General features: G+C 44.1%; 1 pseudogene; it reads right to left on the reverse strand.

The window, feature by feature from the left end:
* Nucleotides 1-10,150: 10,150 nt before the first annotated feature.
* LOC141134001 (acyl-CoA (8-3)-desaturase-like) lies at nucleotides 10,151-50,668 on the reverse strand (annotated as a pseudogene).
* Between the last annotated feature and the right edge of the window lie 21,421 nt (nucleotides 50,669-72,089).

A 72,089-nucleotide genomic window follows, 5' to 3' on the forward strand; every position in this document is an offset into this window, starting at 1 on the left:
GTCATACGCTACTGTCCCCGGACATTGTCTCCGCCGGCCTCGGACCTTTAGCGGTAGCAGCAGCAAAAAATCGGGAAAAAACTGATTTCCCGGGAAACATTAAAATTGGGAAGAAGGTCTAAATCCCAGGAATGTCCCAGGAAATTCGGGACAGTTGGCAAGTATTGGTTTGAAGAGGTTAAAGCACATAGTGAGGAGGTGATATCTCCTTGCTGCCTATCAAATGCTCTCTGAAGAGAGATCAAAATGGCAATTGCTCTTAAGAGACCGAAGCATTTGTGAACCCTTTTTTTTTTTTTTTTTTTTTTTTTACGGTTTAAAGAATTATTTTTTTTTTTACATATTTGGGAGGACTTGGGTGAAATATCATGGGTCTAAACAGATCCCTGATGTCTCACTTTGGAAAGAGACTGAAGGCGTAGATGCTTCAGTTCCTTTCTCTGCAGGCTCAGCTGCGCTGCACAGTGAATGAACAGAAAGTGCACTGTGCAAACTGGCTTGATATTCATTCGCATTGCCCACTGTTTTATATTCAGGAAAAGAAGGGGCCAGTAAATATAACATATTTACTGACCCCAATGCACTTTATCCTGAAAAGATCCCCTTGTGAGTCCTGCAGCAGCTGGTGAAAGAGCACAGGACGGAAGCTGGCAGCACTGTGTGGAGGGGCACACAGGGGGAATCTGAGCTGCAGCCTGCACAGAGGTGGTGGGTCAGAAAGTGAAGGGAGGTGGCACAACTGGAACCAATTCCCCAATGTGGCTCTCCCTTCAGCAGAGAGAAGGGGAGCTGGAAATGTTGGGGGGGGGGGGGGGGGCATACAGGGGAATAGAAGCAGTGGCTGGGTAATCAGAAAGGCAGTGGGGGGTGCTGGATACAGATACTGGAACCCCAGTGGAAGGGGAGAGGAGGAGAAGACCTGGCTGTGCTGCAGGGGGATCGGACCCCAGGATCGGAGCTGGGTGATTAGTGCAGCCAGGTGTCAAAATTGGCAATGGGCTCTTGGATTTAGCAATGGATCGGCGGGACACCTGGTTTTCAATCAAATCCCAGGACAGCCTGGCCCATTCTGGAATAGTTGGGTGGTAGGGGTAGAAGAAAGATTAGTAGTGTTATGCCGGCTAGGGGATAATGGTGGGCTGGAGTTTGGGCAGGGCAGAGAGACTAATGTTTCTGTTGCTGGATCAGGCTGATTAGAGAAGCAGGAAGCAGAGATCAATTCACAAGAGGTAGAGGCCACTGTCTACACATTCAGGGAGGCAGGTGTTCCATCAGATTAGGTAACGGAAGTGACGTTCAGTCACCTGCGCATGCGTACACCCGCTAGCAGGTTGCCTACTCTGACGGAACACTGTACTCAAAAGAAGACGGCAGCGGACATCTTAGTACACCCACCTATGTCTTGAATTTAAGACTAATTTTATCAATAAAGTGAGCGTATATACATATAGTATGTTGGCGTCTGTGATGGTTATTTGATGTTAAATTTTGAAAGAAGGTGGCGGAGGCCATGTTGGTACACCCTGTAATGCTCAGTGCTAAAACTTTAGGTTTTCAAAATTTAACATCAAATAACCATCAAAGATGTCAACATACTATATCTATGTGTATCCGCTCACTTTATTGCTAAAATGACTGGTAAATTAAAGACGTAGCTGGGTGTACTAAGATGTCCGGTCTCTTCTCTGCTCTGCATGTGTTCCGTCAGATTAGCATGTGTTCCATTTGCTAGCGGCTGTACGCATGCACAGCTGACGAACGTCACTTCCATTACCTAATCTGATGGGTCGCCGAGGACTGCTGGGGTTTGTGAGTACCAGAAGGCTTGTATCACATTTGGGCCAAGTTGCATTACCGCTGTGCTAACACAACAAGTCTTCACTAGACAAGAGTGGACTGCGATGGCTGACTTCTGGGGGCATTTATTCATTATCCTCAAAAGGAACCCATGCCTGTTCTCTTGGGACCCCTATTGTTATATAGCAGTGATGGCGAACCTTGGCACCCCAGATGTTTTGGAACTACATTTCCCATGATGCTCCACTACACTGCAGAGTGCATGAGCGTCATGGGAAATGTAGTTCCAAAACATCTGGTGTGCCAAGGTTCGCCATCACTGTTATATAGGGTCTACATCACTGGAGTCTTCTTCAGCTTTGTCGAATGAGGTAGAGACCCCCCCATGGTGCCCTCAACATGCGCTTAGGACTTTTTGCCTGTCAGTGTTTGCCAACCTTCTTTTTAGTCAAGACACCCCTTAGAATCCTGCACAATCTTGGGGCAGACCAGGAGGTGTGTCCAAATGCGCGCCCCTTTTTGCGTGTTCCCATACGTTGCATTATTCAAAGGTCTACCCTGTGTGTATGAAACAAGCAAAAAGGTGCCTGAACTATTTTTTTCTTGCAACCCTCCCATACAAGCCACATTTGTGCAGAATTTGTGATACTGTTGTCATATGCACACAATGACTACTCTTTGTCATAAATTCCTGCAACTGCTTTAGAGTTGCTGTAGGCCTCTTCGTAGCCTCTCTGACCAATTTCCTCCTGGCTCTTTCATCCAGTTTGGAGCGATCTTCTGATCCAGGGAGAGTCTGTGTTGTACCAAATACCTTCCACTTCTTAATAATAAACTTCGCAGTGCTTCTAGGCATTAATAAAGCCTTTTGACATTTTTTTTTGTATCCATCTCCTGACTTGTGCCTGTCCACAACTTTATCCTGGAGATCTGTTGACAGTGCCTTGCCACCCATAGCTGATTGTATGCTTCAGTTGCACTATCTGGGACTCAAATGCCCCAGGAAAGCGCTTTTCATGCTGAGCTAATCAATATGACCACAACTGATCACAATTGAAAATCAAATGGCTTTGTGTGCCATTGAGAAGGTGATTAGTTACACCTGACTGAGTCTACAAGTCATTTTTAGGAGGGGGGTGATCCTTTTTCCAACTCAGTGATTCTGTTTTTGAATAGTTTTTTTATTTTTTTATGACATGTTGATGTTATATCTTTCACTTGGATATTATAAGTTGCACCGAGTAAATACAGCAGGATAAAACAAAAACTGTGTCTGTCTTCAGTTCAGGCTGCAAAGCAACAACGTGTGATTATTTTATAGGGGAGTGATTCTTTTCTATACCCACTGTACCTGCCATTTCTGTGCCTTCTGTTTATTGTGGGATGCTCCGACAACCTCCTCTGAAGCTTTATGGACCTTTTGTAGTCAGCACTCTTCTGAAAGGCCCAATATACCTGTTAGATGTGACCAGATAGGATCTATTGTTGGCTGCTACATGCCACCAATGGATGCGGCAGTTCAGCTTAAATTGAAATTTAGTATGGATTTTTTTCTGGAATACAGAATTCTACACATTAGTAACACAGTGTGTAGCCCATTGCTTGCAAGTGACTGCTTCTACTACAGTGTTCCCCTCAGAGCTGTTGGGTACCATTCTCAGCAGCAGTCTTCCGGCCCTATTGGAGTTTACTGCAGAGCTAACTACAGGGAAAAGTTGTGTTGACCAGCCGCCCGCACCTTCTGCTTTCTCTGCCATTCACAGAACTAGTATTACTACACTCCCACAATGCATTGGATTATGTAAATGCATGAAGGGGCAGTAGGGAGAGGAAGTCGGATACACACTATTAGTTTATTTTTTCGTTCAACCTAGCTCCGGTCAGAGCCGCTGTACTAACCATGCGAGGTAAGTTCAGCGATCTCCCCAGCTGAGCTGTTGTGTTCTGACAGGGGGACGGGCACTGAGAGCACTGACCAGGAGTTGGTCGAATGCTGGTTTTCCAGTATGCTCGTCCAACAGAAGCCGGCCAAACGACTATGCTCCCCAATGCATTTGACTCTGCCCCTGGAGCTAAATCCCCACAGGGTTTTGCTGTGATGTGCGACTTGATGCATTGTGGGATTGTAGTAATAAAGAGTTCTGTGAAAACGTTTCTTTGTAGCAGAGGCAGCTTAAAACCCTTGTCGAAAAGGTCTACACCCTGTATGCTATTGTCACAGTTGGGGAGTTTTCCCTTTCCCTCCATCAGGGGTGTGTAAGGCATTGGAGGAGCACCCCCTCAGGATGGTCTCCCCTTTTCCTGTTGATTCTTGGTCCTCCTCAACCCCCTCTCTTGCTATGGGCCTAGGTTCTGAGCAAGACAACCAAAATTATCCCTATGAACCAGGTAATCCATGGCTTGACCCATCTGTCTCTTATTGTAAAAATGTGGTGGTCTTTTTCCCCCAGCATAAGTTCAGAGGACTTTGTGGGATTGAATTGGCTGGGTAGAAGTCCTCCTTCTGTGACTGTTCTGCAGCTCCTTGAGGAAGATTCCCCAGATACTTTCCTTTGCTCTGCCCTTATTCATGCAACTGTCTTTAGCAGTGTCTTGTTTCTTACTCCACAGCTATGGACTATCTGCCAGGTCCCAGGGACAACTCCGGGTGTTTGATTGGATGTTTCCTTGTTCATCCCTATTTTCTGCAGGTATCCCTGCTTCTCCAGTCTGGGGCTGAGATATAATTTCCATCCCTGTGTACCATTATGGGGGTGCTTTCCATACTAATGTACCCTTTTACTCAGGCTGACTTTGTTGGACTGTACCCTTGAGATTTTTGTGTTATGTTCATTTTAAACATTCTTAGATATTTCTTTTTTTCGAAAGTAGTTGTCTGGCTTGAATGGAGTTTTCTTTCACTTAAGAGCTAGGAGGATAAGACTTTGGCCTTTCCATGTAGACCAGCTGGTCTTGTCTTAACCACTTCCGGCCCACCGCACGCCGATGTACGTCCCTAATTTGAGGATGGATATCATTGTTATGGCAGCAGCTAGCTACCATAACCCTGGTATCCCTCTGTTCGGCTGGTGGTTCTGTACAAGATAAAAGTGGTCTTTGCAGCGGTGCAAGATCACTTTTATCGGCGGTGGCAGAGGGGCCCCCCCCTACCACCGCGATCTAGTGCCCTCCGCCGCTTACCGGAGCTGTCGGCAGCGGCGGAGGCTATCGGATCCTTCCTGTGGCTGTGCATGGAGATGAGTGAGGGGAAGATGGCCCCCACCTGTCTCCATGATACTGCAGGGTGGAAGCAACGTCAAAACTTCACTTCCGCTCATAGCTCTTAAAGGGACATTTTTTTTCATTTTTTAAAATGACAACATTTTTTTTGTTATTGCATTTTAGTGTAAATATGAGATCTGAAGTCTTTTTGACCCCAGATCTTATATTTAAGAGGTCCTATCGTGCTTTTTTTCTATTACAAGGGATGCTTACATTCCTTGTAATAGGAATAAAACTGACACTTTTTTTTTAAAACAGTGTAAAAATAAAAGGTAAAATAAATAAGAAAAAAAAAACTTTTTAAACGCACCCGTCCCGCCGAGCTCGCGTGCAGAAGTGAACGCATACGTAAGTAGCACCCGCATATGAAAACCGTGTTCAAACCACACGTGAGGTATCGCTGCAATCGGTAGAGTGAGAGCAATAATTCTAGCCCTAGACCTCCTCTAACGCAAAACAGGCAACCAGTAGAATTTTTAAAATGTCGCCTATGGAGATTTTTAAGGGTGAAAGTTTGGCGCAATTTATAAGCGTGACATGTTGGGTATCAATTTACTCGGCGTAACATTATCTTTCACAACATAAAAAAAAAAATTGGGGTAACTTTACTGTTGTCTTGTTTTTTAATTCAAAAAAGTGTAAGACCTTGTAAGACCACTGCGCAAATTTGGTGTGACAGAAAGTATTGCAACAACCGCCATTTTATTCTCTAGGGTGTTAGAAAAAAATGTATAATGTTTGGGGGTTCTAAGTAATTTTATAACAAAAAAAAATGTTTTTAACTTGTAAACACCACATCTAAAAAAGAGGCCCGGTCTGAAAGTGGTTAAGTACCTGGTTTTGTCCAAGCCTCTGCCTGAGGGCCCATTCTCTTAGGGATTGCCCCATTATTTTTTTTCTGTTATCCACATCATGTTGTGGGTTTGTTCTCCCTAATTAGGTTATTATGCCTGTTTTGGTACATTTTTGATTTCACAGTCTCTCTGTTGGTTCAGGCTCAGTGTTCCTTCGGATGGAGTCATTTCACTCTGAAAGTGATCTCTATCCTGGTCTTCAGCTTTAGGTTGCTCCCCAGGGTTCTCCCTTGATCGTTTGAAGTTTCCCCAGGCTTTCAGGGGGCTTTTCCTCATCTAGTTTAGATTTGGGAATTGGTCCTTCTGGTGCTCCCAAGTTACAGATACACCCTAGTCTCTTATGTGGGTTTGGCAGTGGTTGTTTCCCACTCCTTAGTTGGACTGATTTTGGATGTACCAACTGTATCTAAATTCCTGTGTCTCTGTACTTCTCCTTTAAGTCTACTGTAGCAGTGTGATACAATTGCCCAAAACACTGCTATATGTTCATTCAATATTTCCATTTCCCTACGAAAAACATCTACCTGAAGGAGCTCATCACATAAGGCTGCCTATCAGTATGCTCCTATGCAATACAAGCAGTGTCCACCAGGTGTCAGAATTGTTTCAAAATACTGGGCAGCTCTGTGACTACAAAACTTTGAAAAATGTCCACATTGAGAGCAATACAAGGCTGATACAAGGCTGATACAAGGCTGCTACTGCTGACCTTAAAAAAAAAAAAAAAAAAAAACTAGCTGCCTGGCTAGCTCTAGCTAAAATATGCTTCTAATGGACGAGAAAGAAAATAAAATATCTGTATTTTCTTTAAGACCTTTCTTAGAGTCCAAAAAGAGACACAAAACTGAGGTGTGCTGGGTAGAGGAGGGGTTATACGGTGACTGCAGTTTTTCTGTTTGCCAGTGTCCAAACCTTTTGTAGGCAGCAGTATTACCTGTCTGTATCTGAATTCCTGTGTTCCATAATGCACTCAAAAAATATGCGTGTCCTTTAGAAGCTTGCCAGTGTCCAATTACCTTAATGCATTAAGGTAAAAAAACATTCTGTGTGCAGCCCCCTTAGACTTACCTAAGCCCTATCCTGATCCAGCGCTATGCACTAGAACAGCGTCTCTCTCCTCACAGGGCAGATTAATATCAGCAGGAGCTATTGACGCCTGCTGCTGTCAATCAAATCCTGTAAAGAGGGAACAGGGGTGGGGGCGAGACGTGCTGTCCTATGGTGGCACACCGAGAAGAGGAGGAGCCAAGAGCGCCAGTGGGGAACCCAGAGGAGGAAGATCTGGGTTGCTCTGTAAAAAGACCATTGATTGCACAAAGCAGGTAAGTATAACATGTTTATAATAAAAAATAAAAATGCTCTTTACAGTCACTTTAAGATAATGGAGTCTTATGAAATGGGCACAGGGGCAGCAGGAGCAAGTTTTTTTTTTTTTTGCCAGTGTCCAATCACCTGAAAGTAACTGCATATTACCAATGGTTTAAGAATACACGTTATGTACTGTATGATTACGATTTCTTATTTTCCTACATCTGCTGAGAGCACACGCAGGCTTATGAAATCAATTTATTAGTTGTTTCAACAAAATCAAACCATGAATCCCATTTACAATCAATACAGATAAATTAGTGTAATTAGTCTATTACTGTCGTCATAATAAAAGCCCTTGCTGGTACAAAACTACAAAAAAGATTTTAACATTAGTGGAAGCTTTTGCCTCTGTAGTCCAGAAAGCTAATGGAGATGTGTACAACATCCAGTAAGTAGGCATTTGTCGGAGTCCGTGTTGACGAGGGAATTGGGAAGTATCCAGCTAAAAGCAATATCTAGAAAATACTCTTCTGAATAACCTGCTTTGCAATAACACTGCTGAACTGAAACAAAATGTAATCTTGTTACTATTACTCCTAAAAGGCAATATAACATGCTATAGATTGATTTGGTTCTACAATCAACAGTGTAATGATAAGACAGAATGTAATATTAAAAGAACAGTAATGGTTTTGTTTTTTTTTTGTAGAATCATACTTGCCATGTTGAATGCTGCATCTGTCCCCCAACGGCTCTAACACTGAGAACCGAGAGATCAAACACAGCCGATCGCTTGGTTCTCACAGCTCCATAAGCAGAGAGCTGCAGACTGTCAGTCACCAGCTCTCTGCTCTGCCCCCTCCTCGCTCATTGGATTGCTGAGCTGTGGAGGCGGTGGTTGCAGCCAGTTCAGGCTCTCAGCGGCTTACTGAGAGGTTGAGCTGGGTGGCATGTGGGCGGATCCCGACCATATGGTCTGGATCTTTCCCGAGCATGCACCGCCTCTGTGACGTCAGCGGACTTTAGTCCACCATCTGCAGAAAACGGGCCACAGGAGTGCAGAACGAGCTGCACTCCTGTAATCCACAGGATAAGTACAGTCAAACAAGCTTTGGCTGTACTTCTCCTTTAAGTCTACTGTAGCAGTGTGATACAATTGCCCAAAACACTGCTATATGTTTATTCAATATTTCCATTTCCCTACGAAAAACGTCTACCTGAAGGAGCTCATCACATAAGGCTGCCTGTTAGTATGCTCCTATGCAATACAAGCAGTGTCCACCAGGTGTCAGAATTGTTTCAAAATACTGGGCAGCTCTGTGACTACAAAACTTCGAAAAATGTCCACATTGAGAGCAATACAAGGCTGATACAAGGCTGATACAAGGCTGCTACTGCTGACCTTAAAAAAAAAAAAAACTAGCTGCCTGGCTAGCTCTAGCTAAAATATGCTTCTAATTAGGTTGATTTAAGTTTAGTGGCAGTGCACAGGATTTTTTGTTTTTCATCTAGTTAAAATACTTTATCAGCTATCTAGAACAAGCATGCAGATTAGAAAATCAAAGTGAATTTAGTATTTCTGATCTGTAAACTTATTCTAGGTCAGTGCTTGAAGAAAGTATTGAAGCCACTGGATCAGCATGGCAGCCAGGCAACTAGCATTTTCAGGTGGATAGGTCAGCAATGTCAGCCTGCGTGCTTTCCCAATACAGGCTTCCTTTAATAAATGTCTACACCCTAAACCAATCTTAAAACTTGTGGTAGATACTGGTAAGTTGAATCCTAGGAAATGACAGCTGCACACTTAGTTGCGATCATTTTTTTGTATACTGCAAAACAGGACCTGAGGGCCTCCCCTGATGCATTTCACCCAGAACAAGTTACATTACACACTTTTTTCCTTTTAGTTGTGAGACTGACATGAAATGAACCTGCCATAGTTCTGAACTCTGCACTGGTGTCACCTAAATCGCACTTAGTAATAGTCCTAGTACAACCTATGAACAAATCGGGAGCTCCCACTGTTAGGTCCATGGCAGGTGGATGCACCTGGGAAATTAAAAAAATCTGATCTTTCCATTGGAATCCCTACACAGATAAAGTGGTGTGATTAAAAATACCAGCATCTGCCAAAAACAGAAATGACAGTTTTTGGGGCACTGAACCTTTAAAGCAGTATTAAAGTCAAAAGCAAACATTTATTATATTGCCGCCTACCAATTTTTTACTTCTTTTTATAAAATGTTGTCATGTTTACCAATTCTTAGATGTGATGGCTGCATTTGCTTTCTTTTTTAGGCTTTCTTTTAACCCGGTGATCCAGCCGTAAGTCTGTTGTTTTTCAAAAAGAACAAGCTGTCCTGCGGCTGTAGCAACAAATAGTAGAGACAAACCATTTAACACTGACAGGAGTGCTTAAAATGGTCAGTTTTTTTTTTCTTCATGTAAACCCTTTATCCCAAAAGGGAAAAAAAAAAGGTTGGTTGTAACTGCTTATAAAGTATTAGCTGGAGTTGGGCTTCAATTTGCTAGTGTATCTAAATCTGCTAGTGCATCTAACAGAGTGTAGGCACTCTAATACACAGGAGGTGTGTTAAGGGCCAGATCACCCAGTAAAAAATAAAGGGGAAAAAAAAACTAAAAAAAGAAAATGAATGTAGCCACCACATCTTATAATTTGGTAAGCTGCAATATATTATATTTTTGGTTTAATACCGCTTTAAAGCGACATTAACAGTGTTTGATATGTCTTGGTCAGGGACAAGTAGTACATTACACATTGTCAGCCTGTAAATGTCACAAACATACAAAGCGCTCTTGTACTGAACAGCACATCATTTATATTAGTAAACTTCCTAATGTTATGTGGACAGAATCACCTCTCAGGAATAAAGTCAAAGCAAAGCTGAAGAAAATTCAGCATATCAGGTCCAGCATATAGGAGGGCCTTCTGGAATACAGATTATGGTCCACACCTAATTATAGAACTGTACACATTGGATATCTTGGAGAGTAAAATTATGCAGTCCGTCCCATTATTTCTCAGGTCCTTAAAGTCATCCCAGACATCAACTATGCTTCTTAAATAAATGTATACATATTTGTATGTTTCTCCTCCCAAATAATAATATAACATATTTCTACTATCATATGGTTTTCTTCTTGGTACGGGCAGCCTAGACTGTTATGGCAGAACTGTTCTTACATTTCATTAACATTCACAGCCATTTTTACTGGCTTTAACATCATTTTGGCTTTTCACTAAATGAGTTGCATTTCAAAGTAATGCCCATTCAGTGTTCAGGGTTGCACTTTGATTTTGCTCAGAAGGAAAGTTACACGGCATACAAATTAAGATCTAGCCTTTCCGGGCTATAATGCATTCATCTGTCATAATTGTGATGTGCTAACATTACAGCACTGCAGGGCTTCAGAGGTCCTGATTGATTACATAGCAGTGTGGACACTAGAGGAATGTTGTGACAGTGTTCTTTGCAGCAGTAGTTCCCTGGGCTTCATTGATTCGGCAGACTGGCAGATAGGTCACTCATTACTTGTGCAGGTATGCATCCAGCCACAACTCCCCAGACTCCTTGATAGAACTGCAGAACACACAATGCAAAATAGGTCATACATATTCAGAAAACCAGTAAACAAATCAGCATTATTTTTTGCAAGAAAAAGCCTGCTTTTGGCTGACGTCACAGATCTGGTCCAGGCTCTGCACGGATCCCAACAATAATGTCAGGATCCACCCAGATGCCTTATGCCGCGTACACACGGGCGGACTTTCCGACGGACTTTTCGACGGACTTTCCGGCGGACTTTCCGACGGACTTTCCTACACACAATCAACCAAAGTCCAATGACTTCGTACGTGATGACGTACGACCAGACTAAAACAAGGAAGTTCGTAGCTAATAGCTGCCCTAGCGTCGGTTTTTGTCCATCGGACTAGCATACAGACGAGCGGACTTTTCGACCGGACTCAAGTCCGTCGGAAAGATTTTAAACATGTTTCATTTCTAGGTCCATCGAACTTTTGGGAAAAAAAGTCCGCTGGAGCCCACACACGATCGAATTATCCGACGGACTCCGGTCCGCCGAACCAAGTCTGCCGTAAAGTCCGCTCGTGTGTATGCGGCATAACTGGCAGCTGGCTTGGCCTCTAAGTGTGCCACTGAGCCAGCTGTTCCCACCATCTCCACAGCCTGGCTCTCCAGTGAGCACTGGAGGGGCAGAGCACAGTCATGGGAATATCTTTCCAAATACAATTGCTACATCATCTCAACTATCTTCTGTTTTACTAAACATAATAAACACTTTTATATACCAGTATTGTTAAAGAGGAAGCAAACTTCCCTCTAATGTTTGTACCTATAGGTAAGCCTATAAGAATAAGAAGGCTTACCTATAGGTACTGTAAAAATCTCCTAAACTTGTACCCTTTAGGAGATAATTACGGTATACTGCGCCAATGACGTAAACTGCTCATGCGTTCTGAAGGAACGGCTGTCTGTGCCGTTCCTTCAGAGCCCTGTGCCCTGACCGGCGACTCCCGCAAGCATGTGCGGAAGTGACATCACGTGGCCCCGGCCAGTCACATGGCCGGAGTCCGTGGACCCAGAAGAAAGATGGGTGAAGATGGATGCAGCCTCCAGCGAGGATGATAAATGCTTTGTTTGCAGGTAAGTTTCACATATTGTGCTAGTATGCGATGCATACTAGCACATTATGCCTTTACTTTGCAGGTGACCAAAAAAAGGCAGTATTTACTTACTCTTTAAAGGAGAAGTTTGGGGTATATAAAAAGAGCAAACGCTGTCTATGCTGCAGCATCAGTGTGATGCAGCAGCTGTCCTATGTCGGCTGCAAGTCTGAGAACTGATCATTCACATGATCGCTGACTGCACAGTTCTTGGTCTGCGGAGACTGTAAGCCACTGCTCTTCACTCTGCTCCTTCAGCGCTCACTGGAGTGCCAAGCTGGACAGGGGGTGGGCGCAGCTGGCTCCGGCACTCAGCTTCACACTGAGAGGCACAGGCAATTGTCAATCAGGCAGCTGGGTGGATCTCGACAAAATTGTCAGGATCCTTTCAGAGCCTGAAGTGGCTCTGTCACATCAGCTGATGGCGGGCTAAACTAAAAATAAAAAATGCTCCTCAAAACCTTTGTATCTCAACGCTATTATCCCTACTTGGCTATTGTGAGTGCTCCAATAACAGGTCAAATAACCAATTGGTTGTTTTGAGCAGTTTTCTTGATTTATAGCAGTGTTATTTACTTATTATTGAAGCACTCACAATAGCCAAGTAGGGGTAATAACTTTGAGACACAAAGGTATTTCACAGCATTTTTTTAATTTTTTGTTTAGTTCATATTGATGTGCGAGCAGCAAAAACTTAACAGGGTTCAGGTCTTTACTAGCAGGTGTGCGCAGAGAATAATTCCACTGATGGTGGGCTATAGCCCACTGTCGGCCCATTTGGCCCCCTTCACATGGCCGATCCGATCAGGTCTACCCGTCAGTTTTTTAGGCGGATCTTCTATGGAGCGGCGGATGTCAGCGGATACATGTCTGCTGACACCCACCACCATCCAATCCGATCCTATTCCCCATGTGTCTGGCGGATCGGATGGAAATGGACAGGTGGTCCGTTTCCATCCGATTGTCCTATACATGGGAACGGTCTGTGTCCGTTATGCATAGCAGACACGGACCTGTCATCCGCTTGCTCAACGGAGAGATTCCCTTCTGAACAAGCGGATCCCGCTTCACAGAGGCACCCGTGTAAAAGGGGCCTTTGGGTCACAGGAGTACAACAGTAATGCCGCGTACACATGACCGGTTTTTCTGTCAGAATAAACTCTGACGGTTTTTTCGACGGAGTTCCGCTGAAACGGACTTGCCTACACACGATCACACCAAAGTCCGATCATTTAGAACGCAATGACGTATGACGGGACTAGAAAAAGGAAGTTCAATAGCCAGTAGCCAATAGCTGCCTTCGCGTCGTTTTTGATGCGTCGGAACAGCATACAGACGAGCGGTTTTCCCGATAGGAACTGATTCCGTCGGAAAGATTTGAAACATGTTCTATTTCTAAGGTCCATCAGAATTTTCTAAAGAAAAAGTCAGATGAAGCTCACACACGATCGGAATGTCCGATGGAATGATTCCGTCTGACCTTTTCTGCCGGAAAGTCCGGTCGTGTGTACGCGGCATTAGTGCATGCCTGTGACCCACAAGAGAAGTATGACCAAAATGCTTTGATCATATTTTTATTTTAATATTACACAACGTTGTACATTTTTGTACTATTTTATGTACTCTAACAGGTGTATGTTATCTTGTGGGAACTTTTCATGCTTGCATCTGTCAGCAATTTCTTGCTGTGAGGCAAAACAGTCTGAGCTCATAAAAGCACAGTCCCTTGCCAACAGGTAAGCAGTTTCCATCAGTTGGACCAGAGGCAACAGCCAAGTACCACAGAGTAGTATTCTAATAGAAAGACCTGTAAGTAATGTAACTTATGCCTCGTTTCCACTGAGCGGATCGGTTCGGGTCGGTACAGTTTGAATGGCCTAGAATGGTCCGGTCTATTCTGGTGAGCGTTTCCACTGCAAGTGGGACCATAAGGGGCCATACAGGGTTTAGAAAAAATGCCTCAGCATAGCACAGCAGAGGGTTTTCTGTCAGCCAATCAGTGGAATGTATCGTAGCTCCGCCCTAACCGAACCGTTCCATTTTCTATGGCCCCACATCTGAAGCAGGACCCTGAATGGAGTGGTACGGTTCGGTTGTATGGGCCGCTTTCATAATGGAAACACCCAAAATAGCGTACCGTACCGAACTGAACTGAACCGATCCGCTCAGTGGAAAGGAGGCATTACTGAACTATAATAGCAAATGCAGTAGACAGTGGTTTGGACTGGTATTCAATGCCATACTTCTTGCAAAGCGAGCGAATAAGAGGAGCGACCTTCCAGTAATTGTGTCTTGGCATTGTGGGGAATAAACTGAAAATAGAAAGCTGTCATCGTTAACAGTATTATTGGAGGAAAAGAAAGCAGCTTAAGCTCCAGCATACTTACTGATGTTCAATTTGAGAACTGAGATATCCACTGAACCAATCTTTAAGCAGAGACTGGTCCACATTACAAGTGGCTTGAAGCTGGGAGAGAGAAGAAAAACAGTAAAGTACAGTTCTATGGAAGGTAACCAACAAACATTTTCAGGGTTTGTAGATTACTCAATTATAGTCAATGTTGTCTGCAAATCTGAGTCAATGAAAGAGGAGCTCCAGTCATTGGTAGAAAAATTAAAAGTCAGCAACTACTAGCCCAGGGATCCGGTGTGGTCATCGCCCCAGCCAGTTCTTCGCTGGTCTTTGAGTCCCCGGCACCACCATCTTAATAAATAGACCAACACAAAGTGTGAAGTGGAAAGAAAATGATAAATGGTTTTCAACATTTTTTATTAACAAATATGTGAAAAGTGTGGCGTGCATTTGTATTCAGCCCCCTTTACTCTGATACCCCTAACTAAAATCTAGTGGAACCAATTGCCTTCAGAAGTCACCTAATTAGTAAATAGAGTCCACCTGTGTGTAATTTAATCTCAGTATAAATACAGCTGTTCTGTGAAGCCCTTAGAGGTTTGTTAGAGAACCTTAGTGAACAAACAGCATCATGAAGGCCAAGGAACACACCAGACAGGTCAAGGATAAAGTTGGGGAGAAGTTTAAAGCAGGGTTAGGTTATAAAAAAATATCCCAAGCTTTTAACATCTCATGGGTCGGACAAAGGAGAGTATTAATCAGAGAAGCAGCCAAGAGGCCCATGGTAACTCTGGAGGAGCTGCAGAGATCCACAGCTCAGGTGGCAGAATCTGTCCACAGGACAACTTTGTGCTCTCCACAAATCTGGCCTTTAAGCCATGTGAGGGACACAGCAAACATATGGAAGAAGGTGCTCTGGTCAGATGAGACCAAAATTGAACTTTTTGGCATAAAAGCAAAATGCTACGCGTGGTGAAAAACTAACACTACACATCACCCTGAACACACCATCCCCACCGTGAAACATGGTGGTGGCAGCATCATGTTGTGGGGATGCTTTTCTTCAGCAGGGACAGGGAAGCTGGTCCAAGTTGATGGGAAGATGGATGGAGCCAAATACAGGGCAATCTTAGTAGAAAACATGTTATGCCCTGTACACACGATCGGACATTGATCGGACATTCCGACAACAAAATCCATGGATTTTTTCCGACGGATGTTGGCTCAAACTTGTCTTGCATACACACGGTCACACAAAGTTGTTGGAAAATCCAATCATTCTGAACACGGTGACGTAAAACACGTACGTCGGGACTATAAACGGGGCAGTAGCCAATAGTTTTCGTCTCTTAATTCATTCTGAGCATGTGTGGCACTTTGTGCGTTGGATTTGTGTACACACGATCGAAATTTCCGACAACGGATTTTGTTGTCGGAAAATTTTATAGCAAGCTCTCAAACTTTGTGTGTCGGAAATTCTGAAGGAAAATGTGTGATGGAGCCCACACACAGTCGGAATTTCCGACAACAAGGTCCTATCACACATTTTCCGTCAGAAAATCCGACCGTGTGTACAGGGCATTAGAGTCTGCTAAAGACTTGAGACTGGGGCGGAGGTTCACCTTCCAGCAGGACAACAACCCTAAACATACAGCCAGAGCTACAATGGAATGGTTTAGATCAAAGCATATTCATGTGTTAGAATGGCCCAGTCAAAGTCCAGACCTAAATCCAATTGAGAATCTGTGGCAAAACTTGAAAATTGCTGTTCACACACATTCTCCATCCAATCTGACAGAGCTTGAGCCATTTTGCAAAGAAGAATGGGCAAAAATTTCACTCTAGATGTGCAAATCGGGTAGAGACATCCCCAAAAAGACTTGCAGCTGTAATTGCAGCAAAAGGTGGTTCTACAAAGTAATGACTCAGGGGGGCTGAATACAAATTCACACCACACTTTTCACATATTTATTTGTATAAAAATTTGAAAACCATTTATCATTTTCCTTTCACTTCACAATTATGTGCCACTTTGTGTTGGTCTATCACATAAAATCCCAATAAAATACATTTACGTTTTTGGTTGTAACATGACAAAATGTGGAAAATTTCAAGGGGTATGAATACTTTTTCAAGGCACTGTAGGTAATCCTATAGTAAGGCTTACCTATAGGTACAGTAAATATCTCCTAAATGTGCACCATTTAGGAAATATTTACTTGTGAAATCACCAGTGACGTCACAGGCAAATGTGCTCTGCAGGAACGGTACACTGTGCCGTATCTTCAGAGCCCTGTGCCGTGATGTCATCATGGCTCATCCAATGAAAGGACTGTGGACCGCCAACCCGGAAGGAAGACCAGGTGAAGATGGAAGTCCTGTCAGTGGTGACAGCGGCTGCTGGAGGGCTTAGTTTTAAGGTAAGTTTTGCATAATGTGCTAGCATGTAATGCATACTAGCACATTATAACTTTGCCTTGCAGGTTTAAAAAAAATAAAAAGCGCCATTGGTTTACTACCACTTTAATACTACCTTTAGAAGTACCAAATAACACTACAAATGATTCTCTGTTCACTTGTTTTTTCTATGGCTCCCATCTGTAACCTATTTTTGAAATGTAAAATGTACAATAAATACAGCTGCTCGAAGATCACATTAATCTCAACAGGAAAAGGCTCTGATCACATTCACTGATATTTTGTTTCTTGTACAAAAGGTTTTATTGAAAATATATATCAACAGAAAAGTACAAAACGGTGATGGATACATCATGAATTAACGTATAAGGCTGCCGATATCCGGCGGGTGGAGCTTTTGATCAAAGATTTAAGCCTGGACACAGGCGATTCAATGCCGAGTCCAGACTGCATACCAAGGCATAGCTACATGCCGCATATTCTGGCATAGCGGTATTATATCAGTTCGTAGTCATATGATTGCAAACATACATAAATAACTAAAAAATACAATGCGAAATATTGTTAAAATACATAACTTTAGATGAAGAAATATATAAAAAAAAAAGCAGAATAAATTAAAAATATAAAATAATAAAAAGAAAATATAAAGAACCAGTAATAAATTCTGATTGAATTGAATAACCTCAGAGAGGATAAAATACCTCTGAATGCAATAATTTGTTTATGCTAATTTTCTGATCATTGTAGAATTTAGCCCGAGGGCCTGAATAAAGAGAAGGAGAAAGAAATTGAAAGTAGAAAAGGAGGGGGGTAGAAAGAAGAGAAGGGAAGGAAGGACCCTGGGGTGGGGGGAACGAAGGCTTATTATAATGAGAGGGGCGTTAGGTCAAATCTTGATGGGCGATTGTAAGTCACCCAGGGTTGCCATATCCTGAGGAACTTATCGTGTTTGTCCAACAATATGGCCGTAAGTTTCTCATTTACCATGATATCATTCACAGTATTTTTAACTGCTTCAAAACTAAGGTTCGGGGTTTTCCAAGCTCTTGCTATGGTAAGTTTAGTTGCAGTGAAGATCTGTGCTGCTAACTGACGTTCAGGACGAAGAAGTTCTGCAATTGGTTTCTATAAAAAGGGCTTCAAAAGGATCCCGCTTTATGTTAGTATTAAAAAGATTACGTAATAGTGCATATACTCTAACCCATAGTTTGCAGACCCTGGGACAGGTCCATTAAATACGTTCCATCGTGCCCTCCTGTGAGCACCCGCGAAATCATAGGGGGGAGTAAGATGGGATGAAACTTGCTAATTTAGCCGGAGTATAATACCATCTATAGAAGACTTTATACGCATTCTCTAAAAAGAGAACATTCTTGGAACATTTAGATAGCGCAGTAGTCATACTATGCCAGTCCTCCGGGTCTAATTGTTTCCCGAACTCAGCCTCCCATTGGAGTTGGTAAGGTCTCAATGATGTTGTCTTAGAGTTAATTATTGCGGTATATATTAGAGAAATCAAACCCGAGGATTGGGGGCATGATCTACACAGGCTTTCAAATGGTGTCATGACAAAGAGGGCAGAATGGGATGTTGTAAATTGTCTGAGAAAATGTCTAATTTGCAAGTACCGTATTTATCGGCGTATAACACGCACTTTTTTCCCCTTAAAATCAGGGGAAAATCGCGGGTGCGTGTTATACGCCGATCCCCTGCGATCCTGACCTGTCAGAATTAAAAAATCGCTGACCGCGATTTGAAAATGGCGCCGCCGGCGCCGAAATACACAGTGCCGGTCCTCGGCTCTTCTCGGCGGCTTTCGGTTTCACTCGAGCGCCGCCCGAACCTAGCCGAGTATACTCGGCTAGTTTCGAATAGCTCCGCTCACCGTCCGAGTGGAACCGAAAGTAAACGAGAGCCGCCGAGAACCGGCTCTGTGTATTTCGGCACCGGCGGCGCCATTTTCAAATCGCGGTCGGCGATTTTGAAGCTCACAGGCTTCAGCAAGGCTGGACTGGGGCAAGGCTGGACTGGGGCAAGGCTGGACTGGACACTGGGGAAGGCTGCACTGACATGGCTGCACTGACATGGCTGCACTAGCAAGGCTGCACTGACATGGCTGCACTGACATGGCTGCACTAGCAAGGCTGCACTGACATGGCTGCACTGACATGGCTGCACTGGCAAGGCTGCACTGACATGGCTGCACTGGCAAGGCTGCACTGACATGGCTGCACTGGCAAGGCTGCACTGGCAAGGCTGCACTGGCAAGGCTGCACTGGCAAGGCTGCACTGACATGGCTGCACTGACAAGGCTGCACTGACAAGGCTGGACTGGGGCAAGGCTGCACTGAGAAGGCTGCAATGATGGGCATTTAAATGTAAGTTTTTTTCCCTTCAACTTCCCTCCTAAAAGTTTTTTTTCCTTAAAATTCCCTCCTAAATTGAGGTGCGTGTTATACGCCGGTGCGTGTTATACGCCGATAAATATGGTAACTGTAATGCTCCCTAAGGGGGATGTCATGTGAAGAATGTAAGGCCGCGAACGAGATGATCTTGGTTGGGGTGAAAAATGAATGGATATCTATGAAGCCATTATCCGACCACCACTTAAATTGGAGCGGATTATCACAACCTGGTTGAAATAAAGGACAGTGGAGGAGACGGAGTAACGGGAGATGAGGAGAAATTAGGCCTGCTGAGTATTTAACCCCATCCCATAATTTGAGGGAATGAGCCAAACAGGGACCTATGGTAGGGGGGCGATGAGCTTTAGGAAGCCAAGGAAGAGAGGCTAGAGGTGTTGGGTGTGCGTTGACCAAATCAATGGTGGCCCATAGTGGCATTTGTTGCTTTGCATGAAGGTGAGATAATGGGGCAATGCCCGCTGCTATATAGTATGCTTGCAAGTTAGGAAGTGAAAGGGCACCATTGACTCTGCGCGCGTAAAGGACTTGTCTCTTGATCCTGGGCCTCTTGTGGCCCCATATAAATTGCATAATTTTACGTTGGTGTATTCGAATAATATGGGGAGGCACTTGAACTGGCAAAACTCTAAAATAATAGAGCAATGTAGGGAGGTATGTCATGCGTACCGACGCTATTCTGCCGAACCACAAAATCGGGAGTGTGAACCAAGAGGCCAGCATAGCCTCCAGCTTTCGGAAAAGCGGAGGAAAATTCGCCTGATATAAACCCGAATATTTCGGGGTAAGTTTAATACCCAAATAGGGAAAAGAGGACAACCACTGAAACGAAAATACCGACTGCAAGGCTTCTACTACCGGGGGCCGAAGGTTAATAGGCATCGCTTTAGATTTAGCCGGATTAACTGAAAGGCCCGAAAACGAGGCAAAAGTGTCTAAGAGAGAGAATAAGTTGGGGAGGGAGATTCTGGGTTGAGTAATGGTTAATAAAATGTCGTCCGCAAACAGGGACAACTTGTGTGCGGTGCCTGCTATTTCTACTCCTGAGATATCTGGGTGAGAGCGTATGGCCTCCGCCAGGGGTTCAAGTGCTAGTATAAATAGGAAAGGGGAGAGCGGGCACCCTTGCCGTGTTCCCCTTTTAATCGGGAAAGTAGGCAATTCATATCCATAATACCGCACTTTAGCCTGAGGGGATTGATATATTGCTGAGACCCAACCCAAAAAGGAGGTGCCAAAACCATAATGTGTAAGGACCTGTGTCAAATAGGGCCAGGATAAGGTGTCGAAAGCTTTGTTAACATCTAATGAAAGAAACATTGTACCCAGGGACCTTTCATGCACTATATGTTGGATCTGGAGGAGTCGTCGAATGGCGTCACTTGCCTGTCTGCGGGGAACAAATCCTACCTGATCTTTTTTTATTAGGCGCGGTACGAAGGAGTTCAAACGATTGGCCAGAATTTTCGTCAATATCTTCATGTTAATGTTGATTAAAGAGATTGGCCGAAAATTTGCCCAGGAAGAGTGATCTTTGTCTGGCTTAGGGATCATCACTATGTTGGCAGTTAGTAAGTTCGGCGAAAATGAATGACCTCCTTTGACCAAGTTATACATAGTCGCTAGATGTGGGGCCAGGACCTCTGCAAATTTTTGATAATACAAAGCAGTGAAGCCGTCCAGACCTGGCCTTTTGCCCACTTTCAGTTCCTTAATGCACTGAAGAATCTCAGAGACCTGTATATCTCGGTCCATTAGGGAGATATGGGGATCCGATAGGGAAGGTAAAGATAATTTACTTAGAAAATCATTCAGGCCCTGTGTTGAAGAATGATTTAGGGGGGAGTAGAGTTTAGTAAGGCGGTAATGGAATTCTTCCAAAATCCGCGGAGGGTTTCCCGTAAGGATATTATGACGGGAGCGCAGGTATATGGGAGTAAATTTCGGTATAAAGGTTCGCAGTCTGTTAGCCAACTGCGCATTTGGTTTGTTTGCCTTAGAATACCAATTCTGGCGGGCCCACGTAAGGTACGGTCCGCCTCATCTGTCAGGTATAAATCCAAGTCGGTACGGGCTTTGTCTAAAGCTCTGCGGTTGGCAGGGGTGGGGGATAATTTAAAGGACGTAGAGCAATCCTCTAATGTTTGTTCTAACTTACGTCGGGTCTGAACTCTTTCCCTCTTGCGCTGGGACGCTATTCGAATAACGCGACCCCGGATGACCGCTTTATAAGCCTCCCATAATGTTATTGGGGATGAGACCGAACCTACATTAAGTCTAAAGTATTCCATAGTAGCTTCTTTAATTTCACTGAGGATCGGTTTGAAAGATAAAAATGAATCATTCATCACCCAGGGAGCTTGTTGTGAATTGTTGAGTAGAGTACGACATACAGTTAAAACTGGATCATGATCTGACCAAGGGACTGCTAGAATCGATACCGACTCTATTAAGGGAAGGTGTTTCCGTAACATAAACGAATGGTCGATTCTAGAGTGAGAGTGGTGAGGATGAGAATAGTGAGTGTAGTCCCTGCCCATGGGATGAAACTCACGCCATAGGTCTACTAGGTCCAAGTTTTGTAGGGCCCGTGAGAACTTTTTTGCCGCAGGAGGGGGGGCTTTATGATCCGCCGGGTATTTATCAAGGGCCGGATTGAGCGTCACATTCGAATCACCCGCCAACAAAAGGGTGCCTCTTTGGTGGACCTGTAACAAGGAACAAACATGAGACAGATTTTCGTTTGGGGCATAGTAGGTCATAATGGTTACTTCATTATCCTGAACAGAACCCTGTAAGATAAGATATCTGCCATTAGGGTCAGCTATCTGTTTATTACAGATAAATGGGACAGATTTTCGTATAGCTATAAGAACCCCCCTCTGCTTAGTAGGACCATTCGCTAAATATACTTGGGGATAATTTGCTGCAAAATATTTGGGGCAGGAAGAAGAGGAAAAATTAGTTTCCTGTAAACAGGCTATATCTATCCTTTGTTGCTTAAGGTATTTAAAAACTTTAACTCTTTTTTGTGGGGAATTCATGCCCTGAACATTCAGGGACAGCCAATGAAGAGTCATTGGGATTGAGTTACAACGCTATGGACTACTCCATCCACACACCCCAGGGGCCAAGGGAAAAGGGAAAGAGAGGGGGAAAGAAAAGAGAGAAAAAAATGGTAAGAACAGAGAAGAACATAAGATATGAGAAAACCGAGATAAATTCTAATTAGAATATGTAGTGGATACATTGACGTATCGCACCGTGGGCTGCAAGGCCCACAATAAGGTGGGACCATGGCCAAGGCAAAAATCCTAGCCATGTGCCAACCCATGAGGGGAGCAGTGGTCCGTCAGAACCACTGGCCTATAATGTAGATAGTTCAAACTGACTAAATAAACTTGACATAAATTTTTAACAATACTTAGAGATAGCAACTAGACTAACAGCATTGGACATTGTTACTATCGTCATAACTCTGTATTTTTTCACTGAATCTTCCAAATAAAACTTTTGTAAACAAAAAAAGAATTACAGTATGAGAACCTCAGAGCAATATTGGCAGCTCGAGGGTGTGGATGCAGGGCCCCCCCCCCACCCCCCAGGGGCGACAGCCACAAGACCGCCCCCCCCCAGAGGACGGGGCGGGACCCCACACCCAACCCCAAACGCCATCCCCGTCACCCCACTGAACAGGAGCAAGGGGACTCGGCGAGTGAAGAAAACTTACATACAACCTGGATAACCATCAATGGGGGTTTTGTCCCCATCCAAAAACCACCTGCCCTTTACCCCCCACCCCACCAGGACTTAAAAGTAATTTGTTTGTGCCTGATGAATCCTCTTCTCCATGAGGACCATCAGCAATGTAGAGGTGGTACAGGGGGCAAACTATTGTCAGTGACCCCTCAGGGAGTTTCATGTGGGGTGGTCCACGCCCAAGACCACCATCTCACAGGTGGGGCAGTCTACCATAGGGCAATGGCCCACCCTGCAAATCTTCAGTCAATTCAAGTGGGCAGAGGGATGGTAGGGGGACATCCTCCAAAGAAAACAGCTGAAATTTTCCAGTTAGGTTGGAAGGTAGAAAGGAAAAGGGAAAGGAAAGAAATTGCGCTCGGTGTTAAATTTAAAAACTAAAAAAACGTGAAGTAAGTCCTGCAGCTAAACACAATAACCCCAATACAAGGGCAAACAAAATGAACAAGAAATAAAAAAGTGTAGCGCTGGACTGATAAAACGCATGTATTACTATATGCGAGTGAACTGAAAAAATGCATATGTTACTATATGCGGGTGAACAGGACCTTTATGTGTGAAATAAACAAATAATAAATAAAGACCATATAACATTTGATCTAAAGTGGTCCAGTGTCCATGTGCATGTATAGTAACACTAGAGATCAGTCAAGTGCACCAACATATACTAAAAACGAAATGTTGATATAAAAATAAATATAAAAATTAGTGAACTACAAATAAGTAAGAGTGAACCAATGTGACAGCAAAAATTGAGTGAAAGTTAACAACATCAACAGCAAACTTATAATCACTAATGATACTGATTAATCCTAGTGTTTAGTGATTCCAATGAAAAAGGAACTGAAATAAATCAATAAACAGTCCCAAAAAAAACTAATTATGAAAACAAGTCCCAAAATGTAGTGACAAAATTTGGTTCCACCGCGATTGTTGCCCACCACCAAAGGATAAAAGTTGGAGGCTTACCAGACAGCCTGCGACCACCCTTAATCAGGGGGGTCAAAACAGGCTCAGTAGAGATGTGTGGATCCAGAGGATATCCTCGCCAGTGGTCTCCAGGTGCTCTCCAGGTGTCTTTATGGCAAGCCAAGAGGGGCTTCCAAGTGGGGTGCAGCCCGGACGATGGTCTCCAAATGTTCTCCAGGTATCTTTATGACAAACCAAAAGGGGGCTCCCAAATGGGGTACAGCTAGGTCTCCTCTGCTGCCTCTTCCCGCAATGTCTTCTCTCTGCTTCTTCCTGACTCACCTCTCACTACTACAGTGAGAGGTGAGTCAGGAAGAAGCAGAGAGAAGACATTGCGGGAAGAGGCAGCAGAGGAGACCTAGCTGTACCCCATTTGGGAGCCCCCTTTTGGTTTGTCATAAAGATACCTGGAGAACATTTGGAGACCATCGTCCGGGCTGCACCCCACTTGGAAGCCCCTCTTGGCTTGCCATAAAGACACCTGGAGAGCACCTGGAGACCACTGGCGAGGATATCCTCTGGATCCACACATCTCTACTGAGCCTGTTTTGACCCCCCTGATTAAGGGTGGTCGCAGGCTGTCTGGTAAGCCTCCAACTTTTATCCTTTGGTGGTGGGCAACAATCGCGGTGGAACCAAATTTTGTCACTACATTTTGGGACTTGTTTTCATAATTAGTTTTTTTTGGGACTGTTTATTGATTTATTTCAGTTCCTTTTTCATTGGAATCACTAAACACTAGGATTAATCAGTATCATTAGTGATTATAAGTTTGCTGTTGATGTTGTTAACTTTCACTCAATTTTTGCTGTCACATAGGTTCACTCTTACTTATTTGTAGTTCACTAATTTTTATATTTATTTTTATATCAACATTTCGTTTTTAGTATATGTTGGTGCACTTGACTGATCTCTAGTGTTACTATACATGCACATGGACACTGGACCACTTTAGATCAAATGTTATATGGTCTTTATTTATTATTTGTTTATTTCACACATAAAGGTCCTGTTCACCCGCATATAGTAACATATGCATTTTTTCAGTTCACTCGCATATAGTAATACATGCGTTTTATCAGTCCAGCGCTACACTTTTTTATTTCTTGTTCAGGTTGGAAGGTAGAAATCAGAACACTGTCATTGACACCCCGAACCAAATGGCCAAGAAAAATGAACTGCACATCATGAAGAAATGGAACTTATCATCCGTTATTAGCTTGATGGAATCTTTGGGCCTGCAGATCACGCAGCGCCTGGGATCCAGATTGTGAATGTTGTGATGCTTGAGGAGGTTTACGAGGGGGCCTAGAGGGACCTGGCTGAGAATTGGAAACTTGGGCATCAGGTTGAGACAGAGGAATGTCCAATTGCAGATCCTGGAGATGTTGCTTTAGGCCTGATGGAGAGGTGGCATGGAATTGACGACCCTGGTGGGAGAAAGAAAGCTTAAAGGGGAACCCCCATCTGTATTTGATCTGATTGGATTGTAGAACTTGAAGATAAGGCTTGAGACCTCGTCTTCTGGCGATGGTGACCGGCAAGAGGTCCGCAAATATTTGAAGGTGGTTGCCTTGGAAAGAGATATCCCTTTGTTCTCGAGCAGCTTGTAATAGCTTCTCCTTGGTTCTATAATAGTGGAATTTGATAATAACGTCCCTTGGGGGACCTTCGGAAGGCTTAGGGGCCAATGACCGGTGTATGCGGTCAAACTTTAGCCTTTCCACCGGGATCTCAGGAGCCAGTTCTTGGAAAAAAGCGGTGGCTGTTCCTTGCAGGTCCATGATCGTTTCAGGAAGACCACGGATACGAAGATTATCCCTGCGGGCCCTGTTTTCCGCGTCCTATAACTTATCTCTGAGAGCATCCAGTTCTGCGGACATTTTGTCCACCTCCTCTTCATGACCCTCCAACACGGTGGTAGCCAGGTCCATGCGGTGTTCTAATTGGTTCGTACGGTGGCCTATCTCTTTAAGGCCTCGAACCAAGTCTGAGGAAAGCTTACGGGAGGCGGCCGTTATCTCATCTCTCACAATGCTACGGAATTTGACTAGCAGAACATCAGGATCAGTAGGATGAGGACTTGTGCGCTCCATGGGGAACAGATGAAGGCTTTCAGCAGGGGATCCTTGTCCCAATTCAGAAAATTGTGTATCATCATCAGGTTCTGGAGGCTCGGGCTCCATTTTAGATCTGCCTTTGCCTGGGGTCGGGGATTTGCTGCTGCTCTGCTTGTTTTTTAGCTTGTTTTTTGTAGAGCGGTACATTACCACTTGCGGCTCCAGGAATTCCTCTGACCTTTGTGGTAAAGTAACCTCCCCCTCATGATTTCTATGTCAGATTAGGCCAGGTATTTGTTTCCGACGGCGCGGAGTGAGGGAATCAAATATCCATTTCCTTCGCTCACGCGTATGCCCCCCTCTCGGACAGTATCTTACATAGCAAAAAAAAAAAAGGGCTCCTTTAAACTTAATGAAAATTGTTGTTCAGTAGTTCTTTAAGCCTATGTAGTGATTGTAGGGGGGTGGTTAGTTATAGCAAATGATTATTAAAGATTCATGCTAAAAGTGGGCAGCCAAGTCACAGTAAAAGAAAGAGATTTTGAGAGTCCCTGGAGTACCAAGATGGCCGCCTCCCTCCAGGAGTAGGCCGAAGCCGGGGGCTTTCCTAAGGAGCGACCGCCAGGTGTGTAAAGACCGCTCTATTGAGACCCAAAACCCCCAGCCAGGGACAGATGCCAGTACTCAGAGGGACAGGTGCCCTTAGGCTTGACTCAAGAGGGACGATAGTACTCACTGCGGACCAGGGGGAGGCCTGTGGATCTGCTGCTGAGGCCAGAGGCCTCTAGGAAACAACCGGCCGCAGAACGGAGCGAGTTCTCACTCCGTTTTTCGGTTCTTTTTGTTGCCGTTTCCCTCCGGAGGTGGGGTATCCTACCGCAGAGGTCCGGGTGCACTCTCCCTGGGTGGATGGCTGCCGAAACAAGTGAAGGGGCGCCGGACGGATCCTAGGCCCCAAGATGGCGGGGGCCGCCACACTTTCAATGCCTCCGGTGCCGTTCCCGACCCAGGTGGGCAGAAACTAACCCCCTGTAGCAGGCTGGGGGGAGTCCAAGCTTCTTAGGGTGTAAGCCAGGGGCTTTCCAGGGCAAAGATGGGCTGTGGATGGCGGTGGATTAGCCTCGGGTCTGAAGGGCTCACAGCTACACGTCTTCACAGGTTGACTTATATTTTGTTTCATTGGTTAAAAATATCAAAATGAGTGTTCAAGTACAGATGACGAGGTTACTTAACACTGCAGTAGTCTTTCACAGTTCATTTTATAATGTGGTCATAAAAGATGTCAAAATATGATATATGGATAGAAAGAAACATAGATAATGATGGTTACCTGTCCAGAAAGCCATTCCTTAGTCTGATCGTAGTCTATGTGCATTGGAATGTGGTTCATCTGTGTCACCCACACAGACCAGTTACTCTCTATGAACCTAGAATATAATAAAATACCTTAGAATCATATTACCATTGCCTTTGCAATTCTATCATTCTTTCACTTAAAGTGGAGGTCCACCCTTAAAAAAAAAATTGCATAAAAAAATTCCTAAAAAAATGGAGGAAAAAAAAAAATTTTGGGCTCACCTGAAATGGCTGTTGCTAGTCAGTCTTCCTAATCTGCCTCTTCCTACGCCGCGGTGATCTTCAGTCTTCTCCTCCCCGCGTTGTCTTCTGGGGAATGGGGAGTGGTGTGTTATGGGAACTGTGTGTGTCTCACAACACATCGCGTCCCATTCACAAAGCGCTGCGCGACTCGCGCATGCGCAGTAGGAAACGGGCAGTGAAGCCATAAGGCTCCACTGCCTGTTTCCCTTAGTTAGGATGGCAGTGCCGGACCCAAGAGCCAAAGGAACGGGTTGGCCTCGGGCGGCCGACATCGCGGGCACCCAGGACAGGTAAGTGTGCTTATTTAAAGTCAGCAGCTATAGTGTTTGTAGCTGCTGACTTTTAAATTTTTTTTTTCCCGGCCGGAACCCCGCTTTAATATATTAAAATCAAAGGAGGATTTGTATCCTAAAAGAGATACTCGCCTAGGTGGATGCAACATCGATCAAATGCTGCATCTGTCCACCACTGACTCTAAGACCAAGAACTGAGTGATCGCTCAGTTGTCAGTTTTCACTGAGCAGACAGTGGTGACTGTCCCTTACCAGGTCTCTGTTCTGCTCCTCCAGCATTCACTGGAGTGCTGGGCTGTGAAGGGGTTGGAGCCGCTGGCTCAGTCTCCCACTGAGAGGCTGAGCCAGGTTCCAGTCCAGGCATCTGGGTGCATCCCAACATTAAAGTCGGGATCCAGAGCCTGGACAACAGACTGAGTGATGTCAGCCAACAGTGGACTTTAGCCCCCTGTCAGCTGAAATCAGGTCGCAGGACTGCAAAACTAAGTACACTCCTGTGTCTCACAGGAGAAGCAGGGTCAAAAGAGCTTTATCCCCATTTCTTTTTTAATTGATCATGTATTAAAAAAGAAATAAAATGTAGTGAGTCTATATCAATCTAATTAATAGTAAAACTGAATAGGGATCTATAGTGAAATTTTTTTGTTTTAGATAGAGTTGCTAGGACTTCTGTGAGCAGTGACCACCAATATAAGTGGTTGCTTCTACATTGACCACCAATGTTAGTGGCAGGTCTGTATTTAGATAAATTGGGGTACTGGGCAAAAATCGAATTAGGGCCCTCTTACTGAAATCCCCGCTAGCAAAACCCACTTCATAGGGTATGGAATACCCTGCTCCTTTGTGTTTTTCTACCTTTCTGATTTAATCACCTAACATTTAAACATATTTTTTTCCATAGAGTTCAAATTTTATAAACTTGAGCATAGTACACCATAGGAATGTTTAATTTGTGGGATGCTTGCTTTTATGGCAATATTTACTGGGGTGCTTGATGTTAGATTACACCCATATAATCTCCACCACTACATTTTACAGTTCAAACTAAAACTTTATGCATACTTTTACATACATATATCTATCACTTTTTTTAACTTTGTTTTTCATAAGTTTTACCTACTATCACCACAACTAATGGACCTTTTTATCTTTTTTTCTTAACTCATACATACTTACTGGCCACTATATTAGGTATACCTGTTCAATTACTTGGTAACACAAATTGTTAATCAGCCAATCACATGATTCAATGCATTTATGCATCTAGATGTGGTGAAGACAATTTGCTGAAGTTCAAACCGAGTGACTTTGTTGTTGGTGCCAGACGGGCTGGTCTGTATTTCAAAAACTTCTGATCTACTGGGATTTTCCCACACAACCATCTCTGGGGTTTACAGTGAATGGTCAGAAAAAGATAAATTATCCAGTGAACAGGAGTTGTGTGGATTCCTTGTTGATGTCAGAGGTCAGAGGAAACTGGGCAGACTGGTTCAAGATGACTAGGGGGCATGTGCGCACTGCGGGGGGCGTGCGCGCGCCCCTGCTCGCTCCCAGAGCCGATGCGAGTGCCCAGCAGTCTCGATCACTGCCGGGCTCCCGCGATTGCTCGAGGCACACGGAGAACGCGGAACTGTGTGTGTAAACACAGTTTCCGGTTCTCTGAGCAGAGAACTGACAGATCATCTATTCATACAGAGTATGAACAGCGATCTGTTATTTTCCCTGCACAGTCCTCATCCCCCTTCAGTTAGAACACAAACTAGGACACACATTAACCCCTTCACTACCCCCTAGTGTTAACCCCTTCACTGCCAGTGACATTTTTAATCGCACTGATCTCTGTATTATAGCCAATGGTCCCAAAAATGTATCAAAATTGTCTGATGTGTCCGCCATAATGTCGCAGTCATGATAAAAATCGCTGATCGCCGCCATTACTAGTAAAAAAAAAAATTATTAATAAAAATGCCATAAAAACTATCCTCTATTTTGTAGACGCTATAACTTTTGCACAAGCCAATCAATATACGCTTATTGCAATTTTTTTTTTACCAGAAATATTTAGAAGAATACGTATCGGCCTAAACTGAGGAAAAAAAAAAGTTTTTTGTATATTTTTTGGGATATTTATTATAGCAAAAAGTAAAAAATAATGCGTTTTTTTTCAAAATGGACGCTCTTTTTTTGTTTATCACGCAAAAAATAAGAACCGCAGAGGTGATCAAATACCACTAAAAGAAAGCTCTATTTGTGGGAAAAAAAGGACGTCAATTTTGCGACGCAGTGCCGAATCGCAAAAAGTGCTCTGGTCTTTGGCCAGCCAAATGGTCCGGGGCTGAAGCGGTTAACATTCAGAGAAACACAAAAAGGAGGTTATGATTAGTTGCTATTGGCAACACGTACAGTTACTGTATCCCACACTATTTCGATCATGAAGGATTTCTAGCCACAAATAAAACTGTACTCACTACCAGCTTCTTCCGCTGGACAACAAAATAGAAAATGTACCACTGAAAGTACAGGGGGAGCAGAGCTGAGGGACCAACTGCAAAACAGAAAAAAAGAAAAAAAAAAGAATTTCATGCTAGATAGGGACTGATAGGGACTGAGGCATAATCATTGAACTGCTGTGTGCAGGTAATGTACTGTATGCATACTCACTCAGGAAGAAGTACTTGTGCTGGTGATTATATGGCATATATTTCTTCTTTTTAATTCCAAGCTGTGGATGAATCAAACATTATTATTATACAGGATTTATATAGCGCCGACAGTTTGCGCAGCGCTTTACAACATGAGGGCAGACAGTACAGTTACAATGCAATTCAATACAGGAGGAAATCAGAGAGCCTTGGTCGTTAGAGCTTACAATCTAGGAGATACTAATAAACTGCAAATCTCTTGGTAGCCATGAGAGGATAACATTAATTATAACATATATATATATATATATATATATATATATATATATATATATAACATTATAACATCAATTATAAATAATCAAATCCACTACTACAAAAAATCTTGTATCCTAAGTTTGTATAAATAATGTTTGATTTAAGAAAATCGTAGTATTCCGGAATCCTGCCCTGGTATAGTTGTTAATTTTGGCTTGGTAATTAAGATAATGATTAACTGATGTTTAATATTTGTAATGTTAAAGTTTTTAAAAACTGAATAAAGAATAAAGTTAAAAAAAAAAAAAAGAAAATCCTGCCATAAATCAATTCACCCAAAGTGCAGACAAGGATGGGTGCTCTCCACCACCAGTTTCACAGGCTGCTCATCTCATATAAGAGGAAAATCAGCAGTTGTCCCCTCTGAGGAAAATGATGACACCTGGCATATTATGGATACACAGACTTCATTAGGTAAAAGGCTCCGTAGCCTCCCTGGCGGTTTTCCCGAGTGTGGCTCGGAGTTAAAATTCAGTACCATTAGCGGTAACCCCGAGCCACACTCGGGATCGCATTGCAGGATCCCGGGGCGGCGTTACTTACCTTGTCCCCGGGATCCTGCGATGTCACCCGCAGTGTCCGAGGGCTCCGTCCTCCTCCGAAGCCTCTCCGTGCCAGGCTCCGTTCCCTGCGAGCGGCGCGACGCACGGGGGCGGAGCCTGGCGGCAAATTAAAAAAAAAGTAAAAATCATAACACGTACAGTACTGTAATCTTACAGATTACAGTACTGTATGAAATGATTTCACATCCCTTTTGTCCCCAGTGCTTTGGCCCAGTGCAGTTTTATATGATATATACTGTTCTTTCTGCCTGGAAACTGGAGATTGTCCATAGCAACCAAAAAGTGTCCCTTTACGTCAAAAGTGGCTTTAGACCAGCTAGAAAACAGCGATAGTAAATTAGAACACTTGCAGAATTGAGCGATAGTGAATTGTGGGGAAATTTATTTTATTACTATTTTTTTTTTTTTTTTTTAATTATTTATTTTTATTTATTATATTATAATTTATGTTTTTGTGTTTCAAACTTTATCATACCCGGGATATCTACTAGACTTTGGTTTGGACAGATTTAAGTGTGTTATTGTTAAGATTTACAGACCTACAATATAAAACGCCAAATTTCCATGCAAAATAATGGTACCGCTTTCAGCACATAAAATCCGAAATAATCATACCGCCAGGGAGGTTAATAGGGTTCCAAGAACCCCCATCGTCTTACCCGATTGGATTTTATATGTAAGAGAAAAGTAACATCTAGTGCTCTCTGTTTCCAATAATTTAATAATATAAAGGTAATAGATACACTTACAAGTAAAGCACAATCAGCTTGTGCAAACTGCAAGGCATTGCAAACATCCATGGCCACAGTGTGACATCAGTACGTAAGCTCCGCCCCCTAAATGCGTGTCGTCAGGGCGTTGACTTCCTCAGTAAGGGGTGGAGCTACACCTAGTACACATGTGAACGGCTTGTTAGCAATCAATCACGCTACCCGACCAGATATGGTAGTGTACAGTAATGGATCACTAAAAATTCACTGGGGACATGACAGAGCGCAGGTTACCTCATACATACTGCCACAAATTAAGTACAAACCGGGGCCTACCCACTAATGTACCACACCAAAGCCATCTTTACAAAGATATGCTATTGTAATGAATGTGTTGTTGTGGAGCGGAGTTTTACTGTTCTCTGTTAGGGATGAGGGCACATAATGCCTTTACTATGTCATAGGTTAAAAATTTTAAGCATCAGAGAAAGAGAAAAATCATTTTCATGTCATCATTTTCCTCAGAGGGGACAACTGCTGATTTTGCTCTTATATGAGATGAGCAGCCTGTGAATCTGGCGGTGGAGAGTACCCATCCTTGTCTGCACTTTGGGTGAATTGATTTATGGCAGGATTTTCTTAATCAAACATTATTTATACAAACTTAGGATACAAGATTTTTTGTAGTAGTAGATTTGATTATTTATAATTGATGTATTTATGTTACACATGTTTTGATATATTTATTTAGTAGCGCAGCACTGTTTTTTGGTTATATTTCTTTGTAGCTGGAGTGAAATCACTTTAAGTGACAGCAGCTACTACAGTAGTAATTTATTTATTCACAGTATTTGAGATTGCGCCAAGTGTTATTTTGCACATTTTTTGTAGACATGAGAGGATATCTGAACATTCCCATTTCATTATAAATCAGTGAGATAATCAGATCTAAAGCTGGATACACATTATACAATTTTTGTTATTCAATTTTCTTTACATTTACCTTCAACTACCCTGTTTCCCCGAAAATAAGACCTAGCGTGATTGTCGGTGATGGCTGCAATATAAGCCCTACCCCCCAAATAAGCCCTAGTTAAAGTCCTTGTAGGTCTTATTTTCAGGGTAGGGCTTATTTTCGGGGAAACAGGGTAGGGCTTATTTGGGGGTTAGGGCTTATATTGCAGCCATCACTGACAATCACGTTAGGTCTTATTTTCGGGGAAACAGGGTATGCCTGGTTGCATACAATTTGAAAGTGTTTAGGTTTGACCTCATATTATATATATGGTTTTGGTAAATCTAAAGGAAAGTTGTACAAGTGTATAAAAATTGTATAGTGTGTAGCCAGCTATACAGTATGATCTGCTATTCTTGAATCTAAACATTACAGGTTAAACCCACCTAATATGATGTCACAGATGATCTACTGCATGCAGTCTGAGCACTCTCATCAAGTATACACATGCTAATTCTGTGCAGGGTAAAAGGTAACTGGATAAATGCTGACACCTGTGTTTTAACCACCTTAAAACCCCCCCCCCCAGGCCAAAGCTGACATTTCACACTTAAGCCTTGTACACACGATCGGATTGTTCGCCACCATAACCGTGAAATTTTGTCCGAAGGGCGTTGGCCCAAACTTGTCTTGCATACACACAGCCACACAATTGTTGGCCAACAATTACGAACGTAGTGACATACTACGTGGTTTTTCAGCTCTTTAGCGCCACCCTTTGAGCTCCTTCTGCTAATTTTGTGTTGGTAGAAGTTTGGTGAGTGTTGATTCACGCTTTTCATTTCGCACTTTTCATTTCACGCTTTTCAGTTCATTTCTGAACGGCCGTTCGTCAACCAGACACATGTTGGGGAATCGGAGGAGATAACGTGTTTTATTATTATTGGCCTTGGAGTTACTGCAGCTGCTGACTTTTAATAATCGGACACTTACAGGTCCCAGGGTCCAGCGATGCGTGGGAACAAAGCCCCGCTCGTCTCCCCCTCCGCTCGGCGGCGCCGGCATTGTAACTGGTGGCGCCCGGCTGTGGCTACACACCCACTGAGCATGCGCGAGCCACGCCGCGCACCGTGACTGGCCGCGCAATCATCTGGGACCTGTCACATGTCCCAGATGATTGCCTCCCTTGCTGCGCCGAGGCAGATTACGAGGGACCCCCTAGCAACAGGCATTAAAGAGGTGAGTGAAAAAAAAAACATTTCACCAAATGTTTTTTTTTTTTTTTTTTATGCACATTAATGATTTTTTTTTTTTTTTTTGGGTGGAGTAGGGCTGGGAGATTTTCTAAAAAAAAAAAATCTTCAATTTTCTTACAAAAAACTTGATTCACGATTCGAATCGAATTTTTTTTTTTTTTTTGGACACCGCGCCGGTCCTGAGGAGCTGTGGGTAGGAGTTTTTAGGCGAGGCCTCGGCTTCGGCCTAGTCCGCGGCGTCCGGCCTCGTGGACTAGCCCGAAGCCGCGGCCTCAACTCGTCCCCAGGAGCGGTGCAGTGTCAGCGAATCGAGTTTTTTTTTTTTTTTTGGACACCGCGCCGCTCGCGGACTAGGCCGAAGCCGCAGACTAGGCCGAAGCCGCAGCCTCGCCTAAAAACTCCTGCCCGCAGCTCCGCAGAAGCGGTGCGGTGTCCAATAAAAAAAAAGACTCGATTTGCTGACACCGCGCGGTAAAAAATAAAAAAAAAACGATTTGCTTAAATTTTGAATCGATTTGACCTCTCAACTTGATTCAAGATTTAAATCGATTTTTTCCCCAGCCCTAGTGGAACTCCACTTCAAGTTCTATTGGCAGAAAGCATGTCTAATTTTATTTGTTTTCTTTTTTTAATGCACAATAAAAAAAATTGTGTAGAATAATACTTGGCTATGTGTTTTACTTCAATGACAGTTTGGGAGTAGGCAGTTACATTTAAAAAAATACAATGTAAAATTAACAAGGGACACCAACATAGTTGTATCTTTGATCTTAAAAACTTCGGGATAATGGTGTTGTGGTAAAAAAAAAAAAAAAAATCGTTTGCAATAACTCCATCAGTATCACCAGCAAAGCAGCTTCATTATTATCCCATTAAAGAAGAAGAGAATGTACGCTGTATTTCAAGATTTCATAATTTGCCACGTCACGAATGTTAATTCTCCATTGCGAATACTAGTTTACAAGACCGACCGCTTCCGGCTCGTCCTTGCTTCTGAACATGCGTCTTTGTACTTTGGACTTTTGTCCAACGGACTTGTGTACATACGCTCGGAAAATCCGACAACACACATTTGTTTGTGGAAAATTTGATAACATGCTAGCTAACGTGTCCGCTGAAAATCCGACAACAATTGTCCGCTGGAGCGTACACATGGCTGGATTTACCGCCAACAACCTGTCATCGAACATTTACCGTTGGAAAGTCCGATCATGTGTATGAGGCTTTACATGTAAAAATCTGCATTTTTTTGTTAGAAAATGACTTAGAAGCCCCAAATATTTTTTTTTAAAGCAGAGACCCTGGAAAATAAAATGCTGGTTGTTGCAAATTTTTATTTCGCATAGTATTTGCGTAGCGATTTTTCAAAAGCAAATTTTTTGGAAAAGATAAACTTACATAAATAATAAAAATAAATGAATTTTCCTGAACACTAACAATATAATACCCAATTTTTGGTAAAATATAAAAGATGATGTTATGTCGAGTAAATAGATACCAAACATGTTATGCTTTAAATTGCGCACATCTGTGGAATGGTGACAAACTAAGGTACATTACATTTTCCATAGGCGATACTTTAAAAGCCTGTACAGGTTACCAGTTCAGAGTCACACATGAGGTCTAGGGCTAGAATTATTGCTCTCACTCTGACTTTTGCGGCGATATCTCACATGTGTGGTGCAATCACAGTTTATGTACGCATGCAGGACCTACGTGTGTGTTCGCCTTTGTGTGTTCGCATGGGGTGATGAGGGCGCTTTAAATTTTTTTACATTTTATTATTTATTTTATTTAAATGTATTTTTTGCACGGTACCTTTATTTGTATTTTTTTGGGTCAACTTTATTGCTATCACAAGGGATGAACATCATAGCATGGAACATGACAGGTCCACTTTTTGGAGAGATCTGGGGTCTATTAGACCCCAGATCTCTCCTCTGGCCTCCAAAGCATCTGATCAAACTGAGATTGCTTTGATCAGATGCTGTACAAGCCGATAACAGCTTGCACACAAATAAACCAAAACTGGAAGAGACTAAACTCTCATTACTTCCTGTTTCTGATGCCAGATAAGGGGGGGGAAAGAACTTCCGTTCCTTCCATTCTTCTCAGTGTATGTGACCCCACTGGCTGCATCAGTCCCAGGTTCCCTGATGGAACAGGAGAGCCCATGAAAGGAAGAGGGAGGGGGAAGGATCCCCTTCCACCACCCATAGGGATCAAGCAACTTTATAGCTTTTTACATTGTTCAGAATTGTCAGCTGTAAAAAACAGTACTGGTGTAGCGTCACATATGGTGACCCATCACATTTGGCTACCCGCTGGACTGCCCATGCGCGATGCCGCCATATGCGTTTCAACACTGTGGCGATCTGCGATTGCGCAGAATTTTGTGACCACACCCCTGAGTCCAGGTTCAAGCCCCACCATCCAAGTGGACATAGAGTTAGATTACAATTATGCTGAGCAAAGTGAGGCCGTGCCCGAAGCGTGGCGAGCGGAGCGAGCCCGCGAGGGGCCCTGTGGCAAAGTGGTCTTACAACAGTGTTGGAACGCATATGGCGGCATCACGCATGCGCACTCCAGCGGGTAGCAAAATGTGATGGGTAGCCAAATGTGACGTGACACCGGGATTATGGTTGTAGCTGCAACCATGGTCCCGGTATAACCACCTCAATACAAGGCAGTGTATATACATACAGCAGTACTGTAGTGGTTAAGTGGCTGGGCAGCATTTGCATTTGGGAGCATTATGTCACAACACTAAAGCCAGGTCCATGGGAGAGAAGCCGGTGATGTTTTTTCTGACTAAATATTTTTCTGCATCAAGCTATTTTGTTAATGTAGTATACATTATATCGGGCGTGACCTAGCGGTGTCTGGAAGTGAGGATAGCGTGTCACGGGTGGAGAGGATTAGCCTGAGACTGTCCAAGCAGTGGATGTACGAGATAGAGGACGGTGTCTCCTCCTGAACAGTGACAGACTGATTTATACTACTTTGCTTTTTTAAATTTTGTATCTTGTAAGGCCCCTTTCACACGAGGTTGCCCATGTATGGACTGCCGATCCCCACTGAGCAGCTGGATAACAGGTCCGTCTCCGCTCACTTTGCAGGGACGGACCTGTCATCCTCTATGGGGAGAACGGATGAAAATGGACCACCTGTCCATTTTCATCCAATCCGATTCTCGAGACGGATGGAAAATAGCGTTTCCATCTGTCTGGATTTCACAGACAGGATCAGATTGGATATCGGCAGAAGACAGCGGACATGTCACCGGTGACATCTGCCGTTCCATAGGAGTACATGGAGCATCCGATCAGCTCCGTCTGAAAAACTGACAGACAGACCTGATCGGAAAGCCTGTGTGAAAGCAGCCTAAGTGTAATCATAAGGGGGGTGGTTGTTCTAAGACCCCATACACACCATACATCTTTTGTTGTCTGGTTTCCTTTAGGCCCCTTTCACACTGGGGCAGTTTGTAGGCGCTATTGCGCTAAAAATAGCACCTGCAAACCGACCCGAAACAGCCGCTGCTGTCTCTCCAGTGTGAAAGCCCCGAGGGCTTTCACACTGGAGCGGTGCGCTAGCAGGACGGGGAAAAAAGTCCTGCCCAGCAGAATCTTCGGATCGGTGAAGGAGCGGTGTATACACCGCTCCTTCACCGCTCCTACCCATTGAAATCAATGGGGCAGCATGGCTATACCGCCGGCAAAGTGCCTCTGCAGAGGCGCTTTGAGTTGGTATTTAACCCTTTCTCAGCCACTAGCGGGGCAGTTTCACCGACGGTAAAGCGCTTTACCGCCGACGCCGCCCCCACCCCAGTGTGAAAGGGGCCTTAGATTTACCAAAACCATGTAGTGCAAGGGCCTGCCTGATTGTATACAAATTGAAACTCTTAAAGTTTGACCTCATATTATATGGTTTTGGTAAATCTAAAGGAAAAAATCTACAGAAAATTGTATAGTGTGTATCCAGCTTAACAATAACAATAAACTAGTTGAAACGAGATTGCGCTATGTGGAGTGTCTCTCTTTCTCATGTGATCAACCACCCATGGAGTGATGGATTGAACGGATGGAATCCTGAACAGGCGGATGCCCTTGAGCTTTAAGGCTTCTATATTTTAGCAGTCTGATGAGGGTATACCCTTACAGGGAGAGTGACTCACGAGGTGCGGATTTCTCTTATGGGACTTTATGAGCTTCACTCAGACCCCATACACACTTTAGATTTTCTGCAGATATTTGTCTTCGGATTAACCAAAACCATGTGGTGCAAGGGCCTGTCTGATTGCATACAAATTGAAACTCTCAAGCCTTGTATACACGATCGGATTTTCCGATGGGAAATGTGTGATGACAGGCCGTTGGCGGAAAATCCGACCGTGTGTATGCTCCATTGGACAATTGTTGTCAGATTTTCCATGGACAAATTTTGGAGGGGAGGTTTAAAAATGTTCCTCATATTTTCCGAGCATGTGTACACAAGTCCATCGGACAAAAGTCAAAAGTACAAACACGCATGCTCGGAAGCAAGGACGAGCTGGAAGCGGTCGGTCTTGTAAACTAGCGTTCGTAATGGAGAATTAACATTCGTGGCGTGGCAAATTATGAAATCTCGAAAATGCAGCACACAATTCTCTTCTTCTTTAATGGGATAATAATGAAGCTGCTTTGCTGGTGATACTGATGGAGTTATTGCAAACAAATTTTCAAAGGCTTTTTTTTCTAGTGATATCAAGAATAATATTATTATGTTTTTTTTTTTTTTGGGGGGGGGGGGGGCAAGTTACCACAACACCATTATCCTGTGCTTTTTAAGATCAAAGATACAACTATGTTGGTTTCCCTTGTTAATTTTACATTGTATTTTTTTAAATGTAACTGCCTACTCCCAAATTGTCATTTGAAGTAAAACACATAGGGGGTTATTTACTAAAGGCAAATCCACTTTGCACTACAAGTGCACTGCAAGTAAGTGCAGTCACTGTAGATCGCTGTAGATCTGAGGGGAAGTTCTGAAATGAGTTTAAGCTCTGCTGATTTTATCATCCAATCATGTGCAAGCAAAAATGCTGTTTTTTATTTTCCTTGCATGTCCCCCTCAGATCTACAGCGACTGCACTTCCAAGTGCACTTGTAGTGCACAGTGGATTTGCCTTTAGTAAATAACCCCCATAGCCAAGTATTATTCTCCACAATTTTTTTATTGTGCATTAAAAAAGAAAACAAATAAAATTAGACGTGCTATCTGCCAATAGAACTTAACCAAAAAGTGCATTCTGTGCATCCAAAAATATAGAAAATATACCAAATCAAATCATTATTCAACCAAAAAAATTATGTCAAAGCAATAACTCCAAGGCCAATAATAAATAACACGTTGTCTCCTCCGATTCTGCAACATGTTTGGTTGACGAACAGCTGTTCAGAAACGAACTGAAAAGCGTGAAATGAAAAGTGCGAAATGAAAAGCGCGAATCAACACTCACCAAACTTCTACTAACATGAAATTAGCAGAAGGAGCCCAAAGATTGGCGCTAAAGAGATGAAAAACCACGTAGTACGTCACTACATTCGTAATTGTTGCCCAACAATTGCGTGGCCGTGTGTATGCAAGACAAGTTTGGGCCAACGCCCTTCGGACAAAATTCCACGGTTTTGTTGGCGAACAAGCCGATCGTGTGTAGGAGGCTTAAGTGTGAAATGTCAGATTTGGCCCTGGGGGGGGGGGGGGGGCTTTAAGGTGGTTAAAAAACAGGTGTCAGAATTCTTCAGAGATCTTTTAAGTGGCTGCTTTTATATAATATATTTTTTAAATTGTTTTATTCACCTGCATAGGATTGTAGTTGTACCCAACAATAAGGGGTACTTCAAGGCACCATAGCGCTGAGTGTTGCGTGAAGGCCGTTTGTTTGTTTGTTTAATGTAGTATACTTGTTAAACATGAAGTCATGCATTTGTCTAAATACACTGATGAAATACATATATGTGACCTTTTTTTAATCCGCTAAAGCAGTGGTTCTCAACCTGGGGGTCGGGACCCCCTCGGGGGTCAAATGACAATTTGCCAGGGGTCACCGAATCCTGGGCTGTTCCTGAAGCGCGCACTGCTCTCCCAGGCCTTTTTTCGTGGCCGCCCAGCTGAGCTGTTCCTGGAGCCCACGGCCACCCCCTCAGCCTCTTCGCAGCCGCCCATTCAGTTCACAGCATGAATGGGGGGCAGAGACTAGAGGTCAGCTGACTAGTGAGGAATGAAGTGGGTGGGGCTGGAGGAGACCCCATCTCCTGATTTCGGCATCGTTGTCACTGCTGCGAGACACCACAAAGTCGGAGACAAAGTGAAGCCGGAGTCACAGTGAGTAACACTACCTGTGATTATAGCTGCCATTAAAAGTCCCCACTACAGTTCTCAGATCAGCAGATGACCTTGATCAAGAGCACCTAAGTTGGCTCATCAGAACTCCCCCCAGCACTGCCACTAATCCTAACCCCCACCAGAACTGCCACTCATCCCATTCCACCCCACCAAGGAGTAAGAGAAGGAATAAAAATAGAGAATACATGGAAGGGAGAGGAAAAGGAACAAAGAAAAAGGGAGAGATGAAAAAAGGGGAAGGAACAAAGAAAAAGGGAGAGAAAGAATAAGAGAACAAGAAAGATGGCTAGAGAGGGATGGGGGACAAGAAATTAGCATAGAGAGAGATAAAAGGGAAAGAAAGGAAAACAAAGAGAAAGATGTAATGTACCAGAAGGGGTTTTAATACTGTAAGAGTGGAAGGGACTCGGGGATCGCTAAATGTCTGTGGGTTAGGGGCGCAAATTACTTGTCTTGCTTTGGGTGCTGACAACCCACGCTACGAAAATAATTTTACTGTTAGGTGTCCCCACAACTTGGGAAATTTTATCAAGGGGTCACGGCACTAGTAAGGTTGAGAACCACTGCGCTAAAGGATTTATGATTCAGTCCCTTCAGTCTTGTGATCTAAGCGCCCCTGTGAAACAGCACAGCCAAGTCAGTGACCTCACATTTTCTCTGCAATACAGTTTATTCAACCGCCTATCTAAGCCATTGAATGGACAATAAAGGAGCAGTAGCACACTGATGAAGTAGCCCTGTCCTCACTCCGTCAGTAAGCATGCTCAGAGTGTTTGCCTGTGCCCTGATTGGCTCTCAGTCAAGCCCCACCCACTCACAGTGTGAATGCTGATATGCAGGGGCTTACAACAAGTTAGTATAAAGATAGATTAAGGTATAATATGCATGTAAGAAAAAAATATACACTTTAGATACATAGCTGAAATTTGTATAGATTTCAGTTTTCAACTTACTATGTTATCGCATTTACTATTCCTCCTGCTTAACCTCTACTATATGTCCTTACCTCCACTCACAGCTTCTTGCCTAGTGCAAATAAAGCGGGTGCATATTAATACCCGGGTCCTTGCGGAAGCAGTTGGGTTTGGCATGATGCTGGAAATGCAAGTGATTCCACCAGCTGGCAGGAGCACCCTGTGCTAGGAAAAAGGGGAGATTACATATAGAAGGCATATAAAAACAGTAGCAGACAGAGAGTGTTTGAGATGGGGAAGCTCATAAAACAATGCAAACAGCATACACAGAAATGATATACACTGACAGCAATGAAAACAAGCTAAGGTGATATTACAGGCATACTTACCTGCTCTGAGCAGTGGTTTTTGCACAGAGGAGCTCTGATCTTCCTACTGGTCCCCTGCCGGTGCTCCTGGCCCCTCCCTCCTGTCGTTTTTTTTTTCAGGGGTTGGGCTTGGCCCCTTAGTTCCAGTAAAGGGAAATCTTAAGGTGTCAGCATACCAAGACATTTTGGACAATTTCATGCTCCCAACTTTGTGGAAACAGTTTGGGGATGGCCCCTTCCTCTTCCAACATGACTGCACACCAGTGCAACAAGGCAAGGTCCATAAAGACATGGATGAGCGAGTTTGGGGTGGAGGAACTTGACTGGCCGTCCCAATACTTTTGACAATATTGAATTATTAATACAGTCATATAGTTTATATAAATCTGATTACCGATCACACCAACCTTCAACTGTCTGATCACAAAATGGTGTACTAGGTGATTCCACTTTGACTTGCTGAAAACTGACAGGTGGCCAAAGTCATGTTGTAGCCACCCGGCCTAAGCCTGAGAAAGAATGGGGAGAGGGTGTTAATCAACGTCAAATGTGAATAAAGACATACTGTAAATTTTTTTAACTAGTTGAACTAGATGAACTTGTGCCTATTTGCAACCTAACTATGTAACTGATGACTTAGGCTGGATTCACAGCAGGGGTCCGGTGCGTCCCAGTTCTCCATTTCCTGAAACTGACCAAAAGACACCAATGGCGTCCCTAGGGGGGCCAGAGGGGTCCTGACCCCCCCAACATTATGCTGTGCCCCACCATGTGCCCCAACCCCCCCCCCCCCCCCCATTAAAAAAAAAATATTTTTTTTTTACAAAAAGGCAATGTCTAAGAAGCGGGGGGGGGGGGGGGCATCCCCTGTCTGCTCCTGCGGGTGATTCCTCTGCTCACTGACACTGCATAATGTGAACGCTCACACAACTACGGCCGCCCGATCTGCTCCTTCCCCTGCATCCTCATTGCAGGAAGGACTCCACCAGGACTCTCAGTTACTGAAAAAACAGACTGATTTCTCCCGTCCTTAGGACAGGAGAACCAGCCTGTAAATTCTAAGAGATGCCAGACCAGCGCTGTCAATAGCAGGGGCAGGACAGCAAGAGGAGGCTGGGGAACCCCACAGTGGCAGAACACCAGGGCCCGGTGGCAAGACAACCTTTGCAACCCTGATAGTTCTCCCACTGCTTTGGACCCTTATATTTTCTTGGTATGCTGGTGACATATATCTCTTGTTTTCTGCCACCCTGGGGGGGGGGCAATACAGTAGGAAGGGAGCTCACTGCAGAACATGTGAAAGGGCTGTTGTGGGATCGTAGTAAAGGGCCCCAGTATATATATATATATATATATATATATATATATATATATATATATATAATTGCATTTTATAGTTGCCCCCCTACTTTTGTCCCTGTCCCCCCATGTGCCCCCCCTAAATATGAAAGCTGGAGACGCCACTGGACACATAGGGCTCCTGTGCAAATTCACACTGGAGCCGCTGCAGAGATATGTGAAACGGCCCCATAGAGGGCCTGTCAAATCTCCTGCTATTGCAAATTGGGTGCGGAGAAACCGCATCCAATATGCAATAGTGTGAACCCAGCCTTAAAGTACAACCAAAGGCAAAACTTTTTATTAGTTTTGGATAGAGTGGAGAGGCATTAGAACACCTGTCAGGTTCTTATTGCTCACAATAGTATATAAAAAAAAAACGTATGATCAATAAATGTAATAGTCATATACTAAAACAGCGCTAATGTTGAGCACATATAAACGAAAAGATAATGTGTGGCCAACTTCACACAAAAAAGTCCTTAGGAATAGTGAAGTACAAACAGTGGTTCAGAGAGTGTTTAAAGTAGATCCTATAGAATGTCACAGCGTGCACCTTCCACCGATCACTCCAATTCCACCATGCGTGAACACACTCCCCTCAGGGGATCAAACTCACCAGAGCTAAATCAAATAAGAGCCTCCAAGGGAAGAAAATCTCTGGGCCAAACTGATAACACTTTTCCAGGAGATAAGTAGATGGTAGGGCTCCAAGAAGGATCATAAACAAGAGAAAGCGCATATAGCGTAATTCCGTTTATTGATAAAAAAAACCCAACACATCATACATCCCCCATCAATATATACGTACTAGACAAAGGCAGTCATAAAGCAAAAGGAGTGAAAATCACCGTGCACTGCACCGTAGGACCTCCAGTCATCTTGTCTCGGCAATCAAGGAGTGAAAGAATCACTTCCTCGTTCCGGGTCTGACAACGATGGAACGCACGCGTCACTTCCGGCGTCGTGTAGGTCACGCTCCGATGCGTTTCGTCATATCCGGACTTCCAGGTTCTTATTGCTCTCTGTGTCGGTTAGGGAGATTCACCCTCTCTATTTGTCCTGTTTACCTTTATCATTAAGGCTGGGTTCACACCTCTGATGGATGTGGCTCGCAGCAGGGGTCCGGTGCGTCTCTGTTCTCCGTTTCAGGGACTAATCAGAGAAAAATGTTCGCCTGAATTTGGCCCTTAAATGGAGCCAAAGACGCACAACGTTCCTGTCGAAGCCGCTCCGCAGCTGCAATGGAGATATGTGAACCGGCTCCATAGAGAGCCGGTCACACTCTCCTGTCATGCGAATTGGATGCGAGGAAACTGGCTTCCAATTCGCATATTTTGAACCCAGCCTGAAAGTCAAAGTAAAAGAATACCCCAAATTTTGAGTAGTACCCATAAAATTAATAGAGGGGAAATCCTCTATTGGGAACACTAGTTTTGCTGACCTGGGGGGCCCCAAGGGATTCCCCTAATTCAGGGATTTCCTCTCACTTCCTGTTTTGGCTATGGGACAGGACGTGAAAGGAATTTATGTAGTAACTTATGAAGGAGAATTTGTTCAATCTCTGTGTATCACCTAAAGCCAGTCATTTTAATGGGTATATGTAAGGGTTTACAACCACTTTACTGCCCAGCTATACTCAGGGCTGGATCTTCATCCCTGCAGTGTGCAAGCATACAACCTTGGGCCAACAAAACAGGATCATCTCTACTACACAACATATTTTTTTTTGGTTTGGAAGATGACTGTATTTCTGCTAATAATGGGGGGGGGGGGTGATTTGGATAACAAGGAAAAGCAGCCTATTTGCCTCTGCTGTCTGTAGGCCTAGTATGGCTAAGGGAAGATCCAGCCCTGGCAATGCTTTGTCCCTCCAATAATTCAGTATACATTCTATGACATCCTTCCCAGACACACAGAGATAGACAAAGTTTTCTTTAGTTCATTTCTCAACACTGACATATGCAGAATGCTTCTTCCATTTCCTTTTGATACCAGATGGGCGGGGGGAGGGGGGAAGTTCCAGCTACAAACCCAAATGCATATTATGGGCTTCTTTTTACTACACAATGACTGATGAAACTGATAAAAGAAAGATGCCATATGCCACAACTACCATGTCATAAAAAAAAAACTCCCACCCTGCATTCTACTAGTTTTGCTAAAAGGAAACCTGACATAAAAAGCATTATGTGGGATGCCACAGTTGACCCTATGAAAATGCCAGCTGCCTGGTTGTCATGCTAATCCTTTGGTCACTGACCTGCAACATGTATACAGTAAGGGAAGTCAGAAATCCTGATCTACCTACTTGTTCTACACCAGCAACTCAGAAAGTATCAAAGCATTTGTAAAGTCAACTTTGTTATTTTCTTTTAAAGTGGTTGTAAAGACTGAAGGTTTTTTACCTTTGTGCATTCTATGCATGAAGGTAAAAAACCTTCAGTGTGCAACTCCCCCCTCAGCCCCCTCTAATACTTACCTAAGTCTGATCTTGATCCAGTGATGTGCATGAGACTCAAGGCTCTCCCGGGTCTCTCCCTCCAAATTGGCTCAGATACAGTAGCAGGAGCCATTGGCATAGTATAACTACCTGCTCTGTGCAGTGGTATTGCACACAGTGTCCCCAATTCTCCTCTTCTGGGGTCCCCTATCAGCGCTCCTGGCTCCTCCTCTTCTCGGTGTGCCACCAGAGGAAGCTGCTTTCTCTGGTGGCTCACCTGCGGGCTCGATCTCGAACTGTGCTGCTTGCATCAATAGACAAAGACAGCAAGGCTTGACCTGCCCTTCACTCCCTCAACACAGGATTTGACTGACAGCAGTGGAAGCCATTGGCAAAGCCTGTGAGAGCAGGGAGAAGAGGAGAGAGCTGCTACAGACAGGCACAGAGCTGGATTGAAATCGGGCTTAGGTAAGCATGAGAGGGGTGGGGTGGTCGAGGGGGCGATACATATGCTGAAACATTATTTAACTAAATGCAGGGAATACATTAAGGTAAAAATTTTTAAGGATTACAACCACTTTAAAGACGGATGAGCAGATGGAGACACTAGTTTTTGTAGCCTGGGGGGCTCCAAAAGATTCCTTTAATTTTCAAGGATTTCCTCTCACTTCCTGCTTTGGCTATGGGACAGGAAGTGAAGGGAAATCTCCCTACCCTAATGGGACACAGATGGCAAAAAAAACTCACAGGGGTTATAATCCTTCCTTACTCTATCCAAAATTAATGAAAAAAAGCTTTGCCTATACTTCTACTTTAAATTTACCACTGAAAGTGTATTTTTTTAGTCCTGTTTGATAAGTGCACAAATATCAGTTGGTCCTGCCAGAAATCTTGTAAGCTGATTACTTCCTTTACTTTCTGCCTGCATTGACTGTTATCAGTTAGCACTGTGCCTAACTAGTTCAGTGGCGTTATGGACCACCCCATGTTTAGGAGAAGAGCAAAGGAGGAAATGTTCTGTAGTCCTGTCCTAGAATGACAACGCTGCTCCTCCATACATACAATATAGCGAGTAAGCATTGTCACCCTAGGACAGGAAGTGTTGATGGCAGGATCACCAGGTGAATCATACACTTTAAAGAATAATTTCAGGTATGGATATTTTGTACATATTTACATTGGTCCAGCTTGGACCAATGTAACTATGTACACTATATTACCAAAAGTATTGGGCCTGCCTTTACACGCACATGAACTTTAATGGCATCCCAGTCTTAGTCCGTAGGGTTCTATATTGAGTTGGCCCACCCTCTGCAGCTATAACAGTTTCAACTGTTTTGGGAAGGCTGTCCACAAGGTTTAGGAGTGTGTTTATGGGAATGTTTGACCATTCTTCCAGAAGCACATTTGTGAGATCAGGCACTGATGTTGGACGGAAAGGCCTGGCTTGCAGTCGCTTCTCTAATGCATCCCAAAGGTGTTCTATCGGGTTGAGGTCAGGACTCTGTGCAGGCCAGTAAAGTTTCTCCACCCCAAACTCGCTTATCCATGTCTTTATGGACCTTGCTTTGTGCACTGGTGCACAGTCATGGTGGAACAAGAAGGGGCCATCCCCAAACTGTTCCCACAAAGTTGGGAGCATGAAGGTGTCCAAAATGTCTTGGTATGCTGACGCCTTAAGGGTTCCAATCCCTAGAAGTAAGGGGCCAGGCCCAACCCCTGAAAAACAACCCCACACCATAATACCCTCTCCACCAAATGATTTGGACCAGTGCACTTAATATTGAACCCTATGGACTAGGACTGTGATGCCATTAAAGTTCACATGTGTGTAAAGGCAGGCATCCCAATATTTTTGGTAATACAGTGTATATACCATACCTGGCCGATGCCCAGGAAGCTGGATATCACTGTAGTAGACATTGCTACAGTTATTTCCACTTGCTTCAGGTCCCCTGTTGAGTGGCCTGCAGCATTCTCAACGTAGGAGGTTGACCACTCGGCACAAGCACCATTAAGAAAATGTTTTTTAATATATGAATGAATTCAAATTGCTCTCTGATGAAAAAGGCGGAGAGGCGGGTAGGTGACATAATGCTCTTCACCTCGTCCAATCAGAATATGCTTTGCATTCATTCAAAAAATGCAAAGCATACTCTGAACAGTGTCTTTGCCAAGTAAATGCCCTCCTGTGTTCAAAATGCAGCAGGGCAGCCACTTGGTTGGAGACCCGGAGGGAAGTGGAGATCACTGGGGTCTCTACTACAGTGATTTCCAGCTTCCAGTGGGATCCTACAGGTATAGTATATAAATAGTTACATTGGTACAAGCTTGATCAATGTAACTATGTATATAATATCCATAAATGAAATTCTACTTTAGGTTTTAGATTTAGTTGCCATTTCTGCAAACAACCAGGGTGATTTTATGTTACAAAGAAGCTATAACATTTGCTCAGCACCTGATAATTTACATGACAAGAACACGCATGTGGGAGCTTCTGAGATCAGAGCTGCTTTCCAAAGTCTGCAATAACTCCATACTACTGAATGATCACTACCTGAACAGTGCCTGGGATCAGAGATGTGATCAGGAATGGGATGAGTGAAGGACCAAAATAATACAGATTCAGCCAGCCTAGTACATCCAGCAGCAGAATGTGCAGAAGAACACCAAAAAAAAGTAAATTATTGGGATTAAGGAGATCCATCTGTTCCACGGTGGATCGCAGTGTGCGGAAATCCTCCACCATAGCTGCCTGTGGGAGAGAAAAAAATCAAACATCAGCAATGCTAAAGGGGGGGGGGGCAAATTACAGGGCAGAGAAATTCTATGCCAGGGAACATGTGGACTCCTTACATTCTTGCTGGGCTCCACACAAGGCTGTCCAGGCGCCAGCTCCCCAATCAGCAGGCATTTCATATGCTTCTGTACTAACTCCTTATTAATGTGGAATGCAGTGAACGGGTCCTGAGGAGTAAGAGAGAGAAAGGGATACAAATAGTTTTAATTTTTCTAAATCATCTGATAAAGTTTTTATATATATATATATATATATATATATATATATATATATATATATATATATATATATATATGGTAAGGTTTAATTTATACAAAACTAATGATAATTTGCTCTATCTCAACTCTTGTGAATAAATCTTATGTGCAGTCAATAAGTTGCTGCAGGCATCTACATGCATTCCTGCAAACACTAATAGATTCATATAATAAAGGATGCCATACTACTTATTAACACCTATCTATATACTGTATGTGCATTAAATCTCAATTTACCCCAATAAATATGACAATAAATAAATCCTAATTAGGAAAGACTATATCAGCGCTACCAGAACAACAATAAACAATGGAACACTAGCTGCGGCAGACACCGAACTGGTCAAACCACACCAACAATAAGTAAATAAAAATCAATATATGGTGTTGCACTCTAGTGAAGAAATTACTACCTTAAATAAAGCGCTAAATTAGTTAAAGTGCTATAAAGAGTGACATTGCAGGTGCAAAATTGTATAAAACACATATATAATGACAACTTATGTGCAGATTTGCATAGAAACACATAAAATTGCTAAATAATCATATAACCTTCACGTTGCAAAAAAATGCATATAAAGTGACATTGCTTGTTCAAAATTGCATAGAAACGCATTAAAATTGCTACATAATCGCATAACCTTCAAATTGCATAGAATAAAAAGGTGCTAATGCTGACAAAATATGAGGTAGAGTCCAACAGTGCAGATGAATAGAAAAAATTATAAAATAAAATGAAAATAAGATGCGGTGAAAATACAGTCTTTCAGTGCATAGGTGATGTGAATCCTCTTCAGTGTATAAACACCTCAGGTGTGCAATGACTACCTTACCTTACCGCTGTAAGGTAACAGCGTGTTGTAACAAATGGTGGTGGTCAGTAAATCCTCCAATGGCTCGCCTCCGATGTTCCTCTTGTGTGGTAATGGCCAGGGGAAGCGTCAATGGACTAGATATCCTAATATGCCTTGGTAGCCTGATGTATAGTCTTGATATATAATGATAGGTTATCTCTATATGCCTCAGTGACAGTGAACAGTCTTCCAGGTCCGTGAACATAGAGTAAAAAGGAGAGGGGGTACCCAAATCGTGAAGTATGTTATCACAGATATTTATTTGAGTTTGCAGGTTTAAAAGTACTCACATAATGAAACAGGTAAAAAACTAAATAAAAACGAGCAGCAAGCTTGTGGCCTGACCTCACTTCCGGTGCCCGTGTAAGCCAATCCAACGCGTATCGTCACGCTCACGTGACTTCATCAGGGTCCTCAAATAAATATCTGTGATTACATACTTCACGATTTGGGTCCCCCCTCTCCTTTTTACTCTATGTTCACTGACCTGGAAGACTGTTCACTGTCATTTGCGTTACTTGGGTTTCTATGCACTTTTGCACATGCAATGTCACTTTATATGCATTTTTTGCAACTTGAAGCTTATGTGGTTATTTAGCAATTTTATGCGCTTCTATGGAAATATGCAAATACGTTGTCAATATATATGCTTCACCAAGCAGGCTCACAAACAGTGAGCCCTCTCGGTGAAGCTAAGCTAAGCTTCATCGAGCGGGCTCACTGTTTCTAACAGCATGTCAAACAATAAGTCCTGCACTCTTAACCCCCGCGGCGCTGCACACTGATAATGCTCCTCCCGCTGATCATACCGACAAGCCGCTCCTTATCGCGGTGTGCTGACAGCTTTCCTCCATAAAGCACTGTTTTGCTTTCTGCCTTTTCAGCCACCTCGTCGAGGAGGGAGGAAGGGAGGGGAGGAGAGAAGAGAGAGGAGAGGACTGGATGGGGGCGCTCTAGAACGACACCCCCGTACTGGGCGGTACCAGGGGCCCCGCCCCATTTTCGGCTCTATTATCGGTGTGTTTTCTCTTTCGGCAAAGTGAAAACGCCATTTTCGGCCAATATGTTTCGGCGGCCGAAATTTCATTGCATCCCTAAATAAGTCCTTATGCATGAATCTCTACCTTAATCACAAATATTCTAATGTATCTGAAAAAACTAAAATACATTTAACTACTGAAACATAGTTTTTTGCCAAACGTATTATTATACAGGATTTATATAGCGCCAACATTTTGTGCAGCACTTTACAACATGAGGGCAGACAGTAAAGCTACAATACAATTCAATACAGGAGGAATCAGAGGGCCCTGCTCATTAGAGCTTACACTCTAAGGGAACTTATACGCATGTGCATCAATATCAAACACGCAATATACATATTAATATCAAAGTCCCAATATATGTGCAATTATAACCATATATCTCACTCTCTTATTGTGGACAATATGCTCAACTTTCCCCCACATGCACACCTCCAGTGAATCTTCAACGAAAATGTGCAATTATATCACTATCCACCCCTTCCGTGATCTCCACCACCAATCATTGTCCTCTCCTCGGATGTGGACCTAACAAATTGACTCCACTTATCCTTTGTCGCTATATGGGGGCCATAGATCGGATGGCCCAAAAGAAGAAAGATGACCTCATCATGTTTCAGAGTATAGAAAATAAGTTGGATTTGGGCTTTAAGCACTTTGGACTCTTATTGTCAGAGATCCTGATATTTTAGATACAGCTCTAGGATGTGTACCCACACCCATTAAGGACCTGTCTGCCCAATGCTCAGGTTGTCAGACCAGTGACCTGAGAAGGATTCATAACTCTTTGACATAATCCCAGTTACAGGATAACCAGTTTCCAACTATATTAAAGTGACTGTAAACCTTTATTTTTTTTTATTAAAATAAAAAAAGAGGCTTATACTTACCTGTTCTGTGCAGTGGTATTGCCCATAGCAGCTTTGAACATTCTCTTCGGGGGTCCCCCACCAGCTCCTCCTCTTCTGTGTATGCCCCCATAGCAAGCTGCATGCTATGGGGGAACACATGGGAGTGAGCTCCTGAGTAGGGCTGTGTGCATCCATAGACACGCACGGCACAGCTCTGCCCCACCCCTCGCTGTTTCTTCCCAGGATTTGACTTACAGCAGCAGGAGCTAATAATGGCTCTCACTTCTCTGAGCAAAGCAGGTGAAAGCAGAGAGAGAGAAGAGCAGCTGGGCACAACATTGGATCGATGGAGGGGTCAAGTAAGTGTCAGAATGAGGGGTGGGGGGGAAACTAGCATTGGAAGGTTTTTTACCTTAATGCAGAGAATGCATTTAGAACCACTGTAAAAAGCCATTAAGCCCTAATGAAGGGGGGGGATTCTAAAGCCTACGAAACACTTTGGCTGTTTTGGACAATGCTTGTACCCCATAATTTCTGGACAGTAATAATAGTGTAGTGCTTGTCTTCTTACTACTCCTAAAGAGAGTGCTCTAAGGGCCCAAACCACAGAACCATACATAAAAGAACTACGGAAAAATATCTCCCACCCAATTGGGCTGTCCAATCCAGACCAGAGATCCAGAGCTCCAGGACCCATCTAAGTAACCTTCAGACTGAGCAGCCTAATGCTCCTTTGAGCATCATTGCTAGCGGTTCTTTTATTCCCATGTTTGGGCAATTTAAATAACTTTCAGAAACCTAAAAAAATTATAACCACCACACAAACCAAACATCATAATCTTACGCTGACACCAAAACAAAAGGCTTCAAAAAAGTTAGGTACAGTACCAGCTCTAAATTTTTAAGGGGTGCTGGTTACTGTGCCCAATCCTGTTTTACATTACATCTACAAATGATACTTTAGAACCCTGGTGCCCAACCAGCAGCCCTTTGGGCCCCTGCAGACAATTATCTGGTCTTCCCTATTGCCCTGTTACAGTAGTGATTCTTGTATTATATCCACAGTCTCTGACCATCTCCTGTATCATGTCTGCAGTCTCTGATGATCTCTTGTATCATGTCTGCAGTCTCTGATGATCTCCTGTATCATGTCTGCAGTCTGTGACCATCTCTTGTATCATGTCTGCAGTCTGTGATCATCTCTTGAATCAGGTCTGCAGTCTCTGACCATCTCTTGAATCAGGTCTGCAGTCTCTGATCATTATTATTATTATTATCATCTGAGACAAGCCCCTTCACATAAATCACATTCCTACATTACCTCCCTCACCCTCCTGCTTCTCCTAACCCCTGGTGACATATCCCCAAACCCTGGGCCACCATCATCTGTCTTTGCCCAAGGCTCCCATCCCCCTACACCCTCTGGCAGGAGCCGCAACCTACTTGCCATTACTGAAACCTGGCTTCATGAATCAGATACTACTTCTCCTGCTTCCCTTTCCCACGGGGGCCTTCTCTGGACTCACTCTCCCAGACCAAGTGGACGGAAGGGAGGTGGAGTGGGAATCCTTCTAGCCCCATGCAACACCTATCAGGTACTTCACCCACCTCCCTCTCTGACACTCTCCTCTTTTGAGGCACATTGCATTAGTCTATTCTCTCCCATTTCTCTACGAATTGCTGTAATCTACCGGCCCCCTGGACCAGTATCAGCCTTCCTTGATGACTTCTCTGCCTGGCTACCCTACTTTCTCTCTTCTGAAATCCCTACAATTATTCTCGGTGACTTCAACATCCCTGTTAACACTAACACTACTATTACTATTACTTCTAAACTTCTCAGTCTAACCTCTTCGATTGACCTGAAGCAATGGATACAGGTTCCTACTCACTCCAACAGCAACACCCTTGACCTTGTCTTCTCCTATCTGTGCACTCCGTGCAACCTTTCCAACAATCCTCTCCCACTCTCTGATCACCACCTCCTCTCCCTCCAACCGCTTAACAGTTACACGTAGAAACCTTCGCCACCTCAACCCTTCTCTTCTCTACTCTGCTACTGATCACCTCTATGACAAAATCTCACCTCTATCCTGCCCCAAGCTAGCCACTTTCATCTACAACAGCTCACTGTCTTCCTCCCTAGACAAGCTTGCCCCCCCTCACTACACGCAGAATTAGGCCCCGACTGCTACAACCCTGGCAAACAGATGACACCAGAAGTCTCAGAAAACATAGCCGCGCTCTTGAGCGCCTGTGGCATAAGACTAAGATCCAGGAAGACTTCACACAATATAAATCTGCCCTCCTAAAATGCTATTCCTGCCTTCACACTGCCAAACAGACCTACTTTATCACACTCATTAACACCTTCTCATCCAGTCCACGTCAACTCTTCTCTACCTTTAACACTCTACTCTGTCCTCCACTGCCTCCACCCACCAACTCACTCACTGCCCAGGGGATCGCCAATCACTTCAAAACTAAGATTGATACAATTCATGAGGAGATCGCCAATGCGCAAAAACCTCCCCCATGCAACACCCCATGTCCACAGATACAATCATTACTTCCCTCATTCAACCCTGCTACTATTACTGAGGTTGCTAAACTTTTATCTAACGCTCATCTAACCACCTGCCCCCTGGATCCTGCTCCCTCGCAAATGCTACGCTCACCCTCTGACTCGATTCTACACTCTCTAACTCACTTTTTTAACCTCTTCCTCTCTTGTGGCATCTTCCCAAACTCTCTAAAACATGCGCTAGTCACCCCCATACTTAAACAGCCCTCACTGAACCCCACCAATCTCAACAACCTACGTTCCATCTCCTTACTCGCCTTCTCCTCCAAACTTCTTGAACGACTGGTCTACAACCGACTAAGCGACCATCTGACCATGAATAAACTTCTTGATCCCCTTCAGTCTGGATTTCGCCCTCAACACTCCACGGAAACTGCTCTCCTTAAACTCTCAAATGACCCACTAACAGCTAAAACCAGTGGACACTATTCTGTACTACTTCTCCTGGATCTCTCTGCTGCCTTTGACACAGTGGACCACCCCCTCCTCCTCAATAAACTCCACTCCTTTGGTCTCCGTGACTGTACTCTTCGCTGGTTCTCATCCTACCTATCCCACCGCTCTTTCAGTGTCACTTACAACTCTACTTCCTCCTCTCCTCTTCCTTTCTCCATTGGGGTCCCCCAAGGTTCTGTTCTTGGACCTCTCCTTTTCTCAATCTAAACCACCTCCCTGGGTCAGTTGATTGCCTTCCACGGCTTTAAATATCATCTCTACGCTGATGACACCCAAATCTATCCCTCCACCCCTCAGCTCTCTCCATCTGTCTCCTCACGCATTACCAACTTACTAGCAGACATATCAGCCTGGATGTCACATCATTACCTCAAACTCAACCTATCCAAAACTGAGCTCATGATATTCCCTCCCTCAGGTGCCACTTCCCCGATTTCTCTGTCAATATCAACGGCTCAACTATCAACCCATCTCCCCACGCCAAGGTCCTGGGTGTAATCCTGGACTCTGAATTAACCTTTTGACCCCACATTCTATCACTATCCAAAATTTGCCGCCTCAATCTCCGCAACATCTCCAAGATACGCCCCTTCCTAACCAATGTCACCACAAAGCTTCTAATCCACTCCCTGGTCATCTCCTGCCTCAAATACTGCAACTCCATTCTTCATTGGCTTACCTCTAAATAGGCTATCCCCACTTCAGTCCATCATGAACGCTGCTGCCAGGCTCATCCACCTCACAAACCGCTCAGCGTCTGCTATACCCCTCTGCCAATCCCTCCATTGGCTGCCACTCAGTTACCGAATTAAATACAAGATACTAACTATAACTTACAAAGCCATCCACAACCTGGCCCCCAGCTACATCTCTAACCTAGTCTCAAAATACCAACATAATCGTTCTCTTCGCTCCTCCCAAGACCTCCTGCTCTCAAACTCCCTTGTCTCCTCATCCCATGCTCGCCTTCAGGACTTCTCCAGAGCCTCTCCCATCCTCTGGAATGCTCTACTCCAATCCGTCCGATTTTCTCCTACTTTATCCACTTTCAGATGATCCCTGAAAACTCATCTCTTCAGAGAAGCCTATCTGCCCCCCACCTAACAACTGTACATTTATCTTGTCAATCAGCACATCACCCACAGTTATTACCTCTTGTATCTCTTGACCTTCCCTCTTAGATTGTAAGCTCTAAGGAGTAGGGCCTTTTGATTCCTACTGTATTTAAGTGTATTGTATTTGTACTGTCTACCCTCAAGTTGTAAAGTGCTACGTAAACTGTTGGAGCTATATAAATCCTGTATAATAATAATAATAATATATATAACTATTGACATCTATGTTTATTCAAGTGGTATGCCACCCATATTTTCATATTTCTATACTGTTATATTATATATTTTATATATATATATATATATATATATATATATATATATATATATACGGTTTTTCCCACCCATCCCAGTTTTTGCCAGGACGCTTGCTCTCAGGCTTAAGAGCTTAAAAATAAATGATTATTCTGCAAACTCAGAGATGTAGTTTTGTGGGCTGGGAGAGGATGTAGCACCCTGGAGTTTAGGCAGGGTTGCTCCTGACAAACTTACTTGCTAGGAGTAGTTATCCTGGTTGATTGTTAGAGATCTATTGATTTCTCCCTAAGTTTGGCCCTGTTGCACTTTTCTCTTCTACCACTAGGCGGCCGGGTACTTGGTGGTACTAGAAACCTTCCTGACGTGGAGGGAAAGTGTAGGGTCACATCTCTCTGGATATCTGGATTGGGCACGAGACAGCCAGGCCGCATTCTTTTCCCTCTCAACAGACACTGTGGGTTTGGCTGGAACCTACTTCTTAACGTTATTGGAAACTGTGAGTGTGCCCGACTGAGTAGCTTTCCTACCGGGTTTTTTGTGAACTGATGATGCCTTACTTTAATACAAGTTTTATATTGCACCTGACTGTGTGAATTATTGCCGCTGCAACCCACCTACAAGCTTGTATAGGGTCGATGACGTCACATGCTCACTCACTTGAAACCATTTTAAGACTGGCCAGGTTTGAGCACCACATTATGGCAGGAAATCACATACCCCCTCATACCTGGAAGTACCAAGTATTTTATGAGGTGTCAAATTATGAACAAAGTAGCAGGGGAGCATGGGAAAGGTGAATATAAGTGGGTTAGGAGGAAACATTTCCTCAGCCTGATTGCTCTTAGTAATCAGACTTCAACATTGTAACTTTTGTAGCAAGTCACAAGTTGGGAGGCTACAGCAGGGACTGAACATACGAAATCCTACTGTATATGGCCAGCTTTAGAGGGAAATCCTCACATTCTGTAGAAATTGGTATGCACTTGCTGTTGGGTCTGCTGCACAAGAAGTAAAAGGAATTCTCCACCAAGGGACACAGACAGCAAAAAATCAACTGGCAGGTATCAATGTGTAATGCACACAATGGTATGACTGAAGTAAGGTGATTCTGTTTTATGAATGGGGTCCTAAATCATTTTTCACAAAAACAGTTGCTGTTTTTCTGTATTAGGTTGGGTTTGTCTGAAGTAATAAATTTGTATGCAAATAGCTGCTGGCCTAATTTATTGATTTATTCTCTACCACATAATGCATATATGTGGCAGGAAGAAAAGTGGTCTGTAAAGTGATACTGAACACACACTGTTTAATTTACATTGTCCCTTCTATTTCTGTATGTGGTGATGCCACTGTAGTTATTTAAAAAAACTAAACATATAAGTACCCTTTTCCTTATCGATTATAAAGCTGTCACATGACCCAGCTCTTTCCCAGTCTGCAGGGAAACATAAGCAGGAAGAGCTTCTAGTCATCCGCTACTGGTCACATGTTAAAAAAAACAGAATTTGGAATACTGAGTAAGAATAAATATTTAATATGAATAAACTTTTTTAAATAGTTATGCAAATATATATTTGAAATTTTTTATTTTTTGGCAGTAACATGGTGTGGGTGGATTTCTGCCAGTCACAGGCTGTGTCTTAGAATAAGAGGGAGGTGAAGCCTTGATTAACCTACATTTAATATCCCGCCCCCTGTTGTGTTTAGCTGGTTACTGGGCATGGAGGAGGAGAAAGGGAATGAGCTGTCATTTACCACTGTGTATACACCCCCATGTGTAAATTTATAGTCACATGGGCTGCTCAGATAAGGAGGAAATGCTCAGTATAGAGAATGACTGAAAACTGAGCATGTGCAGAGTTGCCACTACAGCTGCAAAATCCCTAGCTGAATTTGGGACATGAACAGAAGGTAGAGATAGAGAGCAGCAAGATTTAACTCTAACGCATTAACGCCCAGCCACCACACGTTTCCACAGTAGCCTAAAGTTTTGTGCTGAGAGCATGGTCAGTTCATGCTCCCAACACACTGACCGAGCTGTCACCGACAACTCTTGGTCACATTTTCTGATCAGAAGCCAGCTGGACGGGCTCCTGATCATTTGGCCACATGCAAGCCAATCACAGCGACCCCATGGCAGAGAAGTCACCGCCTCCCAGGTATTAAAGGCCACTTAAAAAGAAGCTTAGAGTTGGTGTTAAGGGGCAGCCCCAATCCTCTTCTAGGGTCCCCACCGGCGCTCCTCCCTCCTGCACCCGAGCAGGCTCGCTCCCGAGCCATTGCGCTGTGTGCCCATTCACACACAGAGCTGTGGCTCGACCATGCCCCCTCTCTCTCATTGGCTCACTGGCTGTGATTGACAGCAGCAGGAGCCAATGACGCTCGCTGCTGTCTCCGCCAATGCGGAGGGAGAGTCCCTGGAGAGCAGAGTTTCTTGTGCACATTGCCAGATCAAGATGGGGCTCAGGTAAATACTATGGGGGGGGGGGTACTGAGGTAGCTGCTGTTGCTTTTGCGAAGGTTGACCAATTGTTTAAAAAAGGGCCAAAATACATCCCTGGGAATTACAGATTAGTTAGCCTAACATCAATAGTAAGCAAGCTCTTGGAGGGGATGATAAGGGACTATATACAAGATTTTAGTAATAAAAAAGGTATCATTAGCAGTAATCAGCATGGATTCAAGAAGAATCGTTCTAGCCAAACCAATCTATTAACTCTATCTGGATTTTGCAAATGCATTTGACACTTTCCCATAAACATTTACTGTACAAAAAAGGTCAGTTGGCATGGACCAGAGGGTGAGTACATGGATTGAAAACTGGCTACAAGGGCGAGTTCAGAGGGTGGTGATAAATGGGAATACTCGGGATGGTCAGGGGTGGGAAGTGGGGTTCCCCAGGGTTCTGTGCTGGGACTAATCCTGTTTAATTTGTTCATAAATGACCTGGAGGATGGGGTAAACAGTTAAATCCCTGTATATGTGGACAACACTAAGCTAAGCAGGGCAATAACTTCTCTGCAGGATCTGGAAACCTTGCAAGAAGATCTGAACAAATTAATGGGGTGGGCAACTACATGGCAAATGAGGTTCAATGTAAAAAAATGTAAAATAATGCATTTGGGTGGCAAAAATATGAATGCAATCTACTCACTAGGGGGTGAACCTCTGGGGAAATCTAGGATGGAAAAGGGCTAGGGGGTCCTAGTAGATGATAGGCTCAGCAATGGCATGCAATGCCAAGCTGCTGCTAACAAAGCAAACAGAATATTGGCATGCATTAAAAAGGGGATCAAATCCAGGGATAAAGCAATAATTCTCCCATTCTACAAGACTTTGGTCCGGCCTCACCTGGAGTATGCTGTCCAGTTCTGGGCACCAGTCCTCAGGAAGGATGTTCTGGAAATGGAGCGAGTACAAAGAAGGGCAACAAAGCTAATAAAGGGTCTGGAGGATATTAGTTATGAAGAAAGGTTGCAAGCACTGAACTTATTCGCTCTGGAGAAGAGACGCTTGAGAGGGGATATGATTTCAATTTACATATACCATACTGGTAACCCCACAATAGGGATAAAACTTTTTTGCGGAAGGGAGTTTAATAAGAAACGTGGCCACTCATTAAAATTAGAAGAAAAGAGGTTTAACCTTAAACTACGTAGAGCTTTCTTTACTGTGGATGTGGAATTCCCTTCCACAGAAGTTGTTTTCAGGAGGGGGGGGTGGGGGGGGTGGGGGTGGGGGCATCGATACTTTAAAAAAAACTATTAGATAAGCACCTGAATGACCGCAACACACAGGGATATACAATGTAATACTGACATATAATCACACACATAGGATGGACTTGTGGCGTACATTAAAAAAATATTTGAATGGATGTCTGTCGGACTAGTAAGTAGCACGCAAAGGGAAGAGAGGGAGGCCTCAATTTTTAGATTAAGACGTGCAATTAAGTTTAAGAGAGGCATGAAATGTTAACTGGAGTGATCATTGGCTATGATTCTGAGTAGATACCATTGAGTTTTTTTGAAAGAATTGCATTATAGCTTGTTGAGTTTCTACGGGAAGGTTTGAATGAAAGATTTCCAAATGTTGAAGAAATTTTAAATCTGTAACTCTTTATTCAGGGAGGACTCCACCCATACTATGCGAAAAACGTAAGATAATTTAGCTATAAAGAAATAGTAGGGAGTTCTGGGTAGATCCACACATGTAAAATAGTCTTCAGTGCCACAAGGGATATGATAGTAAGCAGTTGTTTGCAGCCCCTGATATTTTAATGCCCGGTAAATTAATTAGGCCAAAAAGAGCCATTCAGGAGTTAGAGGTAAGTAGTTTACCAGGTATGTGGTATAATGCACTATGGAATTCCAAAAACATTTAGGCCTGGTTCACACCTATGCATTTTTTGTGCTTTTTGCATTTTGCAAATTGGCACCACAAAACATGTTCCATAGGAAACCATGTTAAATGGACTGTAGTGCAAATCTGCAAAATGCACTAAAAATGCATAGGTGTGAACCAGGCCTTAATCATGGGGCATGACCAAAAAGCATTGAACAGGTCCACATCTAATTGTCCTGATTTCAAGCAGCAAGAAAAGTGCTTAGGCCCAAAAGGTAGGAATGATGCAGAGATATACACAGTAGGAGTAAGATGGAAAAGTTGAAGCATCATTTCATGGTGCATTGTGGCTTTGATTGCGCCCCAAGACAAACGCAGCAATTTTTAAAGGGCATCAACTGAAAGCATGGGGAAATTCCTGGTTCTTTTGTTATGACCAGCCATTGAAGAGGAACAGTCCTTTGGATGTCTGAAAAAAAATGTATAGAATGGAAATTGCTTTTTTACCTGGGTTAGGATATCCCAGAAGGGTATCCAAAGAATTTCCCCAATCCTTCTGAAAAAACTGAGGCAATGTATGATTTCATTTGTAAAAAGAGAAATTGTTTATTGGATAAAGAAGGAAATTTCTCTAGGGCCACATTGAAAGAAAGTGGTTGCTTGTTGTTGACATCCACTAGGAGTCTGATATAGAGAAGACCTTCAAGGTGCCACTGCTTAAAGCAGAGTTCCGGCCTAAATATGACTTTTATGATAAAAATAACCCTAGAATAATCTTGCCTCATGCAATGAAACAAAGGTATGCTGTAAACTATGCCCAGTTTTCTATTTGTGCAGCATTGTTTTCTTTCTTTGTGAAGTTCCTGCACAGCGTGACCATCTCCAGTGTGGGTATCTGAAGCTGCAGTGTCCTTCTTTCTGGATTCCGTGCATGCTGGCTACCCATGCTTGGCCCTGCCCCCAGCTCTATGCTCACTGGATTTGACTGACAGTGGCAGGAGCCGATAGCTCCCACTGCTCTCAGCCAAGCCTGTGAGAAAGCAGAGAGAGCAGAAAAGACAGGCAGACGAGCACAGAGCTGGATTGATACATGACTCAAGTATTGGAGGGGTTTGCTACTATAGTCATTATAGTTGAACAGTTCGTTGTTGTTTGCAAATGAGTTTGGCTCCTCCTAGTGTCTACTGGACTCTATTAGGATTTTTCCTTACTCTTTGAGAATAATGCAGAAAAGCATTGTGGGAGATGTAGTCTGGAGGAGGAAGTGACTCTGTTAGCTGGATCAGCCCTGGACTACAGGACAGACAATGCAAAGCATGCAGAACTGCCTGCTGGGAGGAGTGATAAAAGGAGAGGCGTGGCCTGTTTTTCAGCCTCTCTGGATGCCATTCAACACCTGCCAGCAGGAGGTCTGTGTGTGACCAGGAGTGAGAGACTGTGGTCTATACAGTGGAGAGCCGGATCACCCGCCTCTGAGGGATCTTGGAGGACAGCCCTGCTTTTATAGCAAGCGGACCAGCCTGCGCTTCAGAGCAACTGGAAGCCACCTGCACTTCAGTCCATTGGGAGTTGCAGCACGGCATGGTGGCGCCATTTTCACCAGGCGGAGACACCAGGAGGGGATTCCGGAAGGAGCCTCACAGCCATTGGAGTCTATTGTGGTGAGAGGGCATCTGCCCATTCCAGTAGAGATTACAGTATTGCTGAGTGAGTTCTTTTACAGACTGCTGGTTGGACTTGTACTTCCACGGAGGTGAATCTACTTCTTCACAGGCATCATACAGCTGGACTTGGGGCCTTGTCTTTCTCCCCTGCGCTGTAAGGTCAGTACTGTATTGCACTCACATGTAAAGAGGAATCTACAAGTTCTTCAGTTAATCAATCATCAGCACACCTTTTGTTCTACATTCATTTCTTTCCTTTTGTCTATGTGGATTACAAATTACAACAATATACTGCAGTTTAACCATCAGGCTAGCTGAAGACATCTGGAGTTTAAAGAACTCTCACCATCTTCTTCTTTTACTAAGCATTGCTGCTCTACTCACAAATTGATCTCTGAATTATTTCCTAGGGGGAGCCATTAGTGTATATGCTTAATTTTACACTGTTACTGAATGTAAAGATTATATACTGCATTTTGGTCTGTGTGTTGAGGCCTCAGTGGGAAGGTATTTAATATATGTCTTGAAGATAGTGAGTACCTATCCTTCTGTGCACCTGTTCACATATACCCCCTTCAGGTGATTATAAGGTTATATGTTCTGTATATGTGCCATAAGTGATAACTGTTGTCAATCATAACTTGTGTTCATTGATGCTTTTCATTGTGTTCCATTACTTAAATCTTTCTGAGTGGTTCAGTGATATCGTGTGAGTTTCTTATTGCTAACGCCACATTGCAGGATGGAACCCAAGGTGTCAGAGGTAAGAGAGGATCTGCAGAGTTGGGGTAGCCAGTGGAGTATAGGGTCTATCAGCAGCCCCCATGGGGGTACCGCTACGCGGGCACTAAAAGGTTTTTAATACTTGGAATGCATTCAAGTTAATCACCTTAAGTCTTTAGAACCTAGGGTTTGAACAGGTAAAAGGTAACTATAGAATGCCCACCAGGAATCACTGACTGTGGGTGCTGCTTTGATCAGTTTCTAAATGGTGAAGTATTTCCATTCAGGACTAACAGCCAAGCATATATTACTATTGCTGCCCCAGCAGACAAATGCACCCCTCCCTCCACCCCTCCTCTCATTCCAGTCCTTACCTGGTCAGCAGAAAAGGGCAATAAAGCAAAACAGTGAGACAATTTAGTGCATCACATACGACAGTTGAGTCATGGTGGGTTGTGGAAACAGACTCTACTGGTCTTTGAAACATTAATTCTAGGACAGTAAAATCCCTTTGCAACTGAAAGCTGATAATTTAATTTACTTTGGAAGAAAGGGAATGAAGCTTTCAAAGCATGTTCACCAGAAGCACATTTGATGTAAAACTTTTCATTTCTTGATTGTACAATACAGGACACGGGCATATTCCTAGACAATTGGGCTTTATGTTGCTATCTTCAGGTGATTGAATACTGGCAACAAAACTCTTAGGACCCCAATATAACACTTTCAACTGACAGTTATCCTCAGTTTTTTGTTGGTATCCTTTGAATGCCAACATGCAATGTACTGGGCAGATTCTGCAGAATTTTAGGTGGATCCTCAATCCTCAGAAGTCTGCACTGGATCCATATTACAGTCTGGAATACTTGAGACTGATCCTGGACACGTCCCAGGCCCTTTTTCCCTGGGAAAACACCAGGACCCTATACTCTTTATCTCAGTTTCTTCTATCCAAAGTTCACCCTTCAGTACGCTTTTTCATGAGGTCTAATGGTAGCCTCATGTGAGGCAGAACCTCAGGCTTGTTTCCACTCTAGCCCATTGCAAGTCAGCATCCTGTCTGCGCGGGACAAACAGACATTCCCTGAATGACTTGGGAGAATCTCAGTACAGATGCTAGTCTGTCTGGATGGAAAAAGAGTCCTCTGAATGTCCATGGTTCAGGGAACCTGGTTAGCAGAGGAATCCAAACTTCCAACAAACATTTTGGAGCTCAGAGCCATCTGGCTGTCCCTCCAACACTGGACAGCTCGGCTTCAGGGACTATAGATGCAGATTCAGTCAGACAATGCCACAGCCATTGCGTACATCAACCAATAAGGAAGCACAAGAGGTTGAGAAGTCAAAAAGGAAGTGGAAGGTATTCTGACCTGGGCAGAGTGCCACGTTCAAGTCCTGTCCATAGTACACATTCCAGTTGTGGAAAATTGGCAGGCCAACATCCTTATCAGTCAGCTTTTGGATCAAGGATAGTGGTCCTTTCATCCAGAGGTTGTTCAGGACCTGTGTAGCAGCCGGGAGTCCCTGGATGTGGACCTGTTAGCATCAGGGTTCAACAACAAACGAACAGATTTATTGTCAGGTGCAGTGATCCTCAAGCTTTCCCAGTAGACTCTCTGGTGCCTCTGTGAGATAGGTTTAGCCTAATCTATGAGTTTCCTCCATGGAAACTCCTTTCATGATTGCTCCGCAGGATCGACTTGGAGGGCACTCCAGTGATTTTTTTGGCACCAAACTGGTCCAGGAGGGTTTTTTTCCTCACATACTCAGGCTTCTAGCAGACTCCCCTTGGCCCCTTTCGGATGGCATACACCTTCTGTCTCCAGGCTGCTTCCTGGTAACTGGCTATGATGGCCTAGCTCCTGAAGCACAGGTCCTGAGGGACAGAGGCCTACTGAATTCAGTTATCCTGAGACTTCTACATGCAATTAATTTGAACTCTCACAAAATATACTACTGAACCTGGAATGCTTACTGTGCATGGTGGATCAGCATCTGACCCCGAGTACCCTCATGGGACATATTTCAGCCTTGGCTGCCCTCTTCCAGCATCCTTTAACCTGTCACTCCCATGTGAATGATGTATTACAGGTAGTTGCTTAATTTAGCTCCTCCTAGATACTCCCTGTTGAATCTCAAACTGGTACTTCGGTTCAAAGAGAAGCTTTTTAAGAGCCCTATATGTGATATTTCCCTCAGCTGAACTCGCATGCAAAGTGTTTTTCTTGTCACCATCATTTTCACTTAGTAAGTATCAGAGTTGGAGAGATTTGCCCTTTCCTGGTGTTGCATAAGAATAAGGTTGTCCTGAGACCGAAGGCTTCTTTTCTTCCTAAGGTGGTCTTCTGCTTTCACCTGAACCAAGATTTTATCGTGCCATCTTTCTGTCTTGCTCCTAAGCACCCTAGAGAGGTCTCACTTCACTAATTGGATGTGGTTCATGCTGTACGAGTTTACCTTCCAGTTTACCTTCCAGCTACAGACTCCTTTAAACTTCTGGATTTTCACTTTATTCTTCTTCACGGCTAATGCTTCTTGTTTCTATATTGCTAGGTGAATTTGTCAGGTCGTTCTTCAAGCCGATTCCCTACATGATAAGGTTCCTCCCTTTCCTGTTAAGGCCCATTCCACTAGGTGTTTCAGCATCAAGCATCTGTTTTGCAGATTTGTAGTGCTGCCACAAGGTCCTCTGTTCACACGTTAGCTAAGTTATACCAAGTGGATGTTCAAGCATCTGCTGATGCCGACTTCAGCTCTAAGGTGCTGCAAGCAGCTGTCTAGTTAAGGTCCTATACTTTTGTTTGTGGGCGTGTTTACAGTGCTGCCCACCAATCTTTTTCATTTTCAATCATTTTTATTAAGTATTTCAAAAAGAAGTACATAAATCCGCAAAGCCTAAGAATATGCCTGTGTCCTGTATGATCAAAAGAAAAAAAAGGTATTTTTAACGTACCGTAAAATCAATTTCTTAAAGTACAGTACAGGATCTCCCTCCTTTCCTCTGTTTATCATTATTGCTTGCTAAAAACCTGAGGGCAATGGTCAGATGGATCGGTCATATGGGGGTGCTTACAGTTCTGTTTGCCAGTGTCCAGTCACCTAAAGGCAGTAACATATAACCCAGTCATTTAAGAACATGCTTGTGTCCCGAACCTTACCCCAAGAAAAATCCCTTTTTGGTTTTGGATATTGCAGGGAAACTAACACCTGGCAGGTTTTATCAATGTTTGTGTCTCTCTTGGGGAAATCCAAATTCACAATTTGTTCTGAGCAGAATTGTCACCATGAGAGAAGTTGAGGGGAAAACACCAGGTCAGGAGTAGTGGAAAAATCTTCAAAGAAAGGACATATGTTAGAGGAGATGAACCATCATTTAGAAAAGAAATTACTTTCTTCCTGTTGTATTTCTAGGGGCAGGAAGTGCAAAGGACTTTCCCTACTGGGGATACAAAGCAAAAGCAAATTAACAGAGGTTTTAAATCTCCCCCACTCTAAAACTAAAGTTTTGGGTGGAGTTACACTTTAATCCAAACATAAAATAAGTCACTGTGGATCCAGGTGGAGCACCAGCCATTAGACGACAGCTACAGTATCTCACAAAAGTAAGTACACCCCTCACATTTTTGTAATTTTTTTATTATCTCTTTTCATGTGACAACACTGAAGAATTGACACTTTGCTACAATGTAAAGTAGTGAGTGTACAGCTTGTATAACAGTGTAAATGTGCTGTCCCCTCAAAATAACTCAACACAGCCATTAATGTCTAAAGTGCTGGCAACAAAACTGAGTACACCCCTAAGTGAAAATGTCCAAATTGGGCCCAATTAGCCATTTCCCTTCTCTGGTGTCATGTGACTCGTTAGTTACAAGGTCTCAGGTGTGAATGGGGAGCAGGTGTGATAAATTTGGTGTTATTGCTCTTACTCTCTCATACTGGTCACTGGAAGTTCAACATGGCACCTTATGGCAAAGAACTGTCTGACGATCTGAAAAAAAGAATTGTTGCTCTACATAAAGATGGCCTAGGCTATAAGAAGATTGCCAAGACCCTGAAACGGAGCTGCAGCACATTGCCCAAGACCATACAGCGGTTTAACAGGACAGGTTTCATTCAGAACAGGCCTTGCCATGGTCGACCAAAGAAGTTGAGTGCATTGGCTCAGCATCATATCCAGAGGTTGTCTTTGGGAAATAGACGTATGAGTGCTGCCAGCATTGCTGCAGAGGTTGAAGGGGTGGGGGGTCAGCCTGTCAGTACTCAGACCATACGCGGCACACTGCATCAAATTGGTCTTCTAAAGATGATGCACAAGAAAGCCTGCAAACAAGGGTCGTCTTCCATCTTCAATGACCAGAACAAATGTGATATTATTACTTAAACCTGGGAAGGATCCAGTTGACCCGGGTTCCTATGGGCCCAATCCTCTCCTTCAGAGCGATGTTTAGATCCTGGCTAAGGACTTGGCACTTCGGGTCAACGGGATCATATCCTTCATCATACATCCAGACCAGGCCAGCTTTATGCCACAAAAATGCACAGCCACTAACCTTAGGCGACTCTTTGTTAATATGCAATTGCAGGCGGATAATAGGGGACACAGGGTTCTTTTGTCCCTTGACGCCAACAAGGCGTTCAATAGTATTGGCTGGCGATACTCGTGGGCGGTGTTATCCAGGTTTGGCTCTGGAGATCGATTCATAGCTTGGGTCAGATTGTTGTATGCGTCCCCAGAGGCGACTATTAGAATGTCAGATCGAATGTCCCATGCGTTTGCTCTGGGCAGGGGTGTCAGCTGTCCCCCTGCTCTTTGTTATCGCCACAGAGCCATTAGCGGCCCTGGTGAGAGCCAACCCACAGATTACTGGGTTCATGTTTTGTGGTCTGCATGAGAAGATCATGTTATATGCAGACGATATGATGCTTTTCTTGGGGGACACCACTACCTCTCTGGCTGAAGTAAAGGCCATGATTTCCAACTTTGGGCACTACTCTTGCCTGACCATAAACTGGTCCAAATCAGCCTTAATGGGGCTTGATGAGGATCGGGAGGTGGAACAACTACACAACTCACCTGTAGTAATCCATTTGAAAATATTCAGAGTGGTTAATATCCTCTTTAGACGCCTATTGTGGAATGCTGCCCCCCCCCCCCCCAGTATTAAACTGGAGCAGTTGAAGTACCCTAAAGACAGTGGAGGATTGGCAGTGCCCAGTCCTTGGCTGTACTATCTTGCAGCCCAAATGCAGCATCTGATTGGCTCTATGGCCCATGATCCAGTGGGCTCCTCGTGCTGATCGGCACTGGAACGGAAACCGTTCTGATGAGCCTGGAGGCACAGGTATTTCATAAATCTAATAAACAGATGCCTACTCTTACTTTAATGAAAAAAATATGGAACAAAGGCAAACATTTGCAGGGGGTGCTAGGGTTCACTGAATACAGCCCAATTTGGGGTAACCTCTCCTATGTTGAACTGGCTAAGCTACAACAGGGGCCCAGGTGGCGCACCTTTGGCGTGACTCTGCTGTCCCACATATTTCGGAATGGCAAGTTGCTGTACTTCCCTGAACTACAAAATAAGTTTAATTTATCCCCCACTATGCTTTAATCCTACCTTCAGCTCAGGCATGCTGTAGGCGCTCAGGGGGATGCAAATAACTGGGTTATGTCTACTACTCCATTTTTAACCTATTACAGTCCAGCACTGAAACTAAAGGGATTATATTACAATATTGTCAAATGTTACTGACACACCACTTAGGGGCGCACCCTATTAAGGCAGTATCCCTATGGGAGAGAGACTTGGGGCCACTCAAGGGTGACCAGTGGGAGGAGGCACTGCAATCTATTTCTACTTGCTCGTTGAATGTTGCACAAAAAGTTTACCAATTGTATATTGTACTTAGGGTACATTACATCCCACAAAAACTTCATAAAATGGGTAGGCTGGTAGACCCCTTGTGTGGTAGGTGCAGGCAACACCATGGGGATCTAATCCATCTCCTCTGGCGATGCCCGAAGCTTCATCGTTATTGGAGTGCGGTACTTGGAACACTCAATCGAGTGTTTCAAATGTCTGTACCTTTAGACCCAATTTACTGTATACTGGGAGTTTTGGAAGAGGTAATCCCTGAGGAGATGGTCAGGATTTCATTTTCTAGGGAGCTGTTTCAAGCTTGAAAACTAATTTTAAATGGGATGGAAATCGATCTCACCGCCCACAGTCACCTCGTGGATATCACACACGGGGAATACTCTGGTTATGGAAAGGTAGATTTATCAACACAGGGGGAGTCCGGGTAGATTGGTCACCGTGGCTGGATACACCTGGACTGAGCCCCAGGGAGTTGGTAATGTCCAGAATTCTGCAATGCCTTACAGGGGGAGTTTGACATGCTTAGGATGCTCAGCACCAACTGCAATGTATCAATCAGTATGCTTAGGTGAACTGTGACCTTGAATATTATGCATATCAATTTTGTTGGCACAAAGATAACCATGATATTTAAATGTAGCTATTTACAAGTGCACTATATGTACATTGGAAATTGTTTAAGGTGTCTAATAAACACCTTTTTGATTCAGAAAGCCTGCAGTTTGCTGAAGACAAGTAGACTAAGGACATGGATTACTGGAACCATGTCCTGTGGTCTGAGGAAACCAAGATAAACGTATTTGGTTCAGATGGTGTCAAGCGTGTGTGGCGGCAACCAGGTGAGGAGTACAAAGACAAGTGTGTCTTGCCTACAGTCAAGCATGGTGGTGGTATTGTCACGGTCTGGGGGTGCATGAGTGCTGCCAGCGCTGGGGAGCTACAGTTCATTGAGGGAACCATAAATGCCAACATGTACTGTGACATACTAAAGCAGAGCGTCATCACCTCCCTTCGGAGACTGAGCCGCAAGGCAGTATTCCTACATGATAACGACCCCAAATTCACCTCCAAGACGACCACCGCCTTGCTAAAGAAGCTGAGGGTAAAGGTGATGGACTCACAAAGTATGTGTCAGAGAGGTTACCTGGTTGGGCGCCGGGGCGCGTTGGTGCTCGCGTTCCTGTGCGTGCTGGGGTGCGTGTTCCTGGGGGCACTTTGTCGCAGTAAGTGGGCTTAGCACTATATGACCATATAGTGTGACCAAACCCCCGTATTTTTTGAATATGTTCAGGTGTTTTCAACTAGCCCTGCAGGAAATGTCATTCTTGTATGTGTGCGCTGTAAAATATTTTGTACTGTTTGTAGGTCTTATAGCAGCACCATCTTGAATTTAAATGCATTGTATGGTGTGCCCCCCAAATATGTTCTTGTATGTTGTAATAGGCCCTGACCAGGTTTTTGGGCTGGAGCACCCCTCCTCATTACCTCCTATTTAGTGGCCACCAGTGATTAGGATGTATCCCTTTCAGTTCTCCCACATAGAGGAGTTCAGCTCCCATGGTTGAGACAAAGGATCTTCCATTCTATTACTAGTGTAGGACCCACTAATTCGGGGTACTTTGTCGCAGTAAGTGGGCTTAGCACTATATGACCATATAGTGTGACCAAACCCCCGTATTTTTTGAATATGTTCAGGTGTTCAGGTGTTTTTAACTAGCCCTGCAGGAAATGTCATTCTTGTATGTGTGCGCTGTAAAATATTTTGTTCCTGGGGGCACTGGCGTGTCTGGTCTGACCGGCCGTGGCGTGCAGGGTGGCGTCCGGGCGTGCGTGCGTTCGCCTATGGGCGTTACCGCGGGCACGCCCGGTAGTGTTGGTGTGCACGCCGGTGTCGGGGGCGCGCCCGGGGGCGCGGGGCGCTTTGGCGAATCGGCGCATGCACGAGCGCGGCGTTTTGGCGCCAATCAGCCTATTTGAGTCTGCCTCTATCCCTGTTCGGTGCTGCCTGATCAACAGCTCTGTGTCTAGTTCCGTGATCCTCTCTGTGTTCCTGTATCTCTGAAGTTTGACCCGTTGTGACCTGGCTTGCCTTTTGGACCTCCTTGATTGCTGCCTGAACCCGACCCCAGCTTGTTCGACCTTGTTTCTGCCTGCTCCCTTTGTACCGTTGCTGCCAGCCCGTTGCCGACCTCTGCCTGTGTGTGACCAGCCTGATAAACTCCTGCTCAGCATCAGTTCCAGTATTCCTGAAGTTCTACCTGTTGCTTGAAAGACCATCCTGCTCCAGGATCCTAACATCAGGCCCTCATACCACTCCGCATTCGCGGGCTTCCTGTTTACTCTATCAGGGGCCCCGAATCGGATACGTAAGGGAGCCTACCCTCTGCCCAAGCGGACTCACCTGTCTGGTAAGTGTGGGACCTGACAGTATCAGGCAGCCATGACTGAGTCCGGGCAGGGGGCCTCCCCCATGGATGAACTTTGCAGGCATCTAGCGGGCCTCACCCAAGCCGTCAAAAGCTTACAGGAGGGCTATACCAGACTGGAAGGACAGGTCCAGGCCCTTTCAGCATCCCCTCCGGGAGCAGCACCTGCTAATCCTGCCTCAGCGCCCTCTGTAGTAATGCTCCCACCAGAGCCCAGGGTGCCTACACCTGAAAAATTCTACGGAGAACGTTGCAAGTTCCGGGCGTTCCGCAACGCATGCGAACTTTATTTTGCCTTACAACCCCGTACGTTTTCCTTGGAGGCCACCAAAGTGGGGTTCGTCATATCTCTTTTGTCGGGCGAGCCTCAGACCTGGGCCCACCACCTGCTGGAGAAAAAGGCCAGATTTCTGGATTCCTTGAATGACTTTTTCATAGCAATGTCCCAGTTATACGAGGATCCCCAGCTAACAGCCACGGCAGAAGCCGCCTTGCACTCCCTTCAACAAGGCCGCAGAGCGGCCGAAGATTACGCTGTGGAGTTTAGGCGTTGGAGCTCTGATACGGAGTGGAATGACGCGGCTTTGCGTCACCAATACCGGCTGGGGTTGTCGGACCCTCTTAAAGACGAATTGGCACGGGTAGGGGTACCTCAGACACTAGAGGAGCTTATAAACCTGTCAATCCAAATTGACCGCCGCCTCAGAGAGAGACGTTCTGAGAGGTCCGTTGGCCATCCACGCCTCACTTGGATGCTACCCAGGGCTCCTAGTGCCCCGAACCAAGCTCCGTCTGTCCCGTCTGTTCCAACCCAGGAAGCTCCTGAGCCCATGCAGCTGGGACTGCTCCGTCCCTCTTTGACCCCAGAAGAGAAGACACGTAGGCGCACACTCAACCTGTGCCTGTACTGTGGAGAGTCTGGACACTTTGCAAGGGCATGCCCCAACAAGAGACGTAAGTGCCTGCCGTCCTCCTCTTTGTGTGCACCTATTTTACCCAGATCCGGTAACCACTTAACACTTTTCGTTATATTACAGTTACCTGGAAGGAACATCCCAGTACCGGTCATCATTGATTCGGGAGCATGTAACGGATTCATTGACCGGACCTTCATTGAAGATCATCATATT

Source organism: Aquarana catesbeiana, linkage group LG03 (assembly GCF_042186555.1).
Source record: "Aquarana catesbeiana isolate 2022-GZ linkage group LG03, ASM4218655v1, whole genome shotgun sequence".
NCBI classification, from domain to species: Eukaryota; Metazoa; Chordata; class Amphibia; order Anura; family Ranidae; genus Aquarana; species Aquarana catesbeiana.